General features: G+C 39.5%; 3 protein-coding genes and 2 long non-coding RNA genes across 10 annotated transcripts; 2 read left to right on the top strand and 3 right to left on the bottom strand.

The window, feature by feature from the left end:
* Nucleotides 1-16,621: 16,621 nt before the first annotated feature.
* LOC136747810 (uncharacterized) lies at nt 16,622-23,707 on the bottom strand. The gene is made up of 4 exons (XM_066701029.1): nt 23,367-23,707; nt 22,882-23,186; nt 20,210-20,401; nt 16,622-18,112 (listed from the first exon to the last, which is right to left on the bottom strand). Exons 2-4 carry the CDS (start codon nt 23,084-23,086, stop codon nt 17,811-17,813), a joined length of 699 nt encoding a protein of 232 aa, XP_066557126.1. The 5' UTR covers nt 23,087-23,186; nt 23,367-23,707; the 3' UTR covers nt 16,622-17,810.
* Nucleotides 23,708-30,180: 6,473 nt separating this feature from the next.
* On the bottom strand, nt 30,181-54,978 carry accs (1-aminocyclopropane-1-carboxylate synthase homolog (Arabidopsis)(non-functional)). Of its 5 annotated transcripts, XM_066701027.1 has the most exons (16): nt 51,024-52,981; nt 50,687-50,732; nt 49,149-49,750; nt 47,427-47,486; nt 46,771-46,841; nt 41,735-41,804; nt 41,299-41,365; nt 37,262-37,359; nt 36,820-36,897; nt 35,497-35,597; nt 35,211-35,300; nt 34,918-34,963; nt 33,442-33,583; nt 32,620-32,762; nt 31,581-31,734; nt 30,181-31,099 (listed from the first exon to the last, which is right to left on the bottom strand). In XM_066701027.1, the coding sequence occupies exons 3-16, from the start codon at nt 49,731-49,733 to the stop codon at nt 30,720-30,722; spliced, it is 2,085 nt and encodes a 694-aa protein (XP_066557124.1). In that variant the 5' UTR covers nt 49,734-49,750; nt 50,687-50,732; nt 51,024-52,981; the 3' UTR covers nt 30,181-30,719. The 5 variants fall into 5 exon arrangements, with proteins under 5 accessions (XP_066557124.1, XP_066557120.1, XP_066557121.1 ...); XM_066701023.1 differs by lacking the exons at nt 50,687-50,732; nt 51,024-52,981 and adding an exon at nt 54,056-54,978; XM_066701024.1 differs by lacking the exons at nt 50,687-50,732; nt 51,024-52,981 and adding an exon at nt 54,056-54,978 and having other exon boundaries at nt 36,820-36,894.
* On the top strand, nt 42,237-44,238 carry LOC136747809 (uncharacterized). The gene is made up of 3 exons (XR_010816545.1): nt 42,237-42,359; nt 42,929-42,965; nt 44,079-44,238. It is a non-coding gene; the product is annotated as an uncharacterized LOC136747809 (long non-coding RNA).
* Nucleotides 49,160-56,828, top strand: LOC136747808 (uncharacterized). Of its 2 annotated transcripts, none has more exons than XR_010816543.1 (3): nt 49,160-49,250; nt 52,958-53,428; nt 54,977-56,828. It is a non-coding gene; the product is annotated as an uncharacterized LOC136747808 (long non-coding RNA). The 2 variants fall into 2 exon arrangements; XR_010816544.1 differs by having other exon boundaries at nt 49,162-49,250; nt 53,349-53,428.
* Nucleotides 56,829-68,548: 11,720 nt separating this feature from the next.
* On the bottom strand, nt 68,549-70,366 carry c4h11orf96 (chromosome 4 C11orf96 homolog). Its single transcript, XM_066701022.1, has one exon. The coding sequence runs from the start codon at nt 70,035-70,037 to the stop codon at nt 69,660-69,662; it is 378 nt and encodes a 125-aa protein (XP_066557119.1). The 5' UTR covers nt 70,038-70,366; the 3' UTR covers nt 68,549-69,659.
* Nucleotides 70,367-72,089: the final 1,723 nt, after the last annotated feature.

Raw genomic sequence — 72,089 nt, 5'->3', positions numbered from 1 at the left:
CACTCTGATAGCAGACATGTTTAACATTATATCTATAAGATAAAATGTTACATGAAGTGAGTTTCTTAATATACACTCACCTAAAGGATTATTAGGAACACCATACTAATACTGTGTTTGACCCCCTTTCGCCTTCAGAACTGCCTTAATTCTACGTGGCATTGATTCAACAAGGTGCTGAAAGCATTCTTTAGAAATGTTGGCCCATATTGATAGGATAGCATCTTGCAGTTGATGGAGATTTGTGGGATGCACATCCAGGGCACGAAGCTCCCGTTCCACCACATCCCAAAGATGCTCTATTGGGTTGAGATCTGGTGACTGTGGGGGCCAGTTTAGTACAGTGAACTCATTGTCATGTTCAAGAAACCAATTTGAAATGATTCGACCTTTGTGACATGGTGCATTATCCTGCTGGAAGTAGCCATCAGAGGATGGGTACATGGTGGTCATAAAGGGATGGACATGGTCAGAAACAATGCTCAGGTAGGCCGTGGCATTTAAACGATGCCCAATTGGCACTAAGGGGCCTAAAGTGTGCCAAGAAAACATCCCCCACACCATTACACCACCACCACCAGCCTGCACAGTGGTAACAAGGCATGATGGATCCATGTTCTCATTCTGTTTACGCCAAATTCTGACTCTACCATCTGAATGTCTCAACAGAAATCGAGACTCATCAGACCAGGCAACATTTTTCCAGTCTTCAACTGTCCAATTTTGGTGAGCTTGTGCAAATTGTAGCCTCTTTTTCCTATTTGTAGTGGAGATGAGTGGTACCCGGTGGGGTCTTCTGCTGTTGTAGCCCATCCGCCTCAAGGTTGTACGTGTTGTGGCTTCACAAATGCTTTGCTGCATACCTCGTTTGTAACGAGTGGTTATTTCAGTCAAAGTTGCTCTTCTATCAGCTTGAATCAGTCGGCCCATTCTCCTCTGACCTCTAGCATCAACAAGGCATTTTCGCCCACAGGACTGCCGCATACTGGATGTTTTTCCCTTTTCACACCATTCTTTGTAAACCCTAGAAATGGTTGTGCGTGAAAATCCCAGTAACTGAGCAGATTGTGAAATACTCAGACCGGCCCGTCTGGCACCAACAACCATGCCACGCTCAAAATTGCTTAAATCACCTTTCTTTCCCATTCAGACATTCAGTTTGGAGTTCAGGAGATTCTCTTGACCAGGACCACACCCCTAAATGCATTGAAGCAACTGCCAAGTGATTGGTTGGTTAGATAATTGCATTAATGAGAAATTGAACAGGTGTTCCTAATAATCCTTTAGGTGAGTGTATAAGAGATGGCATCTCATGCAGTCTGGGGGAGAAGACAGCGGAGCAAAGCTGAACAGTTCTGGCTGCATAAACTGTGCCAAAATAATCTCTTACACAACAAGAGACACCTTTAACATAACCTATTAACGCCTATGAATTAGACATTATATTTACAGCAAATAAAAATGTTTATTTTTGCTACATTTATCAATCAACCCCCCTTCTCTCCATCTAAAAAAGTGGTTTGGTCCAGGACCTGCTGTAACTGACCTACAGTAGTACAGTTTCTCCCATTTCAGCCATGGAATGCTTGGAGTCACCCTTGACCCCGCTCTCTTTCCTAACCCCAGTATTCCACTCTAGCACACACCTGCTGATTCTTCCAGCAGGATGAACTCGGTGGGGCGGCATCAAAAATGACTAGGGGGGCACAAGTCCATCAGGGGTGCTGGCGAAGTGCGGTCTGGGGGGGTGCTGGCCAAGTGTGGACTGGGCGGGGGTGCTCACAAAGTGCCAGGGGGGTAGAACAATAACAGCATGTATTGACGGCAACGCACGTGATGCAAATTGCTGTAAGACATTTCTACATGGACAATTAATAACCAGATAAAAAAAAGGGGGGACAACATTCAAACTGGGGGGGCACTGGCCCATAGTGCCGGCCCTGGTTCTCTCCTGCCTGGACTACTGCAACTCCCTCCTGGCCAGCCTGCCTGCATCTGCTACCCACCTGCTCTAGCTCATGCAGAACTCGGCTGCTTGTCTGGTATTCTCTCTGCTTCAATTCACACACACTACTTCACTACTACATTCCCTACACTGGCTCCCGATCTCTGTACAACTGTACCCCCTCTCCACTCCCCTTCCTCCAGAACCCACTCCTTTTCCACCTTCACCCCTAAATGGTGAACAACCTTCCCAAAAATGTCACGGCTGCACAGTCCCTGACCACCTTCCAGTGATTACTCAAGACACTTGTTCAGAATGTACCTTTAATACAGCAGTCTAATCTCCTGGGGTGCTCACCTCTCTTGCTCTTATGCACTTTCTTATTAAACTATGCTTCCTTCTGCTCCTGCTTACTTAAGTATTGTTAGCACTTCTATCGATTTACTGCAATTTCTCCTATACCTAACCCTCCTTTTAGCACATACTTAGGACTTAACTCTATTTTGCCTGTACTTGTTAGCTCATTCTACTGGGATGCATGTTTGTATTTTGTACTGATTTAATTATTGCACTTTGAGATGCTTTGACATATTTCTTGTCTAAACTGTAAGTCGCCCTGGACAAGGGCATCTGCTAAGAAATAGATAAGAATAATTAACATAAACACACACACACACACACACACACACACACACACACAAACATATTATAATTGGTGCAGAGACTGCAGAACAGACAATCAAGTTTCCCTGGCATGACTACAGTTTTTTCATCTGCAGCAACCACTGTGAGTGTAAAAGCTATACATATACAAGTTGATCCTATTAAAAAGGGGATAACTAACTATACGCAGTACATCTTTGTAATGCTGAGGTACTCTATATGCAAAGCAGATTTATCCAGTTGAGGTAACTTCAATTCTGTGTGATTATATTTGTAATTTAATTTCCTAGGTTACAGAAAAGATGAGAGCTCTATTTTTTTCCGAGCTCAATTTTACATATATTCTGAATAGTACATTGGTGATATAATGTGTGAAGCAGTTTGCTCTCAAGAATTATCTTTCTCACTCACACTACAGTGAAGGAAGATATTAGAAAAGATAGGTTCTGCTTTGGCTTTTTTTTTTTGTAATACATTTTAGATTTGTGTTTATTTAAATACATATCTAACCAATTTTATATATGTGTGTACCTTTAAAGGAAAGGTCAAGTAGTAGATGGTGAGTGGAAATCCTCAGAAGGTATAAATAAGGTGATTCAAAAGGGGGGTCGTTGAGCCACAAGGAACAAAATATTTAAAAATGAAAAATAATAATAGTAGATTAGAAAGAGATTTTCAGTAGGCAACTGGCCAAGCCACAGGTTATCCATAATGACTAATATTCACAATCATGTTAACAAAAACTGCTTTTGCTACACTGCCAACCACCGACCATGGCCAGCATATTGTTAATGCTCTCTCCATAGTAATGCAAAATACTGTTTCCATAGCCTTTTGCCATACTAACTCCCCCACTGACCTAAACAAATAGAGAGGTAGAGAAAAAAAAACACAAAACATAACGTTTCTAATATACGTGTGGATATAATAATGCTCGACCCCAGCGGTCATCACTGTACTAGTAAATGCATTTTAAAATATAATCCAGTCATTTTCTAGTGTTTAGCTCAAAATCATAATCAACAGTTTTAACAGTACGTGTTGTAAACCCAGTTTTCTGGTTTTGTCATTGTGCTGAATATGAGCACTGACATAAATTGCATATAATGTTCTCAGCCCTTCACTTTTTTTTTCTTTCACAGTGGCTGCAAAAATCTCAGAAACAATCTAAAAATATGTGATTTTCTCATTGGGCGAGTGTTTATATTATTCTTTCTCATTACGGGTCTTGTTAAAACGTGTTCAGTATAACTAATGCAATTTTCAGTTAAAAAAACATGTCAGGCGATGTTAATTTAATTGTGAGGAAAACGGGATATGCAAATCTTTTATTTTATTTTTAATCTGCGAAATGCAGGAAGTGACTTTATTTTCTGACTGATTTTTTATTTGTAATGTTAATCAATTTGTCTCACCGCTAATATCACCTTCATCCAGCAGTGGATCGATATAGGCTGATGGAGATATATATGAGTTTACATGCAGAGAGAACTGTGACACAAGAGAAATGCATCATGACAGTTGTAACAATTAAGTGGTTTTCTACTCTAAAAGCACATTAGTAAATGACCTGCTCTCTAGTTTTTAAGATTTACATCAATCACATCTGCACATGAAAAGTAGGTTTATAAGTGAAATGGATGTGGACTTTTTGTGTTGTCTCATTTGTCCTGTCTTTTGGCTGCAAACACAAGTCTCCAGAGTTCTTAAATCAAAATCAACACTTTAGGAGTCAGATTCATTTTATGTAAATGGCACCATTGCCTTCCCTGGGGTGTAGGCCAGGGGAGTGTAGGTGTCTGCCCAGCTGGGCTGGCTCTTCGTCCCCTCAGTGGTGGAATGAACTGCCCATGTACGTTAGGGTTGCAGCATGTTTCTACAACCTTTCAATGGCTCCATAAGACACATCTCTGTACATTTCACCTGCAGACCATCACAGTCTTCTCGTATTACTTAATTCTGCTCACTGTCAAGCGTAATCTTTTTTATGAAGTTGCTATTCTTGTAACATTGTGCTTATAATGAAGAAATTGTTTTCTAAACCATGTATACCTTGGATAAAGGTGTCTGCTAAAAATTCAACATATTATTGATGATATTAATAATATAATTACTTCTAAACAGACCAATATTGAAATTTTCCATGTGTATACTGGCAAATATAATTAATATATTAACGAAAAGCTACAGAGATTTTAGGAATAACATTTCTTTGCATTTCTATAGCGCTGAAGGTCTAATTGTAACTATCTTCCAGTAAGGGGAATATGGCAGAGCTTTCTGCAGCCCTTCTGTCATTTATTCTTGTCAACTGGTAGCCGATCAGAATTAAGTTATGTACTAAACTCTTGCTCGTTTTCTAACACATTTTCTGGCACAAAAAATATTGCTTTAATAAATCTGTTTCTTTGACAAGCCGCACAAAAGATTTACACCGTATACCATTCACTCATGCCTGCTATCACTCACTGTCAATCAATCTGTGGGCAAAGTCATATTATCTCTGGTCATATAGTAGTCTGCACGAGGGAACAAAGAGAAATTGATCTTTAAAATTCCATAGGCGTATCCAAAGGCATTCAGAACATCATTAATAACTAACCTTGCAGTAGATTTTCCCTTTAACCATACATTTCAGAAGAAGAGATGCTGTGGGAAAGGTAGATAAAAAATGCCTTCATATGCCATGTCTGTTCTCATAACTACAATATGTAGTCACAATGAAAGCTACATATTGCTCTCAGACTCATTAAAAAACATCGACATTTGCTTAGATATCATTATAGTGTTGAAGTCTGAGCACACACCAGATCAGCAGGGACACACGGACCCGGGAACACAAATGGAAATTGGTCTTTCAAGATGGAAAACAGGAGACACTTCTTCACACAGAGATGCATAACAATCTGGAACAAACTCCCCAATGATGTGGTTGAAGCTGAAAATGTGGGAACATTTAAGAATAGACTGGATAGGATCCTTGGATCACACAGTTATTAATGGACACCAAAGGAGCATGATGGGTCGAACGGCCTCCTCTCGATTGTAAACTTTCTTATGTTCTTAAATGCAGCTGGGATACCTGCTGGACAATGACCCTCCAGGACCAGGTCTGGACACCAGGCCTGCTAGTCCAGTACAATCCCAGCAAGTACTGCAATGACCTTGTTGCAAAGGGTGACCATATGAGTCCATAGTAACAGACGCACCTTTTAGATAGGACGGGACTGAAAAGTTGTCCTTATACTGAAAGCAATTAGGTGGGAGTTCATCATTACAACATTGTGCAAAGTAATATTGGTGCTTAATTGCCATGGCCAGCAAATGGAACAATAACAATTACTGATGAGAAATGTACTTGCATATGATCTTTAATATGGATTTTTCTTTTTAATGAACAGAATATAAATATTGACTGTCTCTGGGAAGAACAAAACAAAAAGAACAAAAGTACAAATACATAATATGATACAAGCCTTTGTGTGGTTGTTGCTAATTAAGGAGCAATACTTGCTTTAACTAGTATTTTTAATCTCCTAGTGAGGATGGAGCCAAATGGTTATCCTATCCTTGCCCTCATTAAAAAGTAATTCACTATGTCTGGTAACCAGTACTTTTCCACATTGTTGGGGATAGTCAACCCTGATCCTAGTGTGCTGAAGTCAAATAGATTGTATAGGTCACCCTTAAATCATCCAATTTAATTCTGACTGCTTATTAAAAAGGCAGTTTGTTCAATGAAGTAATTTGGAGATCACTTGCAATGCAAATATGAGCACCCTGCAGCCATTCTAGACTGCTGACTTAATTAAACAAATTGCTCACTGAAATTGTTGAGGTAAAGTACATTTGCCTTTCCCAATTGATGATTTAAGGGTGACCTGCTTGATTTGCTGCTTTTCTTGTTGTGGTTGTGTGTCAGTAGCTAGATTTGGTAATAGAAACTGCATGCTTGTATACACTGGTCTCCCTGTACAACTCTCTGCTTCAGAAGAAGGGGAATCCCCAGTTCAAACCATAACTGACAGAACAAGCAATCAACCCCCCAGCCAGGACTCCAGCTGAAGCAACTGCCAATAAATCACTGCCATGGTTACAGTTTGTGGGGGGGAAGTTTCAGGAATGGAAATAGCATGCAACTTGCAGAAAAGTTTGGTCCATTTCCTGTTTTGCACACTGCAGGCTTGTGTACAGACAATACTGTTCAATTACTAAATTACTGTTCAATTAGTAAACACACACTCACACATGTATATATTAATATTATTTTTAGCCTTTGCCAATTCTCTGTTGCATAAGCCTTCAAGATTTTTCCACAGCCTTCTGCCCTTGGCTTTCTGCAAACATTCAAATTTGATATATAGATATACTTATAGGGTCATATTTGGAGCTTTTGGCTGCTCATTATTGTGTTTTTAAGCAGTGGAAGTTTAAAGGTGAAAATCTAATGAGAGGGACTGCAGGTAGATGTAAGTTTCAAATTAATCTGAGCCCAAATGCCTTAGAGTTTTCTGCTCATCTGTCCTGTACATTCCAGTTAGGACACAAAGCCCATTATATCAAAAGCTTGATTAACAGTGAATTGAGTGGACAAAAATAAGATTTGGAAATGACAGGAACTCCAAGCAAGTGAGGAATTGGTTATATAAAAATGTCTAACTGCCCTTCAAATAATCATCTGATTTTAGAGCAACAATTTCTACTTCCTTCTTGTAGTGTGTTTCAGAAACATCCCGTAAGATAATTTATGTAATCAAGTTGAAATATAAAGCAATTGTGTTGCTAAAATACAATGGATGGCTTGTCATTTGGTTTCTTTTGAATACGTATCGACAATACAAGCTTTGTACCAATACTGTATATGTGAAACCTGGTTGAAGCTGGGGGAGTCACATTCATCCTGCCTGGGATGTGTAAAGCAGAGTTGTGTTGTGTTGTGTAGAATTAACACCTACCAAATCATGTTTGTGAAGTGCAGAAACAAACTACCTCTGACATAGTTAAAAATGCAGATGTCCCTCATGTAGCCTAAAACTAGAAAATTAAAGGAGACACTTGGAGGAAATGTGAAGATAGCTGCAGAAAGCATTTATGTTGGCCAGTCCCTGCATTAGCCTACTAAAAAAATGTATTTTAAAGTGGCTACCGTAATTAAACATCCGTTGACCGTGTCTCTCCATCAAACCAACTTTTCTCCGAGTCAAACAGTGACTGGTTAGATCTCCCGCTCCATCATCTCCAGGTCACACGACATAATATACACATACATACATAACCATTCTTGACAGGTATTTATTCTGCATCGCATGCATTCAGCAGGCATCAACTGAAAGTAAAAGGGGAAAAGAGACAAGCTTCTTAACTGCAGTTTTTATATGTTGTCTTGAAAATCCACAAAAGTACATGTAACCACAGTGCCACCAAAGGGCTATGATGGTCCAAAGCAATTTATTCCCTCTCTCTCTTTTTAATTCTTCTTCTTTGAAGCATTACTGCCAACCTCCAGGTCTGGAATATGATTATGGGAAACTCATTTTGGCAACCTTGCCTGCACAGTTCCCCGAATGCAGTGTAATTAGCCCTTTGTGTTCGGTAATTGGGCATTAATTTATATTAAGCGTGTTATCATTAAGTTTTGATGTTTTACAGGCAGTGTTTTGCTTGCCTCTTGTTTAGAAGGTCAGATCTTTGGGGAGGCGTGAGGTAACCCTTGCTTAGGCTAATGGGTACAGCTGAGTCATAGTTCACTTAAAAACTAAATTATTGAGCTAAAGTCTGGCCTTGTGGTGAGGGATTAAGAGCTGATTTACAATAGGATGAAACAGTTACTGGAAGGGGTGTGGGTGGCTTGCTAGTATAACACATTGAACTTAGACAGAGACCAAATACTTATTTGAGCTGGAGAGCAAATGGGTGTCAGTGCACTTAAGAGTCAAAGTTCGGAGAGGTATTAAGGTGTAGTAGCTTAAGCTTAATAAGCTTCAAGGCATTCAAGATGGAAAACAGGAGATGCTTCTTCACACAGAGACTTGTCAACTGGAAGAAACTCCCCAAGCGATGTGGCTGAAGCAGAAAATTTGGGAACATTTAAAAACATACTGGATAGGATCCTTAGATCACTTAGTTATTGATGGACACCAAACGAGCATGATGGGTCGAATGGCCTCCTCTCGTTTGTAAACTTTCTTATGTTCTTATGTTCTTATGAGTAATCAGATGTGAGAATTAGAAAGGCAGGGGGCTCCAGTGGTTAGGACAGGGGTATCTGAGTAAGTATAGTCTATTGCTAAAGCCTGAGAAACCACAAAACATAATGGTGACATGTAGCATTGGCCCCAGGATGCTTTGAAACAGTACAGGTTGTTTAATATTACTGGTAAATGTAAAGCTGATTTGTTAAATTGATACCGAGAATGCAGCAGTCCTTCATGAAATTTTAAAAACAAATGCATATTGAATATATATATTTAGACACAGGGCAAGAACATTAAACTAACCTTATTTTGTATATACTGTGAACCTAAATGTGCATATCTATGTGTCTGTCTTCCTCTCTAGCTTTCGACAGAGAGAGAAAGAGAAATTATCATTGATGTAATCAGACATCTGTCTTTCACAAATTATTAAACAACATCCTACTTTGGAATTAGTGAGCCTGCATACTTATTTTTTACTGCTGATCACATTTATTGAAAAATCTCATTCATTTTATTGTATTTGTTAAAACAAATAATAATCACATTATTTGTTTCAGTATTAAACAAAATTACAAATAAATAGGAAACATATAAATGTCAAACGTAGCAGCCAGTCAGAGTACACAGCAGTATAATAATAATTTGAGAGTGAACTTGAAGCCTTTTTCAAGGTCTCCACCTTTAGTACCTGATTATAGTTATCCCACATGACTAAATAAGCATAATGGTTGAAGAAAGCTACAGAGGGAAGCAGATAATTTTAAGGAAGACTGCTAAGAGACAGTTCTGTATAGTCAGGTAATTGCAATTAAATATTCAAATCTCTCAGGTTTAGCCTGTTGCACAACTAGGGGTATGACAGTGTTTCATAGTGTGCCTGAGTTTGCATCTGCACTTGCCATCTTGAGATTCGGGTCTCTTTACTGAACAAGGCAGGAATCAGAAAGCTAATTAAGAACTAACATGAGTTTATTTTGTTTCAACTGTCAGCTGACTTTTTTTAATCAGGGAAGGTGGAGTTTTGCAATGTTTCCTTTTGTGGGGAGCTCTTGCAGTGGCGCCACCAAGGGGTGGCCAGTGGGGGCCACGGCCACCCTGATTATTTTTTATTTCTTGGCAGACGCCCTTATCCAGGGCGACTTACAACATAAGTGCAAATATTATTATTATTTTTATATCTTGGCAGACGCCCTTATCCAGCCTGATACAATTGCTGACCCCTCCTCACGAGTCACGTATGCATAATATGCTTCTGAGACTAGCCTATTTGAAGAACAATGAACATGTATATATACAGATACATAACACATTAATTGACAGGATTGTTGTGGAACTCAAAATGTTAACTGTATCGGTATTAGTCTATGCACATCAGATAATTAGTAACATTAACTGTAAAATAAGAAACCAAAGTATATCAGTATGTGATTCCTTAACTCTCATATTGACATAGTTTTCAACTAGCCTATATACTACAACAGCATAATAGAATTTCTGAAATTCAGGCTTTTGGTTTTGGTGTGTCACCCCAAGATTTTCAGTGGCCCCATCTGGTCACCCCTATGAAAAATTTCTAGGGGCACCACTGGCTCAGTGAGTGAAAGTAGTAGATTGAAAATAATTCTAATTTAATGTAATAATGAAGTCATTATGGATCACTATTGGGCTGTAATTGGGCTGTAATTAGTACAACACCTGATTAATGCTTAATTAGAAGCCTAAGATCAAATTATTTATTTGTACTTGTGTGTGAGTGTGTCACTGTGTGTGTTAAATAGAATCTTAAGCCAATTATCTCTCTCATATTGCATTTGGGATCATTCCTGTTAGCAAAAGAATAGAAAATAAATTTACAAGGCAACAGCTGACTTTTAAGTTGAACAAAACTTCAATTGGTTTTCTATGTGAGTTGCATTTGATGGCATTTACTGCTTTAATTGGGTGATTCATTACATGCTAGACTGAAATCACAACAACACTGTTGTGTTACAGCAAGGAGATAACAACAAGAGGAAAGAAATAGACTAGGGTAAGGAATAACGAAGAGAGCATAATTATTCATGTTATTAATAGGTTCTCTTGTGGAATACTGACAAGTTCTTGGGGAAGTTTCGGATGAAAATAAAGATGCCGTTGTGCCATTTTTGAAGAATTGGAAAGAAATGAAGCAACACATAATCTGACTAAAGTGTTACGCAGTTTCAGAGGGATGATTAATTGATTTTATTGATGAGCATCAAGTGATAAAGGAGTGTTACAGTTCTCTCTTGAGTTGTACTAAAAAGCATACAGTGGTGTATGGTATCGAAAACAAATTTATATGCATCAGAGGAGTCAATTAAGGGAATCCATTTATGAGTGTGTGGCCGACTCTAAGTCTGTGAAGTTCTCATCCAGCATGATGTTTAGAGGAAAATGGACAGAAATCAATGGGATATAAAAAAAGGTCATTATTTATTAACTCCACATAAGTAACTATCCCAGTGTGTCGATGTAAACATGGGTGTAATGCGCAGAAGCCTTGCTTTGAGGTGAGAATGATAGCTTTCACGCTGAAACACAAGAAGCTGTTAAGTACATAACTTGGAGATTATGACCAAGCACTCAACCCCTCTCCTTAAAGTATGGGTGTGCTTGCATAGTCACTCACACGCTATAGCAAGAATTATCATTATGACCTTTGCACCGATTGCAAGTATAAATGCCTCCGTCGACATGAAAAGAACCAACCCTGTTGTAACCATCAAGGGAATAGGTGGAAGTGAGGAAACAAACATTTTGGCAGTGCCAGGAAAAATGGCAAGCAGAACCTGTACTAATGCCCACTTGACTGTAGGATTAATTGCCTGGAGCCTTTTTTTGTACACTCACTCCACTGTAAATATTTAAAAAATGCTATGTTTTATCAAAGTAAAAAGGTTAAGTAAACCATGCTATGTACATGTTCTAGTCTTTGGTATTATTATTCAGGGGGTGTCTTGGACAAAATAAGGTTAATTTTATTAATCCATTTATTTAAAAGAAAAAAGGAAAATCGAAGCAAATGGAAAGTTCAAAGTCTGAATTAGAATCCTCTGGAAACCCGTAGAAACTCTTCTCAGACTCCACAGGAAAACTGTCTGTATTTAACTCCCAGGCACGTCACATCATAAAAACCTGATCTGTTATTAAATTAAAACTTTAGAAACTTCATGTAAGACTTTTTGTTATCTTTGTTTTTAGGCATCATCTTCATCAGCTGGCCTTCTCAAAGGTATGCCTTGCATCTAACATTTTGTTCCATTGGCATTTTGTGGATTGCAGCTTTTTAAATTTGAAACTGATTAAAATATTATATTTTCATCCTAGCTAGGAGTTTCATCATTATGTAAAAATCCTCATTGTTGATTTTATTTTATACAGTTGTTAATTAAACATGTTTTATTTCATATATATAAGCAGAGTTACTTTGATTCCTAACCTTAAATCTATATCAGCATATGCACATTGGGAGAGATGCTTGATTCCTATTGTGAGGAATCTACAGGACATAATGAGGAATCAAACAGATGTTTATTTGATAATAAAATGAGGAAGAAACAGGTGACAGAGATATAGAGCAGCTCCAGACCCAGTAAAGTTTCTTAGCCATGAGAAATCCAAGGTGTGGTTATTTATAAATAAGTAATTAAACATCTAACACATAATATTGGCCAGCAGACAGTCAACAAAATATATTACAGATAAACAAGGTACATCTTCATCTTGCCCTTTTGGTTAAATTGAACCCTCCAACTGCTGTAACCCTGTAGGAAACTCCCAGATACTGCAAGGAAGGTATTTATTTAGTTTGCTTCATAGTCCTCTTCCACTGTCAGTTTTGAGAACACAGTGCATTATGTGTAAGAGCCAAAACCACGCTGAGTGAGGAGATCTCAAGGCCAGGAAGAGAGGTCATCCCGGGATCAGTCTTACACTAGCAACAGACTCAGACAGGATTTTATATGCACTGTAGGTTCTGATTTATTCACCCATTTCTCACAATACCTAATAATTGTAACAGGTATTTATAATTTGGTATTTTGTACTTTTATTGGTATGTATTCATACAGATACATTGGAAGAGTCACATATCTGCAGATACAATGCTCATCAGTTGCAGTTGAAAGTATTGAAAGACTTAATTGGACCATTCTGTATATCAGTTTTTTATATTATATTTTATATTGTTTAAGTTTACTGCACATTGATGCAGCCCAGAGAACTGCATACATTCCATTGATTGAATTTAGCGAAGACAAGATTTTAAAATCCCAAATAAAACCAAAACTGAATAGTAAATCTCAGATTGACCAGTAGAGTGCACTGCTGCAACATAAAATTAGTGCATTGAGAAGATACACATCAAAAGCTTTCACCTATAGATTTGAATTAGATATTCAGTCCAGAACAGGCTATGTACAATTTCAATGTCCTAATGAACTCCATTTTGCTGTCATTATATATTGATCTTTACGAACTTTGTTAACAATAACTCAGAGTGTGACAGCCTCTAGTTTGTGTACATTGATCGGTATATATACATTGTAGAGATCAACTGGTTCATATATATGCATTGAGGAATAGTGCCCTTCATTGCACCAGAGATCTGAGTGTGTTACTTCTTCCTTTAAAGGAATCCAGAAAAACGAATTTCCCCAGGTCTAAAGCAGCTGAGGATTTAGAAAGTCCCATAACACCTGCTGGATCTTGTTGTCCTTGATGACTGGATTTGAGAAGCAGATGCTCGGGCCCGACACTGCAGAGAGACTGCATTAATCTATGCTGTTACTGCTGTTTCTACAGAGCGCCCAGCCTCTCTACTGTTGCTTCATTGTGTCCATTTAAATTCTGTCCACAGACGGAGATGATGTTCCCAGTCCGCCATGTATCTCCTCTTGCCTGTCAGGTAGGTGGAAATGTATGGTATGGAGGTGGGTGTAAGTTGTATTTATACCTCCAGTGCTGGGCACACATTGACAGTTCCCACCTGCAAGCCAGTCAGAGACCATGCATATCAGAGTACCTTCCACATGCTCTTCAACAATTACCTTGCGGCCAAACGCAAAGTTGTACCCTCTAACTAAATGATCGGCTGGTTTATATTTATTCAGGACTTGCTGATTCACTTCAATTCAGTGCTGTTTTTATTTGGCATAGCGCACTTCACAACAAACGTCAGAGATAGAGAGCGCTATATTAAGAGACATTAAGAGAACATCATCAAGAAAGGGTCACCATTAGGCATGGAGGAGAGAAAACAAATAATAATAGGATAATAGAGACTGTTAGAGGTGAAAATAAATCTCTGAGGATCCATGGCTTAAGGCCTAGGCCTAATGGTTGCCTCCCTTCCTGACAGTATAACTGAAACATATGATTGTACAAAAAGTCATATTTTGTTGGAAACAGGTCAGGGCGTGCCTCTGGGGAAGGCCGATCTGTGGCTGTCCCCTGTGGTTAATGATAGCTCTGTGCCACACCACACAGTTCACAATTTGGCAGCATGAAGAGATAAAAGATTGTGATGAGCTATAGGAGGATGATATGATAAAGGGAAGAGATTATATCTGTGTATAACATGATCATGATGGAGGTAATGGTTAAAGATAAGCTGTAACCTGGAACAGTCCAGGTCTTAGATCTAGCGGACACTAGTTCAATTTCTGCTTTACCTTATATTTAAACCAGTGCCTCTTTTGTCATGTGATAAGCTCTTCACAGGGTGGCAGAATTGTGTCAAAGGATTGTTGAAACATGCTTTGTAGTTTGAGCTCTGCATTATTTAAGGGAGGAGGACAAAATATGATAATTTTGTCTTTTTCTTTGCCTTAAAGAGGAATATTTGGCTGAAGAACCACTAGCACTGCAAACTGAAGAAGAGAGTTCTGGTTTTGTCCAAGAGATACCCCCGTTCAAAGAAAAACAAGGTCAGGAGATGTCACAGTAGCATCAAGTACAGCTGCACCACTGCAAAACTGATGTCAACACAGAATGGGCACAGTTCTACCTCATTAAAACAGACCTGTCCCCAACTATCTGTATAGTTTGTGGTTTAGTTTACCTTTTGCTACGTTTCACATTTTCTTGAAGACATACGCCAAGAGAAAGCTTTATATTTGTTCAGAGCAAATACTGTATCTCTTCCCTCTTATCAACGATTAAACTAACATCTCACAGTTATTTGGAAAATGTATGAATGTATACCCCTATATAAATCATTAAGCATTTGTCTCCAGGTAATTTATTATTATTATTATTATGATTATTATGATTATGCTTAAAAAGCAAGCCAGTCTCTTTGTGTCAGTAAAATGTTTTATATCTTTAATTCAACTACTGTAAAATAGTTCTAGTTTATGTGCTCCTTTAGAGTTATAAAGATTTAAGTATTTAGGCATATAACCAAAGCAGATGGCTTAAAAAAAGACACCATAGTAGTGGGCCAGCAATAATATGATTTTACTAAAATAATCCACCCTTTCTTTCTGTGTAAAATAGTGATTTATAAACTCTGTTGTAGGTCTCCATAATAGACTGTTTGCCATTGTGTGTGCATGGTGTTGTCTCAAAATATACAAAAATACACTTGCAAAAAAAAAACTTTCAACTGGGATTTAGAATCAAGTTTGCTTCAACTGGACCCTTTCAGTATTCTTTTTCATAGAAGTGTGTTGCTGGCTTATATTTAGCAGCAGCATTTTCTGTACATAAAAGAAAGGTGAAAGTAATCCATCTAAAAGAAAAATCGCTTGCCAATCCAAATCCAGATCACTATTATCCTGATTTAAAGATTTGAATTGCACCCAGAAGACACTGCAGCTCTTCAAGGTCCAGCACTTGGCTCTCCTGGCTAAGCTTTGTCAGGTTGGCTGCAAATGCATTGTGTAGCACAGGGTTTCATGGACAGGAGAAGCATTAGGCATATTAAAGACTGAAACAGATTATACCTTAAAAAGAAATTGGAGTAAACCATTACTATGAAAATGTATAACTTTGAAAAATGTATGTTGTAAAATATATTGTTGATGGCAGTATACAATTGACAGTGGTGTGGAAGTCTTTGATTAATTTGTTTGTATTCATTAGACTTTTCAATTTCAACAGAGATTGCTATGAATTAGTTTTTATCTATATATATGCACTCTATTAATAAACTGTCTATGTTCGACCCTGTTGGGGTAAAATTGCTTTCCAGTAAGATACTAGTTAAAACTTGCTCTTATAAGGGTTTCCTTGTTCTTATTTGGATTTCTCTGCTCAGACTTATCTGTGTGGCAGAAAGAGCTGCCGTGGACATTCTTTAGTTAACAAACCAAAACTATATAACATGTTCTTATCAGCACAGTGTGTACTGCGTCCTTGATATCAATGCCTCCCTTTCTGGACTAATTACAAAGAATACCTTATTAAATATTGTTTCCCATGTCTCGGAGCTGCCCCGGGACATACGCCAAGAAAATATCATGCAGGTTCGGGAGTGCCCCGAAACTCCTTTGAAATACTGCTTGTAGATGTATTAAAGGCTGTGTGAAACTTTCAATAAACGAAGATAAACTAACAGACATTGTGTCCGTGACTTTACTTCTCCTGCCGAGAGTCTACACTGTTACTGGAAGCGCTCACTGGGGTGCCTGATTCACTGGGACCCGAAGGGTTGCTTCAACTGGAGCATTGTACCTTAACAGACCCATTCACCCTAGACACTAATTTACAATTTTTAAATTGGTATGGCAAATGTTCTCCCCTTTTTCCATCAGCTACACCATTAAGTTTAAAATACCATTTTGCACAACCATTGAGATTACTCCAGATTGGTGTTTATTATACAAACAAATGAGATCAGTAATTAGAAATTGAGGAGTAAACAATACTCAATCACTTACTCAATTGATTTAGGCAGACATGATTGAAACAAAACACCACCACTACAACAACAACAACAACAGAAAAAATAGTTTTGTAACATATTATAATCTATAGTCTTGGCATGTGGATTGAATAATTTAATATTAGTATTGTAGGGTCCTATTATTATTCTTATGACTTTTCTTAGCAGATGCCCTAATACAGGGTGACGTTCAATTGTTACAATATATAATATTATTTGTATATCTATCCCTAGATACTTTCTTTATAAACTACATATTTTTTATGTTAAAGAGTTTGAAGTTTGAAATATAAATGTAGCATCATAGTCTAATCATTTAGTTACAGCGTTGGTCCTTTGTTTGTTCAATCTGAAAGGATTAAAACACAATTGAAGGCTGTATGTTAGTGTACTGTGTCAATCTGTCACAACTGACTTTTCACAGATGTATGGCACCAAGTGTACAGATATGACATCGCCTAATTTTAGAGGGGTTTTAGTGTCATCTGGCTCCAGTTGGGAACCCAATATTAGCCCAGGTTATTTATCCCATTAGTACCCAATAACTTGTCTTAATGCCTCCATTGCTTAACACTGTATTGTACTGGGATTTGCATCTACATTAACACAGGGAAGCATCCTTTGTTTACCACATGTTTACATGTATACATTTTTGTTTTGTTTACTTCAAATAATTAAACTCTGTCACAAGCCCTCGTCTGGGGAAATCACTGATTTGTATCTCCTCCAAAGTAGCATTTTCCTCCAAATGAATACAGCAGTGTTGACACGAGAAACCTGTCCCGACAGTTCGACAAACTGTCACTCTCAGTGTGTACCTAACAGTGTGGCTGATACCAAAAGATTTCAATTTTTCTTTGTCTTGACTATTTTCCCTGTGCTCAGCAACCTCTTCAAAGATCTTCACTAGTCAGAGGGGACTACTGTTCTCTCATTATATCTGGATGAGGTGCATGTGTTTCCAGAGAAGAAAGGTTGCCTGAGAAGTGACCAAATTACCAGCACTTTATGAGGAAAACGTCAAATGTTTCTCGTTGTGGCTGTGCCCCCGACAGTGTTTTAAAGCTCTTCATGATTTCTATGGGAAACAGATACATCAAGGTAGTGATCTGCAGCTCAGCTCACTCTTCACAGAGCTCATATGCCACCCCTCACTATGGCAGTGCTTGCCATTTTTGTGGGGTGAGGTGACTATGGCATTTAGCAAGGATTCCGCTTCTGCCATGGGGTCGGGACAGACCGACTGCTCCACAACAAAAACAACAGGCAGGATGCCCAGTAGCAAGACCCAGCCTACAGCCCCCAGCCAATAGGAAGAGCCCAGCTGTGTAATGTCATTGGTGATCTCATCCTTGTGGTGTCTGGTGAAGAGGGACCAGCACAAAATGAAGAAAAACCCTGCAAGAGAAAGGGAAGATGGGTTGTTTGGTTGTAGAAAAGCTATGTACAATTTTAAAAATAAAATGCTTAAAAACGAATATATATTTAAAGCAGAACCCTGACATCAAAATGAGCAGCCTTGGCCTTATGGTTAAAATGGTTGCTCCACAGACCTGAGCACAATAGGGAGCATGCACCAACATATCACTGCCTGTATAGCTTGGATTTGTGCATTATGCAGGACTTGAGGCAGGCATGCATGTGGAAAACTGATGTTTATCCCACTGCAATATGTTATGTGGTGTATAACTGCTTTTGTATTTAAATTATAGCAGGGCGCTCTACTCTTCTCGGGCTAATGTATTAAAATACAATACAGTGAGGGAAAAAAGTATTTGATCCCCTGCTGATTTTGTACGTTTGCCCACTAACAAAGAAATGATCAGTCTATCATTTTAATGGTAGGTGTATTTTAACAGTGAGAGACAGAATAACAAGAAAAAAATCCAGAAAAACGCATTTCAAAAAAGTTATAAATTGATTTGCATGTTAATGAGGGAAATACGTTTTTGATCCCCTATCAATCAGCAAGATTTCTGGCTCCCAGGTGTCTTTTATACAGGTAACTCTTAAAGGGAGTGCTCCTAATCTCAGCTCGTTACCTGTATAAAAGACACCTGTCCACAGAAGCAATCAATCAATCAGATTCCAAACTCTCCACCATGGCCAAGACCAAAGAGCTGTCCAAGGATGTAAGGGACAAGATTGTAGACCTACACAAGGCTGGAATGGGCTACAAGACCATCGCCAAACAGCTTGGTGAGAAGGTGACAACAGTTGGTGCGATTATTCGCAAATGGAAGAAACACAAAATAACTGTCAGTCTCCCTCGGTCTGGGGCTCCATGCAAGATCTCACCTCGTGGAGTTTCAATGATCATGAGAACGGAGAGGAATCAGCCCAGAACTACACGGGAGGATCTTGTTAATGATCTCAAGGCAGCTGGGACCATAGTCACCAAGAAAACAATTGGTTACACACTACGCCGTGAAGGACTGAAATCCTGCAGTGCCCGCAAGGTCCCCCTGCTCAAGAAAGCACATGTACAGGCCCGTCTGAAGTTTGCCAATGAACATCTGAATGATTCAGAGGAGAACTGGGTGAAAGTGTTGTGGTCAGATGAGACCAAAATCAAGCTCTTTGGCATCAACTCAACTCGCTGTGTTTGGAGGAGGAGGAATGCTGCCTATGACCCCAAGAACACCATCCCCACCGTCAAACACGGAGGTGGAAACATTATGCTTTGGGGGTGTTTTTCTGCTAAGGGGACAGGACAACTGCACCACATCAAAGGGACGATGGACAGGGCCATGTACCGTCAAATCTTGGGTGAGAACCTCCTTCCCTCAGCCAGGGCATTGAAAATGCCTCGAAACCTTAATGACTTGGAGAGGATCTGCAAAGAGGAGTGGGACAAAATCCCTCCTGAGATGTGTGCAAACCTGGTGGCCAACTACAAGAAACGTCTGACCTCTGTGATTGCCAACAAGGGTTTTGCCACCAAGTACTAAGTCGAAGGGGTCAAATACTTATTTCCCTCATTAACATGCAAATCAATTTATAACTTTTTTGAAATGCGTTTTTCTGGATTTTTTTGTTGTTATTCTGTCTCTCACTGTTAAAATACACCTATCATTAAAATTATAGACTGATAATTTCTTTGTCAGTGGGCAAACGTACAAAATCAGCAGGGGATCAAATACTTTTTCCCTCACTGTAGGTCTGAGGTTACTCCAAGGTCTGCTGGTGTTATATGGCAGTAGAAGCAAACGTATATTTAAAATATGTATGTATTGGTTATATACAGGTTATATATTAGGGGTCTCAACCTCAGTTACTGAAGAGCCACTCTTTTCTATTATGTTCCAGTGAAGCTCCCAGTTATGTAATTGGTCTGAATAGCTGATTAAGTCTCTCCAGGCTGCACACAGTGCTAAAAGTAGTAGTGCCCCTTTGATTCGAACCCACTCACACACAGACACAGTGTTCCTTTTCACAACCAACACTTCCATCTCACAGATCTTTTGGATGGAGGCTGAGCAGAGGTCAACCTACCTGTGGGAAAGAGGATGACCAGCAGCAGGGTGGTGGGGTACAGAGCCTGGCCGGCCTTCAGCAGGGATCTGGCATTACTGTAGGAGCAAGTGGTCTTGGAGGACCAGCAAAAGATGAAGATGATGCAGAGAGACGCCCCGCTGACCGCCATGAGGAATGTGAGCACTGCAAACACGCGCTCAGCCTCCAGCACTGGAACAACAGGGAGTGGATGTTACTGCAAGGATTCCTCACACTGTTTGTCGAGCTAAGTTCCTTGAAGGCTGCAGTGTCAACTGTCTCTTCCAACCAATCTCCCTTTCACTTTCTGATTAGTTGATGAATGGGTAGAATTACGTTTTCCATGCTGTCAATGACACTAGTAGTAGTATTGCCACCATGATTCAGAAGCATTTTAACCTATCCATTATGAAATACCTTAAAACAATGCTCTACATGCCCAAGTGATGAAATAACCAGTTAAGTAACAGAGCTCCAGATGGAATGAGAACCAGAAGGCCCATAAAACGAGTTGCTGAATGTGTGTAATTGAAGGAATTTTAGGCAAAAAAAGGTATTGTAGTGTGTGTATGTTTGTATATGATGGCAATCGCTACAAATTTGTCTACACTACATTTCCCCATTTGCTGAACTATTCAGGACATTCCCAAATGGGAAGGGTAATATGCAGACTAACAGTATACAGGCGGGAATCCAACCCCAGTGTGGGGGGGGGGGAAGGTAAAACAGGAACAAGCCTCAATGAAAATTGCAACACAATATTAATGTGAAATTCAGTGTATTTGGAGACCTAAGAAATCAAGGCAGTCAGTCTTGGCAGTGCCTTTCTTAAAGAAACCCTGATTCTTGATATGCATAAAAAAGATCACCACAAATTAAAAAATATATAAAGGGATTTGAAAACATTCTCATCATTGCCCTTGGGAATTGTATTCAACGTGGCGTATGTTTAATGATTGTAAAACAAAAACAGGCAGAAAGGAACTAATGAAACTTGTTTACATTACTGGCTTAAATCCTTTTACATAATATTCAAGTCAAGACCTGCATCTCAGGACTGTCCTTGTACACTTTTCTTACTTTTGTTAAAAAAAGTTTTTTGTTTTTAAATACAAAAATCTGATATAAATATTTCATAAGAAGATACACCTCAACTCTGTCCAAATTGAGGGTGTTGAAACATTAACTGCATCATTCTGAATGAAGTAAATAAATACATAAATAAATGTATAAATACATTCTCCTTAAATGGTGAACCTCATTGGCACATTATATCTTAGGTAAACAATAGCAAGCTAAGTAAAATACTTATCGCAATATCAAACGAGACACCCTGCACTCTGAAAATTACCCTTGAAAAAATATTACTGTAGGCATGTCAAATATAGTACAGAGGTACAGCAAAAAATGTAAAAAGGTAAACTGACACCATGATTGCTTTATGAGACAAGCTGAGACCTGCAAAAAAAGGCTTATCTAGCTGCATTCCTTTAAAGCCAATATACAGGAGTTAGTTTGAGAACCCAAGAAAATTCCAGAAGTATTGCTTGAGAATAAATAACTGTAATGCACACTATATCAAAGACAGTTTTGCCCAGAATATCATATCCTGTTGAAAAGTATATTACATTTATAATGGGACATTTTATGTGAATATACTACACATTGCAATATAGAAAGTCTTCAGTTGCAATTGTGTGTCCACAAAACAAATTCCAGATGTTGTGAAATCACTACATCATTCTGAAATCAAAACCTTGACTTTCCAATTAATGTAATTAGTGATACATTTCCTCCAGAATTTCCATTTTGCTTTATTTAGGGTTGTCAGCATAATTCAGTTGAAGCAAAAATCAAATCAAAGTAGTCATGGAAGCTACAAAATCTGTCATGTGTCATGGATGACATGATGGAACTTCCCCAGAAATACATGTAGGCAATCTACCAGCTTATATCGGTTGGCTTAAACACGAAGACCTGCCACATTTCAGAGCCATCTCCTATCAACCCAAACACATACCACTTTTCAACTATAACTTCACTGCCTTTGCCATAAACATGAATCCTTAAAGGCATCCTGAATGTGACCGATTGAACTTTGGTCCTCTCTTTTTAGCACAAGGAGATGCTAAAGAACAGTAGCAGGTATTAAATTGTAGGTGTTAAAAGCAGTGGTCCCATGGTCCTGCAGGTTTAAATCTTCTTTAAATCTCCCCTCGATTACATCTTGAAACTAATGATTAACTGCCACAGGTGGAAACAACCTCTTGTACTGTGTCCATCACTGACTTAATGAGTGACAGATCCCATGGAATACGTGTTGAAAATCTTTAAAATGTTCCTGTTTCTATCTATGCCTCTTTATACTGCTTCCCCTTATAACACCAGCCTCTCACATCACAGGTTTTCACTGTAGAATGGTTTTGCATCAGCGTACCATTGACTCCATTTCCAACTTACTGACCTAGAGACATGGCAGTATAATGAAGGAGGACAAATATTTTTCAAATCACTCAAAAAAGTGCACTGAAAAGCATGAATATACCATTTATATTGCAAAGATAGAAATAATTTAGGGACTTAAAAATACATTAGGGACTTTGTTTTTACTTTAGCTTTAAAGACTCAAGCAGAGGCATACTTATAATCAACTGTAATGCTTCACTATTTACCTTTAAAGATTTGTCCTCCTGTGGAATCCAGGTCCTGGGACTCAATGTCTGTGTGTGTATCATTCCCTCCATTCCAGAGACCCCCATTACCCAGCCAGTAGGGTGTCCAAACCGCATATATCACACAGAAGCAGCCGACAAGCCCCAGAAGGGACTCAATAACCCGAAACCTGTTCGTCAGCATGTCCAGCTCCAACACGGTCATGTTCCAGCAGAGATACCTGGAGAAGCACTGGGAGCTGCAGGACTCGTTGTCAGAAGCTGTGGATTGTTGGGGGTGGAGTTCTCAGATGAAAACCCTCAGGCTACAAAAAAGGGAAAAGAGCAATCAATAATCAGCACGAAAAGAAGGAGGAAGAAAACGAATAAGGAAATAAAAAGGTTAAGAAAAAGATTTAAAAATGAAAAATTGAAATTAAATAAAATCTAAAAGCAGCAAAAAATAAATACATTAAAGAAAATAGGAAGTTGTGGCTTTTGCTTACATGGTCGTTTTGTTTTGTTTCACTTCGTCCAAGTTCTCTCAGGTTTGAATAAAACACTCAGGAACAAATACATCAGCTTACAATAATAAGAACAAAATGCACCAAATATGTGCTTAAAAGGTGTCGAGAAAAAAAAAAGATGAATTTTCCCCTCTTTCTGTTTTTTCAAATCAAATCTTTGAGGAGAAAAAAACATATGCATGTGGCTGAGAGTTGTTTTGGCAAATGAATGAGTAGGACAAAGCAGTAGTGACTTCCAGTGTGAGTACAGTAAGTAATCAGCAGACACCCTGCTTCAGAGTGTGTATAAAATACTTTTTTAATCTTTTTATCTTTAACCCAATGGTTGGAAAACACCTACAGTGGCAAAATCCCCCAGACCCCCATAACGTCACCAAAATTACATCCTCCCCCGAAACTGCCATCTTCTAGCAACCTTCCATTTAGTGAAAGCAAAAGTAAAATAAAAGTCCACTTCCAGCTACAGCATCATGCAAAAAATGAAAGAGATCTTTAGCTACAAAATATATATATGCAGTCTATAACTGAGAAGGCCAGCAGTCACGCTTGGATGTTTTACATTCTGTGCATAAAATGTCATACAGTGATGATAACCCCACACAGGAAACCTGTGAGGTTGTGTGTGGTGTGTTGCGATATAAGAGGGGCGTAGACTGAAGGAAAAAAGAGCGTCAAAAGCCCTTGTTGAGAACTACACCACGATTCTGCAGTGGAATGAATCTGTTCCACTTCTGTTGATGACTAAACTGCAAGGGAAGAGAGAGGGGGGCTGTGTTCAAAATTGCTCAGGCCTTTAATTTACCGACCCTGGGGGCTTCAAGGAAATTTCCCCCTCGTCATGAAAAGAGAATCTCATCCACCCACAGTGAATCCGAAGGCAGAATACACACTTCTTCACAAACTGTGATTTGTGTGCAAATGATGCACCTGCAGAGCCTTTTTCTCTCTTTATTTTCCTGGAATAAATCAAAAGGACAAACTCCTAAATTCACGTCCACTTTCCATTTAATTCCAGGCGTTACAAGGAAAATTAAATTAAGGCCCAGTTGACCCACCCAGAAAACACACTTCAAAACATTTCTCTCAGGTTTTTTATTTATTTATTTATTTGTAGATAATGGGTCACTGATTCTCATCAAGCTGTTTCTTGGAGTCACATTTAACTGGGCAACTTGATCCTTCCCCTGCAAATGTATCATGTAACAAATTGTTTCCAATTTTACTGGGCAGAAAATGACTGGAACTACAGCTGAACTGCAACTGCATCAGTCTATGTTAACTGTAGAGAAACAACCCTAAGCCAAATGAAAGGTGACAACCCCAACCAGAAACCTAGCCCTTATCTGAATCCTTGCATTTTGCTATAGTGTAGAATTCAGATTACTCAGAACAATCATAAAATCTGTAACACAAATCCCCTAACTAAGCCTAAAAATAAAGTCCATCTTTCAGTGTAGACCAAACCTTTACCCCAACCCACAGGAATAAGCACAATAAGTAATTACAAATTAGTTGTTTCACAAATTAGCTACCCATGATGCATTTTGTCTTTCCAAAACATCTGATTTGAAAGCAAGTAGACTCTGATATATTGCAATCTTCAGGCTGCATTTGTACAAGACCATTTTAAAGTATATTAATCTAAAGAGTGTTATTCAGAATAATATTTATTAGGTGTATTATTCAGAATGTGTGTATATTTTCACTATCTTAAAATTGATTACCTTTGTTTGACCCCATGGTTACCATTTATCGGATCTCTCCAAAAACACAGACCTGTTTCACTTTAAGGGAGAGAATTGTGTTGTGTGTTTTTTTTAAAAAGTCCAAGATGACATCATTCAGTGATTCACAATTGGTAAAAACAGCAGCGGTTGTACTAACCTAAAAGTGAAGTGAAAGTTCCTCAAAACCACAGAGACCTTGAGTATTATAATACAAATTCAGCCTTCTTGCCAGTTAAATAGTCACTGCAAATATGTATTTGACTTTCAAATAGGGCAGTCTAGATATCAGTATGCTGACATTTAACTGTTTTCACTCTTATTTATACATTGTCATTACAGCTTGATGTCCTCAGCACAATTCATAATGAAGATAACATTTTGACTACCTATGATCTACACATAACATAAGAATTGAATATGGTATGCTTCTAAGGTTGTTAGTTCATTTCCACCAGCACCACCACCAATAAAAACAATACTTAATTACAATCATTTATAATTCATATAAATTATTAATTTTTAAATATTTTTTTGTTCGGCAAATATGGGTTCCACATTACTGTTAGTTGTTCCTATGGACCAACAATATACCTGTTTCAGACATATTACCATATCACACAGAAATTAAATCAGATTCTTTATCCTGTATTCAAAGCAGATTACCTTTTGTCCTTGTTAATCTTTCTTCAATTACCTTTAAAACCTGTTGCTGCCTCATATCTGTTTTCTAATAATATTAATTTCTGTGACAGTATTTAGTATTATTCAATTTTTGAACTAATATTTTGGTATGTAAACTACTTTGATAGCAAATAACATATCAAAACAACCACATCTGTCCTAGGTCAAACCAGCAGTGTCGATTAGAGTCGATTCCTTTTTTAATTATGTTGATCAAAACACAAAAAGCAAAACAAGGACCCAGAAATCATAAAACTAAAAGAAAACAAATGCACTTACAGTTGTAGTGTTGGCAGCTGCAGTACGAATCTCAATACACCACCTCCTCAGGCTCTGGAGAACTTCAATCACAAATACAATAGGTTATCAAAAAGAAAAGCCAAGGCATCCTGGTTATTGATGGTTTGTAAGATTGGAAATAAATCATGAATCAGTGTTATGCGTTTTCATGGTGGAAACAGAAACTGCTTCACATTTTTTTTCACTTGCTTCTGAGGAAGGTCACAGCACCCTGTATTTCTAAAAGGTGAGACAAGTCAAAGCTGAAGATAAAGAATCTGGCGGTTGTTGACAAGTTCCAATCTTTAGCCTTGTATGTTTAAGATAGTGTGGTGCCTATATGTCTAAACAAATTATGAATCAGTTCTATAACTTTCCTTTCTGGGGCAGGTCCAGGGTGTTGTAACGTGTAATTGGTCATCTTTGAGAAAGAGGCAGAAGGCAGAAGTGTGTGTTTATGCTAGTGGACTATGCTTTCATCTTTGTTTTAGCTGCCCAACTAGTTCTGTGTATGCTTTGTACACTCACCTAAAGGATTATTAGGAACACCTGTTCAATTTCTCATTAATGCAATTATCTAACCAACCAATCACATGGCAGTTGCTTCAATGCATTTAGGGGTGTGGTCCTGGTCAAGACAATCTCCTGAACTCCAAACTGAATGTCTGAATGGAAAAGAAAGGTGATTTAAGCAATTTTGAGCGTGGCATGGTTGTTGGTGCCAGACGGGCCGGTCTGAGTATTTCACAATCTGCTCAGTTACTGGGATTTTCACGCACAACCATTTCTAGGGTTTACAAAGAATGGTGTGAAAAGGGAAAAACATCCAGTATGCGGCAGTCCTGTGGGCAAAAATGCCTTGTTGATGCTAGAGGTCAGAGGAGAATGGGCCGACTGATTCAAGCTGATAGAAGAGCAACTTTGACTGAAATAACCACTCGTTACAACCGAGGTATGCAGCAAAGCATTTGTGAAGCCACAACACGTACAACCTTGAGGCGGATGGGCTACAACAGCAGAAGACCCCACCGGGTACCACTCATCTCCACTACAAATAGGAAAAAGAGGCTACAATTTGCACAAGCTCACCAAAACTGGACAGTTGAAGACTGGAAAAATGTTGCCTGGTCTGATGAGTCTCGATTTCTGTTGAGACATTCAGATGGTAGAGTCAGAATTTGTCGTAAACAGAATGAGAACATGGATCCATCATGCCTTGTTACCACTGTGCAGGCTGCTGGTGGTGGTGTAATGGTGTGGGGGATGTTTTCTTGGCACACTTTAGGCCCCTTAGTGCCAATTGGGCATCGTTTAAATGCCACGGCCTACCTGAGCATTGTTTCTGACCATGTCCATCCCTTTATGACCACCATGTACCCATCCTCTGATGGCTACTTCCAGCAGGATAATGCACCATGTCACAAAGGTCCAATCATTTCAAATTGGTTTCTTGAACATGACAATGAGTTCACTGTACTAAACTGGCCCCCACAGTCACCAGATGTCAACCCAATAGAGCATCTTTGGGATGTGGTGGAACGGGAGCTTCGTGCCCTGGATGTGCATCCCACAAATCTCCATCAACTGCAAGATGCTATCCTATCAATATGGGCCAACATTTCTAAAGAATGCTTTCAGCACCTTGTTGAATCAATGCCACGTAGAATTAAGGCAGTTCTGAAGGCGAAAGGGGGTCAAACACAGTATTAGTATGGTGTTCCTAATAATCCTTTAGGTGAGTGTATGTCTGACTGAACATTTTAAAGATTGGAATGTCTTTTGAAAATGTCAGGTCAGGTGTCCTTTTCAAAGGTACTTGTTTTTGTTGTAGGGTAACCCTGACCACTGGTACAGTGTGTAATATTTTGGACAACACAGCAGGGGTGGAATTTAACGGAGATGGCCTATATATCAGTCAACTGGGCAACACCATAATTGGTGAGTTACACTACAGTGGTTCAAGGACTAAAGCGTTAAACATGCACCAGTACCTGATCTTATCCCCACAGACTGGGATGGACATGATTGGGGAATTATGAAGGGACAAAGGAGACTGACTAGCATGGTATTCATCCAACAATCTATTAAAAACACCCTGCCTTGAAGAGAATATGTAATATGTGGAAATATATAATGTATGGTCTTACACAGCTGTTCATAATCCATGATAAAGGCATAATATTGGATTTACACAGAAATAAAGACAGTCATCAAGAACAGGTGTTGAGAAGTATACACTCATCTCCCCAGGTACTTTACCTTGACCCTGAAGAAAAGTCAAGGCACGATCCTTCTCCTTTCTAGAAATTAAGTGAATGCTCAGCCAGCTCGAGATGAAACGCAGACGCCTGATTTCCGAGCAGTGTGCCTGTAACTTTTTCAGGGTACCACATAATCCACACTGCATATACATATACAGGGAATCCAAAACAGTCCTACATTTTAAAATGCATGTTATCTTCAGCCAGAGCAGTGCTTTCAACACACTGTATTATCCCATCATGCATCTATGAATACCCATACTTATAACCTATATCACTGTCTCATTAATAAGCTTGCCCCCTCCCCCCCATTGGATCCATTAGTGCTTGCCCATAAGAATATATTTTTTGTTAAAATTCATAGTTAATTTAACTCCCACCACCTGAATAAACCTACATTGCTGTGTGCATGGTGGCTGTCTGTATTATTTGAAGGCCTTAGTTTCAGTACGACTGAGAGAAACCCCAATGACAAATTAGGCTGTAAAAGTCGAATCCCTCAGGGTTTAAGTCTTAGTCGAGTAGTACATCCCTTCCATTTTTCTGACTGACTGTAAGCAGTATTTCTGGCTTTGCCGATTATTGATTAAATTCTTCCGTAAAATATGTAAATTACAGTATCAAATATATCCTTAGCCCTGGGATATTTGTTCTGCTTTAGTTATGTATTGCCTACACTTTGTTGCTACAATACACTACTTATTAAAATTAGCCAAAAGGTTTATTTTCTTATGTCATGGTTTATCATGCTTAAAATGTATTATGCATTACTGTAATTATTTTTAAATGGGGAAAAAAAGGTCAGCTGAATACAATGGTTATTTTTTAAAAATTATTATTATTGTAATAGCCAATTAATTCTCGTGTTATACCTTCCTAATTTGGAATTGGTTCACCCTCAACCATGACCATGACCGATGTGCACTGGCAAGCTAAAAAAAGCCTCAAGCTCACAGTAGACAGTAGAGCTAAAGCATTGTAGGCCGAACTGATGCAGCTCTCACTGATAACACTGGGGGTCACTGATGCACAACAAGCAGAGAACAAGCCTGTCTAAGATGAGGCAAACCCCAGCAGCAAATCAACCAGTTGCTGCTCCTTAGGGAATCTCAGCCATGCAAGTTCAGATTTATATCAGTGCTATCTGAACTGTAAGGCTTAACTTATGCACTGAGCCAAGGGCTTTACCTATTAATCCCCCCCACCTGGTTATTGTATGCTGAATATGGAAACCAGTATTAATAATGTGTACAGAAGCTCCTCATCTTATGCAATAGGTCCTGGAAAACTGTGCGTAACACAAATTATATGTACATTGGATACATATACTGTACAGCCACACCACTCACTTTTACATTTAAAATGTATTAAACCACCCATAACTAGCCACAAACTTTGCGTTAGGATCAGTGTATTTTCCCTTTACATCTTAGAACATCCTTTTAGCCTTTGTTTGAATAATAATTAGGCTCAGCGGCACACATTTTTAAATCTGATTTTTCATCCAAATTGTTAATAACTTTTCCATTTAACAGATGGTACAGAATGCCGTTTCATTATGATTTTGCTTACGAACAGGTACTACACTCTTACGATCACTTGGTTGCTTTATAAATCATTATTTGAATTAAATAATAGGGTGTAATAAATTTACAGTATACAATAACATGTTGCCACTTGTATCTGATCGGAAACAAGAACACAAGACTGAAAGGCAGTGAGAGAGCAAAGCCTTCCATGCATTTCCTCCGCACACCACACTAATTTGCGTTTCCATACACAATGCAACAATGATGATCATTTATGCCTTATGGAACATTTTGTGTAAGGTCGATGTTGCGTAAGTCGGGTCTTGCATTTTATTTAAACATGACTATTGTTCCTTAACAAGTATAAAACACATTTTCCAAATATCAAAATTCTTCCCGTTATCCAGAACATATGTTATTCAACCAACTCAAGCAAGTCCAAGTGGAATAGAAAATAATGGATCACTTAGGAAAATTGCTATTGGTGGTTCAAACTATCAATAGCAAACATGGTCCAAACAACCATAATCCAAGTTATACTCCCAATATAATACAACTCTTCACAGTTTAAAAAAAAAAAGAGTACAGCTTCATAGTCTTGTGCATTACAAATCAAAGCTGTTTATTGATTTGTTTTAAGAGCAGTGAGTTGCGCCTTGTTTATGACAGCAAGGCCAATCGTAGTGCAGGTTATGTAAATTGACTTCGTATGAGTGATATTTAAAAAAAACACACTTAAAAAATGGCCCCAATTCAATAATCAAAAGACATTTTGCATCAGAAGACCAATAAACATACAGGCCATTAAAAACAAACAAACATACAGGCATAGTGTGTTCTAGATCTATGACCCCGTCACTCCTTTGGTCTATCTATAAGCTTGCTGAAAACTTCAAACACTTCAGGGTTATCCTGGGCGAATAATTCAGGAGTGTTCTTCTCCAGCCAATCAGAGGAGCGCATCTTTTGCCGTAACACACCAATCAGACTGTCCAGTTCTGCAGCTGGGGGCACTGACAGACATGAGACCTGCACAACATCATCATCTTCATCCAATGAGAAGTGTGGGTCCTGGCTTTTTGTCTCTGCCTGGCTCAGCTTCTTCCTGTTGGCAGCTTTGGTCCTGCCCTCTTCTCTGGGCTTCCTCTCCTTCCCCGATTTGTTGATCTTATTCCGGTCTTCTGATTGGTCCCCTTGATTCAGTTCTGCCAGGGCTTCTCTAAGCCTTTGCATGCCTTTGGAGGCACATCAGTTGAAATGATACAAAGAGAATTCATTAAGCGTATAAATATTATCACTATATTATCAATATTAAATGTAGATTTCAGAAAAAAAAAACATGATTGGATAAAATGGGATTGACATAAGAAACTGCATACAAGTAGCGTATTTTGTAGATTTAGGATCCACACTTTCTATAGCAGGATAAAAACATTTTACCTTTGGCCTTTGAGTGCAAACATGCCTGTGATTTGAACAGCTTTTTTAATTAGAAAAACTTTCACAAAGTATTCACACGATTTAAAAGGTACAGAACAAATAGAAAACAACATATCATAAAACGTATATGTGCATTAAATGTTATAGTGGATAAAGTTGTCTGTTATGATACTTGGATTGTGTTACTTTCAGTAAGGAAAACGGGAAAACCTTCCAGTCAGAGTGGGAGGGGCAAGACCTAACTGTGGCAGGAGGAGAAACAGAGGACAGACTCACCTAACTGAACCCGGTAGGCCTTGTCAGCAAAGACGATTCTGAACCAGCCTGGGGTGCTGCATTCAAATGCTTTCCCACAGCTTAACAAGACTTTGTACCTCAAGAACAGTCTCCACAGGGTCCTCTCTTCCTCAAACGTCTCTTCCCTGAGGTACTGAAACAAAACATGGAGAGCGCATGAAACACAATGTTGTAAATAAAAGGTGTCATGCCAACCCCCCCTCCCTTCCCAGAAGAGGGAGAGATGAAGACTGTTTCAGATGATTCATCACACAATCAGGTGGGCAATTTTGTCAACATATTGCTTTGCATTTACTACACATGCAACTGATTAGTGTCACTAGGGGGAGCTGTAAGACTGAAGCACCAGCCCCAGGGTCTCCATTACTCATTACGCCAAGTGAACACTGAATGGAATACTGAATTAAACTACTTTCTTAAATAGATCTTACACCATTTTCAGTCCCTAGGTTATGATGATGATGATGATGATTATTATTATTAATAATAATACAAATTCTCAGGAAAGAAAACCCTTCACAGTAAATGACAAAAAATGATGAACTACACAAAAGCATTTTTTTTTCTTCCTGCAATGAAACAAAAGTCACACCAGTATCCTTCACATCCAGCTCACAATGGCCAAGGGGCTTCTGGTTCTCTGTTCATCTGTACCCCAAGTCCGTTATTATTCACTTTTCTAAGGATCAGTCTATTGCACACATTTACAGTCACTTACAGTTTACGTTTTCTTTTCACTTTTCTAAACTGCTAAATACAGGTTCACAACATGTTTGTCAGGGGTTCACAGAGGGTATGTATGAAGAGCGACAATGTGCTAATGTGTCCCACAAGCTGAGGCCAGAGGGCCCAGAGTATTTCAGACAGAACGAGAGAGGAAGGGGACACGCTTACATTTGCGTTAACATCACCAATTTAAATTGGGGAAAAAAACAGCTCTTCCCATCATAAATTACATGGAACCCCTGTTTATGGCCTTCCATGGGAAACGAAAAAAGGCAACACTAATGGAGGATACCTTTCTGAAATCGGCCCAGATAAAGAAGCCAGACGGACGGTTGAGGAAGGGGATGCCCAGGCCCTTGAGCTCGCTGGCCAGCAAGTGGTGGGCCGTCTTCAAACGAGCCCTGTTGGTGGGCAGATACACCTGATTGATCCAGTCTGCAGGGAAACAGGAAAAACAGGCTCACACTTGGCACACACGTCCACACCTTGCTGCAGCACCGCCACCACACCTACGAAGAGGCATGACAAGAAATAGGATCCATTTACTTGTCTTCAGCTTTACCTCAGCACATTTTGCAAACCCATGCCAACACGTGAAGATAAATGGGTAATAGAGTGTAATATGCCAGCAATCACTGCAGCTCTTCAGAGTTTAACACCCCTACATTTACGGGATGGTAAACGTGCGTTACTTCAGAATTAAAGCTTTCCAGGTCTTCATAAATCGATTTAAGGGTAACCTATAAAATGTGATGGATTGGGCTATAATGGACCAGGATTGGAGATCAATTCTAGACATCTTGGGAGTCAGGACAGGAAATATTGTCATTAATATTCCATGAAAACTGACCACAGGTTTGATAAATATCAATATCATTACCCTAAAACTTAAACACAAGCATAAAAACAGAGTGAAAAATAAAATTTGATCAAATTCGATAAAAACACAAATTGATAAAGCTTTTTGCATCTTTGGGAAAATCAGACCGCTGATGTATACATGTTGAGGCCTATACATTGCACTGTGCTGCCTATGACACTAACAAAGATATGTGTTGTGCAGTAATACCAGTAAGCAGGGTGAGGTGAGTGTGACCTATCCTGTGAGAAATACCTCTGTCATGCAGCAGTTGGGCGACTTGGTGCTGGATTGTTCCTGGAACCCCATGAAAGGTTAACACTTCCCCCAATGCACAGATCACATCGCTGTTCTCAGAGTACAGAGTTCCAACTCGAATCCCGCTCGCTGCAAAATCCTAAAACAACAGATGGAGGGAATAAAACAACAATGACTTTACATGAATACTAAGGGCAGCAGTGTGCAGTAGTGGTCAGGGCTCTGGACTCCTGCACCGAGGTGGTGGGTTCAATCCCAGGTGGCGGTCACTGTTGTTGTATCCTTAAGCAAGGTTCTTTACCTAGCTTGCTCCAGTAAAAACTCAGCTGATTAAATAGGTAATTGTATGTAAAACAATAGTTACAAGATATCACATTATTTTAAGTCGCCATGGATAAGGGTGTCATAATTCTACAGTTATTACTTTGGTGGCCGTGACCCTGACTGGTCTCCGGTTACGCAGCCCCATACGCAACAAACTGCGATGCACTGTGTGTTCGGACACCTTTCTATCAGAACCAGCATTCACTTTTTCAGCAATTTGAGCTACAGTAGCTCGTCTGTTGGATCGGACCACACGGGCCAGCCTTCGCTTCCCACGTGCATCAATATGCCTTGGCCACTCCTGACCCTGTCGCCGGTTCACCGCTTTTCCTTCCTTGGACTACTTTTGATAGGTACTGACCACTGCAGACCGGGAACACCCCACAAGAGCTGCAGTTTTGGAGATGCTCTGACCCAGTCGTCTACCCATCACAATTTGGCCCTTGTCAAAGTCGCTCAGATCCTTACGCTTGCCCATTTGTCCTGCTTCTAACACATCAACTTTGGGGACAAAATTTTCACTTGCTGCCTAATATATCCCACCCAATGACAGGTGCCATGATAACGAGATTATCAGTGTTATTCACTTCACCTGTCAGTGGTCATAATGTTATGGCTGATCGGTGTATGTCTCAGTTATTTTATTGGTCTAAACATGTTTAACTGGTTGAACCAGATACCAGGCATCACTAAAGTTCTGAAAGTAATCTATCTGGATTCCAAAGCACATATTACATTAAATAAAATTAAGTACCAATTTTAAATCTAGTCTAAGTAAATCTAATTTGTAAAATATTTTACTTAATCTTGTAACAGTACTCCAACTGGGACAACACAATAAAATCTAAAGCCTATACCAAATCACAACATTGACCTACCAAATGCATGACAAATAACAAAGCTGCACCCAATCAGCTGAATGTATAATCAGAAGCCACTTTCAGCTCCTTATCAATAACAAGATATAAGTTTGAAATGTGTGATTCCTGGTTAGATCAAAGGGATGTGGTCTGCGTCTACAAGACCGTATTGCCCTCAAGTTTGACGTTATCCAGCTGTGGCATTTTCTGACATTTGCTATGTTCTGAAAGTTGTAGGCGAGAAATTTAATTTCTCGGTTAACGTGGAATAAATGAAGACAACACTTACTTTACTGATACCCCATAATACATGTGTCCTCTGTGGGTCAGGAAGCCTGAAAAAACAGCCAATCACAATACCCTTTTAGTCTTTCCTCTGATAAATTTTCATTGAAAGCTTGAGAATGATTTAACAGTCTGAATACATTTCTCCAATATATGAATCAACATATTGGTCAGACAGGGCAGTGTGGTGGTACTGTCTGCAATTATTCAGCACTATTGCATTGCCAGGTGAACAAAAAGGGCAAAAGGCTTTAGGTAATGTTGCCAAGGATTCCCCTGGTAAAAGGATTAACCTACTTGCTGAAGCTGAGTACACTGTGAAATGTTGTCGTCTCATCAAATACCGAAAGCATGTAGATTTCGTCAATAATGGCATGAAGCTCCTCCCTGAAATACAGCATTAAAAAGAAAAAATGTGAAATACCTTTTAGAATGTAGGCCTACATTAAACATTTCTGGTCAACAGGTTAATCTTAGTTAAAAGGAAAACAATTATAATTATTTCAAAGTACTTATGGTTAGAGAATATCTTTATTGCAATGATATATTAGACAAAGAATTCTGAAAATAATGCAAAACCAACCTCTTTGCAAACTCAAGCAATTCTTGCATCTCACTTGGAGAGTAGACATCTCCCAGAGGATTGTGGGGGTTGATCAGGATGATGGCTCTGACATTGATACCCTGTAGAGGAGTGAGATCACATCATAAGAGGATTGGGTTTCCCACCAGTGCCATGATTTTTTTATTTTTTTTAAAGCCACACGAGATTGATAAATGCATAAATACATTCATACATAAGAATGCAAATACATTTAAATTAAATCCTGAATTACATAAAGATAGGCTTTTTTAATAGTTTATGTTACAGGTGCATCCTATTGCATTTTAACAGCACTTGCCCACTTACACTTAAAATCGAAATCTTCACTTAATACAGGCATTAAAACACTGAAATCAAAATCTTTCTTCTGAACTGTAATTCTGTACTGCATTGACGAAAGAAAATACATGAAAAGTTCAATAATTGTATTACACCAATAGGTTACTTACCCAATTTTAGACCCAAACAACAGCCTGAACCCTAACCCTACATCAAAACTGTTAGGTCCATACAAATCTTCATAACATTAAGTCAAGTCAGTAGAGGTTTCTCACCAAAAGAAAGATTAGTTTCAATGTTTATAATGGTTTGAGTGGACTGTGTGTGGCAGACAATGCTATGTTAAAGAGGTATGACTTTAGGTCTGAAACACTGCCGTCAGCTACAATATGGCAAAATGGTATTTAGTAGAGCAGAGGATTGATTGATGTGCCTGCAGGAGTAAAGTGGTCCTGCTCCCTGTTCTTAAACACCTAAAAATCAGTAGTGGATTAAATGACAGCCATTAGACAGAGTGAGTTGTTGAGAGATGTCAACAAAGGAATTCACCAATCTGAAGTGCGATCTAACGACATGTTAGAAGCAAAGCACAACTGGGCCTCATCAGTGCTTGGTTTAGAGAAATCAATGTAGGGATGTTAGGGACCAGTGGGAGGACCAGAAATAACAACCCAAATCCAGAGTACAGTGACAGGGGGACACTGGATTAAGATGCAGTTTAAGACATTCAACCAAATTCCTGAATACTTAATGCTCATTTAAAAAGTCCAGGCACAACTCAAAAGAGCTGACCCTGACATCCCACATGAATCCAAGCTCTCTCAATCTCATCTACCCACACTTGTAAGCCTAGTTTTAGTTCACTTATCTTATGTATGTATTGTGTTTCTACCATAACTGCTACTGCACTGGTAGAAGTGTGAGGCACTCCAAATATATACAAAGTATCTGGTATCAAAACAATATAAAAGCAAGGTGTTATTTTCAGATGCATTAGTCTCTGTATTAGAGGGTGTCGTATACCTCCTGTCTGGCTTCCTCCAATGCTCTTTCCAGCTTTTCTACAGTCAGGTGGAATGGACGGTCTTCACTGCCACTCTGCTGCACCACACCAAACACAAGGGAAACACACTTGAATTAGATCTCAGCAGAGACTGCTGTTGTAGCCATGAGATTTCTGGAGTAAAAAATACAACTATCCAAAGTCCAAGTTCCTTCAGATGAAAGCATTATCCAAATAAATAAGTATTATGCGGGAAACAGAGCTGAATAAGCAGCTGATCAAATGAGCCAGTACAATGTAACAGATTTAATTCTACCACTTCCTACATATTTGAGTCAACACTTGACACTTCAGATAGCAGTGAATGTCTGAATCCATCTTAAACATGCTAACATAAATCAAAGCACCACTGGACCCCAAATTAGGAATCACTGGTTCTTGAATGGAAAGGGCAGCACGTACCTGGCAGTCGATATGGGCATAGACCATCCTGACTCCACTGTAGAGTGTGACGTCTTCAGTAATAGCTCCATAGAAGGGAGTGGGGATTAGGATTCCATCTGAAAAACACCCAACAGCAACTCATTTTCAACTACCCACAAACACCTTTTTTTTTTTTTTTTTTAAAGCTCAACAGCAGCGTCTCCATTCCAGTAGATTATACACTCACCTAAAGGAGTATTAGGAACACCATACTAATACTGTGTTTGACCCCCTTTCGCCTTCAGAACTGCCTTAATTCTACATGGCATTGATTCAACAAGGTGCTGAAAGCATTCTTTAGAAATGTTGGCCCATATTGATAGGATAGCATCTTGCAGTTGATGGAGATTTGTGGGATGCACATCCAGGGCATGAAGCTCCCGTTCCACCACATCCCAAAGATGCTCTATTGGGTTGAGATCTGGTGACTGTGGGGGCCAGTTTAGTACAGTGAACTCATTGTCATGTTCAAGAAACCAATTTGAAATGATTCCACCTTTGTGACATGGTGCATTATCCTGCTGGAAGTAGCCATCAGAGGATGGGTACATGGTGGTCATAAAGGGATGGACATGGTCAGAAACAATGCTCAGGTAGGCCGTGGCATTTAAACGATGCCCAATTGGCACTAAGGGGCCTAAAGTGTGCCAAGAAAACATCCCCCACACCATTACACCACCACCACCAGCCTGCACAGTGGTAACAAGGCATGATGGATCCATGTTCTCATTCTGTTTACGACAAATTCTGACTCTACCATCTGAATGTCTTAACAGAAATCGAGACTCATCAGACCAGGCAACATTTTTCCAGTCTTCAACTGTCCAATTTTGTGAGCTTGTGCAAATTGTAGCCTCTTTTTCCTATTTGTAGTGGAGATGAGTGGTACCCGGTGGGGTCTTCTGCTGTTGTAGCCCATCCGCCTCAAGGTTGTACGTGTTGTGGCTTCACAAATGCTTTGCTGCATACCTCGGTTGTAACAAGTGGTTATTTCAGTCAAAGTTGCTCTTCTATCAGCTTGAATCAGTCGACCCATTCTCCTCTGACCTCTAGCATCAACAAGGCATTTTCGCCCACAGGACTGCCGCATACTGGATGTTTCTCCCTTTTCACACCATTCTTTGTAAACCCTAGAAATGGTTGTGGGTGAAAATCCCAGTAACTGAGCAGATTGTGAAATACTCAGACCAGCCCGTCTGGCAACAACAACCATGCCACACTCAGAATTGCTTAAATCACCTTTCTTCCCCATTCAGACATTCAGTTTGGAGTTCAGGAGATTGTCTTGACCAGGACAACACCCCTAAATGCATTGAAGCAACTGCCATGTGATTGGTTGGTTAGATAATTGCATTAACGAGAAATTGAACAGGTGTTCCTAATAATCCTTTAGGTGAGTGTATATGGCACCCTAAATCACCAAATCCTAAAGAGAGCAAAGTTAGTTATTGACCAAGTTGGCAAGTTAATTGCAAACTAAAGGAATCTACAGTCCTTGATAGCCGAAGTGTATCCAGGTGTTCCTAATTATCTCTAAATTAACTTCTCACAACACCTGCGTAAAAATATCACAATTACATGTTGCCTGATCATTTTAAAGCAACAATTTAAGGGACTCCTGATGAATCTTGCTTTACAACCGAGATATTGAAGTGAACCACTCAATATCCTTGTTATTATTAAGATCCTGTAGCGTTGGTTTGGTTTATCCCATTTTGGAGCTCAATTTCTAAATAAACTCTGTCGAGCTATTGGGATCTAGCTTCCCAGTGCTTCCTTTACCTTCAACAGGGAAACTAACCAACTTCTGGTACCACAAATCTTAATTAGCCTAAAAGCATATCAAGTCAGGTCAGTTTCTAGCAGCTCTGTAGTGCATTCACTTTTTCAGCAATTTGAGCTACAGTAGCTCGTCTGTTGGATCGGACCACACGGGCCAGCCTTCACTCCCCTCGTGCATCAATGAGCCTTGGCCGCCCATGACCCTGTCGCCGGTTCACCGCTTTTCCTTCCTTGGACCACTTTTGATAGGTACTGACCACTGCAGACTGGGAACACCCCACAAGAGCTGCAGTTTTGGAGATGCTCTGACCCAGTCGTCTAGCCATCACAATGTGGCCCTTGTCAAAGTCGCTCAGATCCTTATGCTTGCCCATTTGTCCTGCTTCTAACACATCAACTTTCAGGACAAAATGTTCACTTGCTGCCTAATATATCCCACCCACTGACAGGTGCCATGATAACGAGATTATCAGTGTTATTCACTTCACCTGTCAGTGCTCATAATGTTATGGCTGATCGGTGTATGTCTCAGTTATTTTATTGGTCTAAACATGTTTAACTGGTTGAACCAGATACCAGGCATCACTAAAGTTCTGAAAGTAATCTATCTGGATTCCAAAGCACATATTACATTAAATAAATTAAGTACCAATTTTAAATCTAGTCTAAGTAAATCTAATTTGTAAAATATTTTACTTAATCTTGTAACAGTACTCCAACTGGGACAACACAATAAAATCTAAAGCCTATACCAAATCACAACATTGACCTACCAAATGCATGACAAATAACAAAGCTGCACCCAATCAGCTGAATGTATAGTCAGAAGCCACTTTCAGCTCCTTATCAATAACAAGATATAAGTTTGAAATGTGTGATTCCTGGTTAGATCAAAGGGATGTGGTCTGCGTCTACAAGACCGTATTGCCCTCAAGTTTGACGTTATCCAGCTGTGGCATCTTCTGACATTTGCACAAATCTTAAGTAGCCTAAAAGCATATCAAGTCAGGTCAGTTTCTAGCAGCTCTGTAGTGCATTCACAATGTCTGTCTGTTGCTTATTAAACTGGAGCAAATTTAGCAACAATCCAACAAAGCAAATAAACTAGGCAAGATCTCAATACAACATGGACATTAAGTTGTGGCCCTGAAGGGTGAGCTGTAAACCCTACTGGATGTTTGAGAATTCTGCTATACAGTACAGATGTCACTTACATGATGAACTCTGATGCCACTACCCTATGCTTCTACAAGTCAGTACACCTGCATATGAAACATAACTCCATAATAATACACAAGTTCTGAGAGGTCTCTGACAGTGCCTTTTTTCTGATTCACTCATCATATTTTCAAGTTGAAATATTCAAAGACAAACAAGATGTGTATCAAGTAGGATCCAATAAAGCATTTCAGTTTTTTTCAGTCCTTTATCTGAATACAAAAAGTAAAAGGTAAAAAAAGGCTAAAGTAAAAGGTTCTGATTAGCCACTGGAAAAATCAATGTCTAAGCAATTGTTTTTGGTTTAGTCCCCCCGCCCAACAGAAACAACCACTTGTAATGGTAATACACTAAACAGAAACAAGAGTGACTAATTTCTAGGTAGGAGGAAAAGCATTTCTTCCTCCCACCAGGATAAGAAAATGTCAAAACTGACCTACATAGGCTATGTACATCTTAAATCAGAAGCTTGATTATAAACAGCTTGACGTTTCAAATACTAAAAAAAAAATACCCTTTCACAGATCATATCAGGACACGAGTTGGCCTAATAGAGCTTTTCAGTAGAAGGTAATGACCTGGTGAGATGACACAGGTCCTGGGTACACATTTCCTCTTATCAGTCAACAGTATCCCCCAGACTTTGGTCATTAAAAGCTTCTCATAGCTAATCATGTTTTATTTTTTTAACAATTGAACATTTGCAGGAGCAATAATATATACTGTCACAGTTTAGAACATCCTTGCATATTGCCAGCTTTCCCTGGCATACACTTCTGCCACAGTGCCTCTCTACAATACCCCCTTTAAAACATCGACCCCAGTTAATGCCCAATTCAATGGTGTTCAGAGGCTTAATGGCACAATAAGGGAGTTAAAGATAGCATTGAAGATGATGATGATGTTGGAAAAGCTTTGATTGAAAGAATGAAACTGGTGTAATATGGACTGCAATTGATCAATTGCATGAGTTAAAAATTACTAGGTCTGTGTTGACTAACTTATGCAAGACTTACCATCAGGATCACACAGGACTGTGGCGATCAAACAGTACAAAGAGCTACAGCCATTCACCACCACCACCTGCCAAGAAACAAGGACCCTTATTTGAACAATGTAAAAGTGACATTAGTAACTGAAATCACAAGTGCATATGTTTGCGCTGTATAAGATTTGTAGCTTATCTAGCAAGTGAAAGGTCTGAAATGTGTAAATAATTGTGGATAAGAGGTTTGCACAATAGAAGATTATAATCTCTCTCAGTTAAATTGTTCAACACATTTAGTAGGAAAAAGACCATTAGGCTATTATATCTATTTCAGCCATTGAAAAATCAAGAAAGGAGAAATGGATGGAGAAACTTGACACAGCAGCCCTATCCATTCACCGACTGTTTGCAACAGAGTGTGACATTTATTTAAAAGGGGAGAGCATGGAGAAGTGACAACTCACATTTTGTGGTTTCAGAGGGGTGGGAGCCTTGCAGTAGTAGGTAAGGAATCTGGCAACTTCTTCCCGTAGGCTGAAGAAAAGCATAGCAAGGTTACACAGGTGAAAAGACTAACCTGCCACACACCGGTGCTCCCAGCCCACAGTGGCAGCAGTTGCTCTCCTCACAAGTGCATACTGACAGGGAGAAATTTTCTCCCTTAATAGATAAGCAGACAAAGAATACTCAGGGCCCAATTTAACTTAAATAATACCATAATAGTTTATTCAGCTAAAACAAAGCGCTGCGGAGATGGCCAGTTGGCAAGACACATCTGAAGTTTTTTCAAAAGAACATGCTATCATAGACAAGATGACTCCCTTTGGTTGCCGGGCAACTACATGACGTCAATGAGGTATCCCAAACTTTATCACACGTCTGCTTTATCTTCTGTCCTCTCTATGGCCTTGGATGAAAATGTTTTTCTAAAAATCAGCTACACAGAACTACTGCAGCTGACCGCTCCAGAGCAATACAGATACATGGCTTATACAATCTTGCTGCAACAATAGTATAAATATATTTTGCAATTAGACGGCACCGCAGAGAACGTGAGCAGGGGAGGATAGCTGTAGCGAACATGAGCAGGTGGGTGGCAAATGAAATTAGCAAGTGCGCTTGTGTTTCAACAGTTTTTTGTTTTGCCAGGCAGCAACAATTTTTGGCACGCTGGTAAGATATGTTGACCAGCAGAAAAATATAGATTTCTGAATCACAACAGGAGATCAGTCTTTACATATTTCCAGGGCTGGTGGAGTAACAGAATACAAGTAGCAGCATTATGTTGTCAGATTACAGAATGTTGATAACTATTTCGGTTACAGTTACTCCTGTCAGACGAGAACTCTGATTACTGATACTCTTTTAAAAGAGTAAGAGATTATCGAATACTTCTAGATCATTTACATGAAAGTCTACAAGGGTAAGGGAACTGCACGAATTTTAAGGGGCCTACGTGTATTATTTTTGCAACATTGTTTTAATTCAGAGGTCTCTAACCAAAGAGCGGGTGATTCAGCACCATTCAACAACAAGCAGGCAGAATGGAAGCTGTTAGTAAGTCAGCATTTAACTCATGGAAGTACAGGGAATTGTTAACTTTCACAGAAAGAAAATAGAACAAATATTAAAGTGCAATATTTATGTGCCTACCACAGGACAATGTACGGTCTGCTTCCAAGGACTCAACTAGAGGTAAGATTTTATTTTTTAATTGTGTGCAGCCATAATACAATTATGCTTGACATGTGAGTAGAAAATACACATTTTAATAAATTATAATAAATTTAATAATTACATATTTTTATGAAAGCATAAGTAAAACAGCAGCACAGGCATAGTATACCAAAAATGTTATGGATAATGTATTACTGCAAATACAAAACTATATACATTTAAGATAAATCCACGTAAAATATTACAAATAGTTCCTGTGTAATCCTAGCTGGTTCTGTGAGTTTAACAATGAAATACTTAATATATTATCAAAATAACAACATACAATGTGTTTATAGCCTAAAACAAATCACAAAAATGGAATAAACTAGTCCTAACCAGTGGTGTGCCGTGCCCTTTAACAGAGTATGCGGGATCGTCACATGTCAAACCTTTAAACTTTTACATACTGATAGATATCACTTAAAAGAAGGTAAGACCTCAATAATGTGTTAATTGCAGAAACAAGATGCATAACATTCCTCATGCGCTGATACTTAAAAATAACACCCTAATTGCATTGATTTCAATCTGTGTTTTCGGTGCTGGTGAATTGAAACTGGTGACTGCTTTTCTCATGCAATTAATTTAAATCCACTTTATTATAGCAAGTTGCTTGATCCACGCATCTTTAAAGATAGAACAAAATAAACGGTATTCTTTATAAGCATTTAACATACTTTACAATTTACAGAGAAGATACCTATTTAAGTTTTCAAGAAAATGTGTTTCACAAGATCAGTGAATAGCAGAAAACTGAAACCAATGCCTGCATTAAAATGAGTGAACGATACACCTTCTTTGACATTAACGCATTATTGATACGTCTGATTTATGTCGGTTTGTAAAAAAAAAAAAGGGAGTATCAAACTGCAGTTTCAATTGTTTAAAAATACATACACTAATGCAAATCGTACTTACCATTTTAATTGTTTATACCATTTAATTGTTTATATAATTGTTTATACATTGTGTTTCACTTCTTGAACTCAACTGCTTTTGTTTTTTAATAAATGGAAAAAAAAAAGTAGTCCAAAAGTAATCTAAAACGATTCTGATTACATTACTGATTTGGAGTTATTTATTTACAAGGTAATCAATATTCTGTAACAGAATACTTTCTAAAAGTAACCCTTTCCACCCTGCATATGTCAGTCTCACTATGAAAAGCGGATCTTACAGTCAGTAACAGACTCAGACATTTTATAACATTTCACATATGATTCTCATATGTGCAACACCTGTTCCTACAAACAAAAAAAATCCTTCTGCACAATACCAGCCTGACCCAAATTAAAACAGGGAAATCATCCAATGGAAATTCAGCATCTGACAGCAATTACCTTAACATTGGCAAACTTTCAGCCACAAACTGCGACATTGAAATAGTCTATATAAGGTCATAACACTTCAGGGCTGAAAAGGTTTGTACCATATCAGACCACAACTGTGTAGCATTATGATGGGTGTATTTTGATAAGAGCATTTTAGCTCTGAGCTGAAGCACTGATCTAAGGAAGACCTCTCCCCACCAAAGTTATCAGATTTCCTTAAAGTGTGGAACTGGTTTACATCAAAAGTGACAGTTTTGGGAGGATGGCACCGAGAATAGGCCAAATAGTTTGGAATCCTGCGGTGAAATGTCTGGGGAAGGGGGCCTGTAGGTAATAAAAACTCTTTGAAATGGACGAGAGCCGAAATCCCGACATAGAGCTACGAACCCGGGCCAACCGGCATTTCCAAAAGATGGCATGGATTGACATCAGTCATAAATCAAGCCCCCCTCCAATAGGACACTGGGGACTGAAACTGAAATCCAATCTCAAAAACTCAAGAACCAATCACCTATTGATCTGACAGGCGTATAAAGGACAGCGCACGGCCTCTCTTTCTCTCTCTCTCACCTGAACAAGTAACTCGCTGCCACAGCTCAACCTGTAGCTCTGTTGCCCGAACCGGAACCAGAAACCAACTAAGTCTTTGCCGGCAACAGAAGAGTTAAACTGAGAGAAGGAGATTGAGCCGTACGAAGAATTCTTTTAAAGGACTTTATTAAATAAAGAACTTTACAGACTGCGCTGCCCGCCTGTGCCCACCTGATCAGTGGAGTTTTACAGCTGGACAATTGAAGCTGAATACAAAAGTGTCAGTCATTTAAATAGCTATTTGAGTCTTAAAAAACTTGACCTTTGGAACCAAACAGGGCCCTGCTTTCCTCAAAGACTTTGCCTTCAAATAAGTACGGTGAGAGACCCTGCTTGACAAGAAGATTTTGTGCACAACCTTGGAGCCTTCAAACCAGTGGAAAATCTGTTTGAAAACGACTCTACATTCGCGAAACCCAAACTTCCAGGAGCATCGACTGAGTGGAAGTTCTTGGACAAAGCCGAACCGGTCTGCCTTTGTCCCAAACCACACGGACCTCGTGCCGTGTGCTGTTATCTGAGCCCGAAGCCAGAGAGGCCTCTCTGCGACGAAGTTCAGATAAGTTTAATAGTTTGGAGTTTGTGATTCATGACATTTGAGAAATCAATTAGAAATGTTAATCTGTGATTCATAACTCTAGAATGTGTAATATCATTTAGTTTTCTTAAATATAAATGTGTGTTGCATTAAACCGTTTTGTTGACAATTTTAGAAATAAAATCTGTAATGATAGGATCTTTCTAGGCACCTAAACGTAAATGAGACGTTTTATATATATATATATATATATATATATATATATATATATATATATAAATATATAAAACGAGAAGTTACCTGACATAAATACTAACCTGCTTAGTTATTGAATGTCCGACTGACAATACTAATGAGAGACTCACCTTCGTCTTACTAACCGGTATTGTAGTAAATGTGTTTATAACCTTTTTTGTTTAACGATTTGTGTTATCATATGCGATCCCATGGTCTTTGATTTGGTCACGGAAGTGATTTGTCTTTGATTTGTTGATCTAGAGTTGAATTTTAATTAGTTTTTCCCTTTTGTATAATTAGTGTATTGCTACATTTAGTCTTTGTTTTTGAATAAATTTGACAATTTATATCTTTGGAATTGGTGTCTGCGTCCAATTATTACAGAAATTGAGTTCTACAAGATTCCAGGATTCGTGATAAGGTGATACTATAAATTCACTTCTTTAGTTGAAATTTATAAGTGTACCTTACGCTACAACTGTTATAAGAACACTATTACGAAATACTATTAATTAGACCCTAACTCTGCTTAATCTTAATTTGTGAAACCAAAACCTATACATGAAGAAGGAACAAAAAGAAAAACAGAATGAAAGAATTGGTCCTGGTATTTAGACAAGCACACACACACTAAGAATCACTTCTGTTCCAATAACCTTGCTCAGAATGAAGGGGGCTAGATAGGCAGAAGATGGGTCTCCGCTCCACAAAATGCTTCAAAACACATCACCTTTTCCACACTGAACTGTGATCCAGTCAGAGATTTAAATCCGATCTGATTTTTTTATAATAGCTGGGGCTTTGTTAATACAAGTTGGAACCTGCTTTAGTCGTTAAAACACAACCTTGGGGAAACCCAGTTCAGGGCAGTTTTTGAAAGATCCTGGATTCGAACGGTCACCTCCGCACTCTGTGTAGGATGTGTGACCAGTTCAGGCAGGGCTTCACAATACAACAATAATGCAACAAAAGCATATTGATGTATGAGCCAGCATGGTAAAGAACAGAAAAACATTTGAAGATTTTAGCTACATTTCCACCTCCACTGTTTGCTTATAGTTTTGCAACACAGGCAGTTACTTACAACAGGTGTCCTCTCCAGTCCGGGTACTGCAGCAAGGGAGGTTCAACCTGAAACATGTCCGACTGCATCAGCTGAGAAAGAGTCAGACACAGAGGGGGGGAGAAGGCCGATAATACACATTTCATTTTTTTGTTCAGGATTTAGAAGTTACACTATCCCAAACAAAACAAATATTGACCACAATGGAGCACGTAAACTATGTGTAGGGGTCCAGATTAGAAACACACACTTGCTTTGGACCCATTTGTAGGTCATCGTTATGATCAAGCATGAGAAAAGTGCTGTGATTTGATTACTAACAGGCTAAGAGTAATTTTGCTTCATACAGTTTAGAACGGTAAATAATAAAATCACAATGTTGATGATTTTATACAGTGGATTTAGATTTATAGAGAATGTTTTGTTTTCTTAGAACTGAGATGTTGCTGTAAAAAGTAGCATCTCTTCCTTTACAAATCCTGCAGCTGGTTTCCACTTAGTGTTCGGGTACTGGCCAGGGAGTAAGCACAAGCAGCACTAAGACCGAGATAAACAAGCGCTTTTCACTTTTTCTCCTAGTTGGCCCCTCACCTATCGAGATTCTAACCTCAGAAACGCCATTTACAAGGCTTGCTTCGGTGTCATGGAGCCCAATATAAACAGGACTTTCTCCTTACCCGTTTGGATAGCAGGTCAAGGCTTAGCTTATTCTCACTGGTGCCAAGGTTAATTATGCCCTGAAATGAAAGACAGAGGAAACAAGGTATTGACGGCGATAGAAAACGTGAAAATTTCGATTGGCCAACGTGGAGCAAATGGCAATAATGGAGACTTAGCTAGTGTTTTGAAGACATTCAGTTAATGTCAACCAACCATAAAAACCTAATTCCCCAAGGAAAGATCTGCAATTTTCATGTAGCATTTTCACCATATTTTGTTTTTTTGGAGCACGTTAAATTAATGCAAAGAAGTTCTTAGCTTAATGAAGTTCAGAATTGAAACATCTCCAGGATAGAAAGTGCTATAACATGTATTTATAGTACAGGCTGCCTCCTGTATTAACATTAAAGCTGAGGCCATTTTATTTAAAACCCTTATAGTAGGCTTTCTAACATTTGTATCATGTTGGGTGTAATCTGTGAACCGATGGGTAACTGTTTAGGTTGACTTAGGCTCTCACACACAGCAAACATCATTATTTGTTTGTTATTAATTAAAAACATTAACTCACTTCACCAATGTCACCTGCTGACATATACAGGGACTAGAAGTACCCAAAATGGGGGTTTTCCCAAAAGACATCCATTGACTCAGCTCTGCTACAGAGGAAAAGCACGTTTTAAACCAGGCCAAACCTCCACAACCACAGTATCAAAGGTAGTGTACATTAAGGCTGTACGATTTGGACAAAAAAATAAAATCTATGTTGATAGATATTGCGATTGCAATTTCAATTGTGAAGTGTTGATCTAAATGATTATCATATCGCATTTCCTTGTGACTTGGTAAACACATGTCCAGTTTTATTTGACAGATTGAACAATGGACGGCACCAGGGGGGTGCTAGGGGAAATAATCGCTCCCAAGAAACGGCAATCAGGAAGTGGAACACAAACTAAACCTCTCCATTTGCAGAATGCACTGAATTTCAAATATGGTTTCATTCACATTAAGTAATGGTTAAATGTGTGTGGTGAATGTTTGTGGGAACTCCAGTGTGAGTGGACCTAGTATCCAGTATTTCCCAAAAGATCCCATAAATAAGGTGACGTATTAAGGTTCAATTTGTGCAAAAGAAAGAGAGGATTTCCTCCGGTCAACAGATCATTCTTTGAATTGCTGCAGAAGTCGTGATTGGGTTTACCAAGAAATGCAGATTAAAAATTGTAACTACACAGCCTGTACAAAAGGAACAGAAAAAAATCCAACAACCAAAAGCCTGGAAAGAAGAGTGTCTTGGCATTGTGCACATTTTTTACCAGGAATGTATGGTAGCTGAAAGGTGCTAAAAAGTCGTTTAATGTGTTAATATATACTATATTGTGTTATTTACTGCTTGTAAAAAAACGAATAAAAAGCAATAATTGCAGGCTTTTGCGGTTTAGACACAGCGAATGCTCAAATTGCAATTTCAATATGAAATCAATTAATCGTGCAGCCCTAGTGTACATGAATGTGCATCTTTACTTATCTAGCATGAATAACGACATGTGAAGCCAACAGTGTGCAAATCCTATTTTTGACAAAGCATTTCCCTCGCTGGGTTTCTTTCAGATGTGTTACTGTGATGCAACAACCTTTGATATTCCCATTTCTGTACATTTGCTCATAGGGTTCTCCAAAAGCAACATGAGAAAAGAAATCTGCCCCGCATTTCCCAACCGAGTGGCAGCACCTACATTGGGATTCTTGTCCTCGTCGTGTTTGTCTGTCTGGTACAAGTTGAAGCCCTCCTGCAGGATGCCCTCCCAGTTTCGGAGGAAGTTTCCTCTACGCGACAGGTAGGTGCTGGCCCTGGGGGAGTCGGGGCTGGAATGGGGTTGGGACAAGTGACTTCCTCCATTGTCTCCCAGCTGGGGGGCTTTGACCCGGCTTGAGGTGGTGGCATCAGCAGGGGGTGGTGTTTTGGGGGCAGCAGTGCTTTGAGGCGTTTCGGGTCGCAGCGTGCTCACCATGTGGGCAAAGACGCCGAACATGCGGAACTCGTGCTGCCGTTCCATTTCGGCCCGTCGCTGCTCCAGCTGAACCCTCCGCTCCTCTGCTTCAGCCTCCCGCTGCAGCCGGCACTCCTCCAGAGCCAGGAACCGCTCCTCTGCCACCCGCTGGGAGTTTAAGAAGCGCACAAGGGCCTCATCGAGTGACTCCCGGCCGCGCCCCGCTTTCCGGCGCTTGCGTAGATGTGGTACAGAGCCGAGTGACGAGGAGCACTGCCGGCCAGCCTCACAGGGACCTGCCGAGCCCCCTGTACCCGATGAGCAGGCCATGTTCTGCTCGCTGAAGCCTGGAGAGGAGAGAGGGGCATATTCAGTGAGACAAAACCCAGAGTGCTCAACATTGGCTTCCCACACAGAGCCAGCCCATTTGCTGAAAACTGGAGGAGAGACAGGAACGAGGCTAACCAAAAGCCTCAACATACGGGTCCTCAACTGAACTCCCAATCCCAATTATCGTGGTCACTCAAAACAATTGCATCCTGACTTACTGATAAGTGATGAAGGGAAAACCAATTGCCTAAAATTCATGTATGCCCAGTACTGTAATAGAAATAACTGCCCACTTCACTTTAATTCCAGATTGATTAGTCACCAGAAAGTGTAACACAACCCAATTCTAAAACCCCATCAAAATGTCCTTCAGCTCCAATGCACTCACTACAATGCACCACTCAACTATCATGAGCATGACCCGCCTTCCACTCGACCGCCATACAAGCACTTTAAACTGTACTTGACACGCAATTCCAAAAATACTGGTCGGTTCGTACGGCTAAAACAAACCAACTAAAACAAAAGTAGGCTAAGTGTGGTGTCACAAGGTATGAATTCCCTATACTTCATTTCTTAGTATTTACTACCAGCACTTTGCCTTTGTTTGAAAACCACATTGACAGACTTGCTCTTGTTGGGTGTCAAACTATCTGATGGTGTGAACAGAACACACAGGCTGTACAGGTAGAGCAAGAATATATTAAAAGAGAAAGAAGGCTGTGAAACAAATGACATGGTAAGGCATTAAATTACATACACTATATACAATTACATCCATTTGTTAGCAGTTGGTATAACAAACTAAGTATCCCCAAGCTGTCTCAAACTTTACAAAGTACCTCCAAGGTGTTGATTTTTCCTTTCTGTTTATAAAATAGTCAAAAACATTGTTACACGTGAAAAAATAGGAAAAGAAGCTTCACAAAGATAATTGATAGAAGTATGCTTACCAAACTCATTGAATATAGTTTAACTTTTAACAATGGGATATAGAATCTAAAGAAAATGTGAGAAGGATAGATATTAGTAATACTGAATCAAGTGTCTGCGTACAGAAGAATAAGTAATGTAATGAGTGAAGATATGGACAATAAAACAGATACACAATGACCAGAGTTCAAGAAGAAGAAAAGGAATATGGAATTGGAATACGAAAACGTTATACACCACAGCAATCAAACAGATCCAAACACAGAATACAAAATACAAAAATAAAATCTCACTTTGTGTCCTAGGGAAATCTATATATAATGCAAACTAGAAAAACCCAAACAAGAAAGATCTCACCGGCGTGATGCGCGCCTGAAAAGTTGTTATCTGCAGCTGACAATCAAGAACAGCAATCTTATTTTCTCTACTGAAGCAAAGCTATGGATGAAAACTGGCTCCAGAAGTGTCCAAACAACAAGGAATCGATGAAAAAGTAAGACACGCTTTAAAACCTCAAAGATATACTACTAAATAACTCAAATAAACACGTAGCAGTACGACAGACCAAGACCGTGAAACGGTGTAGAAACGAAAGTGCCGTAATGACCGGCGGCAGCACAGGCACCCGGAAGAAGGCAGACACAGCGGCCGAGCAGTGCGACTCCAAGCCCGGCGAGGCTTCCTGGCGCTGACCCGGCCTTAAAGGGCCCACGACACACTGCTGCGGTCATCAGGTTAAAGCGGCCACGAAAAGGGAAAACGTGATTCCTGCACTAATTTCCGTGTTTGTGTGAAACTACTATTCAGAATAAAACGTTACCTCCATAACATACCACAGTAATACAAAAAAAATGCAAATCAAAAATCACCTGGCCATGCTACTGCAGCCTGGATGGGTCTGCAGATGGAAAGTTTATTTCTCAACTTGCTGTTGGGTGGCCACAACATGAAATCAACTGAAGTCAATGACAGCTTAGTAGAAACCAATTATTCTGTTCATTATTTTACTTGGTCGGCCGTCTATGTCAAGTTTAAGAACTGCAGATTCAAAAGGAAAACAAACTGAGAAATACCTTGGTTTTTGGTTTTCTCCCCAAGGTCTAAATCCGTTCCCCCTTGCAGACTAGAAATTGTTATGTAACCTGGGCTATTGTGAGCATTTGCAATTACATCACATGTTTTTCTCACCTCTGTCTCCCTCTCCAGTCCCTCCCCAGCTCTCCCTGCACATAGACTGTACTCTCATGACCCTTACAGGAAGAGAGAGAAAATAGTCTGAACTCCGCACCAGAGCGCACTGAACCGAAGGGAATCTCACACTGCCTAGATTCACTGCCCAAGATAGCATTACAAGAGACAGACACCCACCCTCTTCCTGAACACTTTTATTGAAACATTACTGGGCCAAAATTAAATAGATTCTGTTAGAAATTCACTAAATAAATAAGTGGTCCTTGCTACACATTCAGACTTAGTTTCTCAAACTTTACAAGTACCCTCATTTGAAAGGATACCACAGTTGGCTAGGGGGATGATTTCCTACTTGAACAACTAAAAACAAAAACCAGAGACTATCAGGAATCTGTAAGGAAAAGTGGATGCATTCCACATCCACCTCTGTTCTCAAGCTGAATATAAAAAGACAATATATTTAATTAACCTATTCATACAGAGGCGTCATTTTTAAAGATGTACAGAGTGCTGTCCAAATGTTTTGGTGCTCCCCAGTAAACGCAAGCTAATTTATCGCAAATAAGTCCTGCTTTTGTGCCAGGTGGCTCAAAGTTTTTATTTAATCCAGGCCTAAAAAAAGGCAAAACTAGTGTGAAACATGGATAAGCATGTATTCAATTGTTCAACCCAAAATCTAAACAAGGGTATATATTGTACTGGGATTTTTATTGCACACTCTTCTCAACAAAATATCCAACCTCATTTGCAATTAAAGCTGGGTGTACTCTGGGTATTGTGTTACACAGTGCTAAAAGAAGAAGCTTATTTGCGTCCTCCAGAGTTTACACAGGGTGGACTGTCACGCTGCATTTTCTGGTTTGTAAAATCATCATATCTATTATCATGGTTGGCCTTCCCCATTACAGTGAAAGAGAATATGTCCAGATTGCTCTCTGCTGCGTCCAGAAATACTGTGGGTTTGGGACGGCTTGTCAAAAAGAGTCTGGCTTAGATCCTCCAAGATGGAAGGAGGCATACGATTGCTTTATTCCTGTTGATATGCTGTAGCTGCAGCCCTCTAGGCTCTGTTATTGATCTTAACCTTCTTGCACCTATAGAAACCCCCAGATCCCCCCAGAAGAAAAAAAGCACTCAATTTTTTCAAAAACCTTCTTCTGGATCACCAGGAAGGAAATCCAGTAGAGCAATGAATTTGCAGAAGAAGTGTGCAGTGCTGAAGTGAAGGAGAGAGCTGCTGCTGCTTCAGGCAGTCAGGACCAGAAACACTGTTGCAAAATCGGGGGATTGTCCCCCAAATGTGGGGGATTTTTAAGAGCCCAGGGGGAAATTTAGGGGCAATACTTGTATGGGGGAAATGTTGGGGGATAATATTTGGGACCTGGGGGAATTTAGGGGTTTGGCACAGTTGATCCCCCCCGGACCTCACTTCACCAGCAGCACCCCTCCGCCCTCATTTTGTTTTAAATACATGATTTGGGGGATTTTTAGGACAAGACTGGGGGAAATTATGGAGAGGACCTGGCAACACTGACCAGAAACCCAGGGCCACATCATGTTGCATCCAACCGGTATTGTAACTTTGAATAATCAACTGCCTTTCAATTGTTGAACTTGCACCATACTGTTACATAAAACAACATGAATGTAATACTTCTAATTTAAACAATATAAAAGCTGTTAATGGTGCTTTTTGTATTTTATTTTAAGACGGTCTTCACTACATTGAGACAGGTTTGCTAGCACTTTATTCCTTCTGTTTATGGTTTACAATTTTTATAAATAGGCCTATATATATATATATATTACTGGTAACGTTATTAGACCGTGTATGTTGCCTTGATGTACATGTTCAAACCACCTCCAAGTCAGGATAACAATTCCACATGTAATGCCACCTTGCTCGCCCTCGACTGCATGTGCTCTGTGGTCCTGCTCTTTGTGTTGTCCAACAGTGGGGCAATATTGCATTTTAAAATTGAACACTAGTGATCTGACATTACGTCATGTATCCGTGTGGAAGTGAAACTCCCCGAAGTTGCCGGACACGTCCTCCCCGCGGCTCCACATCGCGGCTCTCACCGCCGGAGACGCCGCACCAGCTCGCCCAGAGCCCGCGCCCCAGCCCCGCAGCACATGGGCTGAGCCTCGCCTCAGCAGCACACCACCCTGCAGCCTGCATGCGTCTCCTTCCTTACCCGAGGGAGAGAGACAGGCATCCGCCGGTATTTCTCCTCGCCCTCCTCCAACGGAGCCTTCTCGGTCCAGACCCAAAGCTGGATCCCCCTCCGGCTCGTCCCCTGACCCGACCTGGTACAGCAGCTCAGGCGGCGGATCGGCAGTCAGGCTCGCGTCGTCCGAGTCCACTTCTTCGCATTTGATCTCCATGAGCTCGCCCGCTTTCGGGGGGTGTCCAAAGATGAAGGCGCCGGGCGGAGGCGACGTGAACGCGGGCAGATGCGCCGGGTGCAAGTGGAAGCCATCCCCGCCGGCTCCCTGCAGCACCTGCTGGGCGATCACACTGCCCCCCAGGGAGCTGTAGGACAGGGCAGGGCGGTTCGTCAGCACTCGGTCCATCACCTCGTAAAACTTCCACGTCCGCCCCCCGCGCACGGTCTTCTGGTTGTCCTTTATGCGGCGGTACTCCAGCTTCATTTTCTTGATCTTCTCCCGGCACTGGTCGCCGGTCCTGTGGATCCCTTTCTCCCGCAGCACCTCCGCGATCCGGTTAAAGACGTGCTGGTTCCGGAGGCAGCTCTCCAGCTCCATCTGGACCGACTCGTCGGCCCAAAGCTGCAGCAGCTCCACCACCTCGGGGTCGGACCAGTTACTGCCCCTTTCATACTTCTTCCCCCGAAAATCCATTTAGACAGGTCGGCTGCAAATGTATGGCAGCACCAGAACCGAGTTTGTTACTTTGTTACCCGCACTGTCCTGTGCAGAGCAGCGGTCTGAGTGGAAAAGTGCAATAATACAGCAAGAAAAAACAGGGGTCCGTTTCATTAAAGTGTGCTTTTCATTATTGGTTTGTTAGTTAGACTGTATGCACACTATGGTTATATATAGGCACAGGAAATTAGATGGCATTATTTACCCCGGGTTTTCTTTTGCATTTTTAGGTTTAACCCGAGTTAAAAACAAATCGTGCCGCAGATGTGTGCACTCCCCCGGGGGCGCTCCCTCTCCTGTGCAGCCCGCAGGCACCCAGCCCGGCCTGGCCCGGGACAGCTCGCACGGCCTCTCGGGCTCTGATGGCACTGGCAGAAAACGGTAAATATTGTTATTTTGTCCAGATAATAAAATGGGGGAAGAAGCGAAAATTTGTACATCCGGGTTGACGGCACATGCGTGCTGTCCTTATTCCGGGATAACTTTGGTCCGTGTCAGTCATTTTGCACAGGCTGGCAAAGGGGCATTTTACAGTAAAAGCGCAAACGGGGGGAAACATGCGAGCTCATCAGCCTCGTCAGCTCCCTCTTGTGGACACAGCGTGTTATTGAATAGCCTGGCTAACTTCTTCAGGATACAGTCGAAGTGCAAAACTTTGATTAGAGATATCTTCCAAAGAAAATGTTAAACAATTGTTTCTTACCTGCTAAGTATTATATGCACTTTACACTTTTACATTAAAATATTTCGGTAATAGCTAAGTCACAACAAAGTTTATAAGCTTTAGAGTTAGTGTAGTGGTATTATTATTATTATTATTATTATTATTATTATTATTATTATTATTATTATTATTCAAATGGTAGTGCCTACTACAACAGAAACTGCAACCAAATATTGTCAGAAAAGGGTTTTTTTCAGTTTCCTGGTAAAATTATTTCTGGTTCCATATCTGCAAAGCTCTGGAGGTTTTCATTTCCATTTACCTGTACTATCATAATGGAGGGAATCCCATCTTACCACTTTGGATTGTAGTAATTAATGGATTCAAGAATCTTATTTTGTTTTGATTTTGTCTATCTCAGGAGGGCCCCACATGCATTTTTGGCATCTCTTAATTAGTGACTTCAGTTATCAATTACTGTGATAGTTTGTCGTTCTGTTCTCAACAGCATCTCCTATTATTAAGGGTCTCTATAAAATAAACATGTTGAGCATCACTTGCAAATTCCTAAATTAATGTGTAGGAAGTTACAGTTGGGGTTTGATATTAGCAGGAGTGTAGGCTTTTCCATTTAATTACATTATTATTATTATTATTATTATTATTATTTATTTATTCCTTGGCAGATGCCCTTATCCAGTGTGACTTACAAAATATAAGCGCAATACAAAGTGCAAAAATACAGTGGGATGATTGTGGTACTTGTAAAACATCCTCTATCATCATATGTGTATTGTTGGGTTGGTGGGTTTGGATTTGTACATGTTATAATAGCCTCTGAGTAAACATTGGAAATGTATAATACTCTGAATAAAGTATCTGTGCTTTCTTAGACTATATACTTTATTTTATTTTGATTACTTGTTTGTGCATGCTGTATAACACTGCTGAACTTTAAACTGCACCCAGCATTTGGTAAGTGCTTTCAGATGTTGTTTAACACTATCTATAAAATATATGTCTGTTCTTTTTAAACTACTCAAGAGCCAGTGCCTGTACTACCAAGCCAAGGCATACATGAGCAGCTGTCTGTTTAACAACAGCATTTTGGATAAACAGAAATGAAGTCTGTATTCACTCCAGAGTCAGTCCCCCTAGCACTAATATTCATCATTCATGTTTATAGAAATAGAAGATAAACACTAGGGCTCAGTATCAGTTGAAGTATCAGGCTTTCCAGGGGCTATATTCAAGACTTCAGCCCAGTTTTGGAGCTCAAGCAGCAACCAAGCACAAGACTTGCATCCCCTGCCAACTCTTGATTGTTGGGAACCAAATGGATAAATAAAGCTTCCTGGCACACGAGCTTCTAGTGCTTTTAACGCAGAACCATTAAAAGACATTTCTCAGAAAATGGCCCTCAAGTCTTTTCTGTTTTATTTTGTGTGTGTGTGCGTGTGTTTTGTCTCTTATTTTTGTTTTTTGTTCCTCCATTTGATCTCAGTTCAGGGATTTATAGTGTACAATTTGTTTTCATTTTCTTTTATATATAATATTCAAATGTTAAATTAGGAGCAGTCATTGGCACAAAACAAATCTAATAACTGCCTTTTTTTTTAAAGTACCCTGTGTTCTGCTTACAAATACAGCCAGCTTTGGCATATTTCTGCAGGCCTTGTTTTTCCATCTGATTATTTTAATAAAGTACAGATGTTCTTGACCTCTGGCAAAATAACTAATTAGGTTATTTAAAACGTCCAAGATTAAGTGACTGCTATACAAAAGATCTAGTAAACATATGTATATATAAAAGATGGGAAGATTAAATAAACTTTGCAGGCATGACATGGAAACGAGAAGCTGGAGACATCAACCAGTGGGCTTGATTGTAATGTCTGGATCTACATTATAGTGATCATACAATTATGACAATGGTGATATACTCTCCTGGGGGCAAAATACTCTCTGAACCCCCCTCCCTTGGACGAATTACACTCCCCCTGAGATATTTATTGACAGTCAGCAGCAGGTGTCTACAAAACCCCAGGTTCCCAACAATTTAATGTTGTTTAAGGCTACTTTGCATGTTTTTAACACTAGTCTACTTTCATTGTCTGTTCTTTACAAATTCCCTTAACCTACCATAAGCGATCGTGATGTTAACTTCCTTATGTGGGTCTTATTCTGTGTAGTTCATGTCATGCATTGAATACTTGAGTTGCTGACAACATGAATTGGCCAGTTTATCTGAATGTCTGGTGTGAGGTATACAGTCAATGGATCATAGCAAGGACGATTATGCTTCTGCCATATTGGTTCCCCTTGATCCTGGTCCATCTACCAAAAGTTCCAGCATGCATTTCTCTCTGCGTCAGTTGTGCATTAAGCTGTCAAGTGTTGCATTTGTTCAAGACAGTGTTAGATCTGCAGGCACCTAATGGAAAATAAAGAATACTTTTTTAATGGAGGTGGAAGAAAAGGGTCTGGATATAGCTTGTGTGTTCATTAGGAGTCTGACTTTACTGATGTACGGAATTATTAAGACATTGCACGGGCGGTTCATAGTCTCTTAAATGGCAAGCTGGCTCTCGTGTTTTTATGGAAAGTCTTTGTTCGTTTCCTTAATAATATGGCTTTGATTCACTGGGAACAATGATTTACCTGAACAATGAAGTTAAAGCACTGTTCTTTAAAAAAGAGAGATTGTTTGTCTCCTGTGACCAGACATGGGGTCAAATGCATTTAAATGTCAGTGCAAAATGACAGCATACATTGGAAATGCCTGCTAATGCATGATGTAAGAAATAGCAATTGAAGGAAACCCATATGAATAACTTAAAAATATAGACAACTGCATTTCACTATTCCTGTTGGAAAAGAATAACCATATAAAAGTTCTCTCCTGATATTCTTCCTACAATATCTATTTAATTGCAAGAGGTATAGATTAGCTCAGACTCTGCTGGACAGCTTTTTAGTTGTGCTCCGGAGCCGGGGTGGACCTGGAGCTGGCATTGCTGGAGCCGGAGCGGAGCTGGATTTGGGCTCATCGGAGCGCTCTGGAGTCTGGAGACAGAGCTGAGGTCATGGAGCTGCTCCACTCTCCTCCCCCCTCCATTAAACTCTCCCAGATATATTCTACAACACAATATCAAAATTACAAAATATGTAACTTCATTGGTATTGTTGTGTGTTGGGGGTTATAAAATAAAATCAGTACTCACACCAGCCTGTTGGTACATAATACATAATTTTTTAATTCATTGTAATTCTATGACACCTTCACTTTCTCAGTTCAAGAAGTGATTCTATAATCTCAGCGCACATCTCTAGTAAACCACTTAAGAAGTAAGGTCTATTACTTTAAAATTTAAATTTAAATCAACTATTTTGTACTTTTTCATGTTTGGATTGTTAATCTGATGTTTATGTTTTAAATAATTTGGTTTTGTTAAACTTTTATTTACACAAATTTAAGATGAAACTTTGGAGCCACTCCGGAGCCAGAGCCAGCAAACCCAGAGCATTACCAACACTTCCTCAAACCATGTACTCCAGAGAAGTCTTCACATTTCTTTCCCGTGTTTTAAAACGTTTCCACCGGCTGCAAGCATTAGGAACCAGAGAGGACGTAACAGTCCATTAAAACCAGCCAGTGGTTTATCTTCAGTCACAATCACTTAAACATCAGCTTCATTCCCCCTACCCTCCCACCGAAGTGGGAATAATGGACTTAGTCAAAGGGCCTATAATGCTTCTTGTGCCTGACACCCAGGCTAAATTGCAAGGAAGAGATTACCTAAGCCATTTACCAACTGATTACATCTCTGCTGCCCAGCACAATGTACTGCTCTAGAGGTGCCTGTGCATTCATTACGGACCCCAGACTCCCCTCTATGCATATTTTTTTTAAATTTTCCTCTGTGTGAAAGTGTGGTGTTTATTGTGGGTGGGGGGCATTACTTAATACAGGCCAGAAAACCACAGCTAGACAGAATTCATTTCCTGTTTAGGGAAGTGGTAGGAGCGAGCCCTCTTTATTTTCCATGATGACATTCAAATGTTTTCCCCAACGCACAACCCCTGCCCCCCTTCTCCCCGTACACGTGTATGCATACATACACCCACCATTAAAAATACAGTTGCAGGCAGACTTTCCATTGTATCCATGCAAATGTACCTTCCTGCCAAAGCCCCTTCAATGTCCTCGATGTAAAACCCCAATTCAGAACAACAATCTTTGCCTGACACAATCACTCCTGTCCCAGGCTCTGTACAGGCGCGTGGCCTTGCGGACAGAACTTAGGGGGAAGCCCAGTGGATCATAGAAAGGTCCCAAGGCAATGCAACGTGGTAGATACATTTAGGACATAAACCCTGGATCAAAACAATTGGGTCACCTTCTGTTAGAGATCCGAACTCATTTCTATTGCATCTCCATAAATTATTCCCAGGTGGTTTGCATGCCTTTTGATGGAATATAGGAGGCACATGTTCTGGTTTCATTCTGTGTCATTCATTTGAAAGTGTACCAAGCCACAGCAATTGCAAGTCAGAATCTAGGTCAGTCAGTCAGCAAACTGATCATTTTTCACAATGCACTGTTTACAGACATTTCATTTACAAACAAAGCACTCTGAGCAATTAAATAATAATAATAATAATAATAATAATAATAATAATAATAATAATAATAATAATTATTATTATTATTATTATTATTATTATTATTATTATATTTTTGTGTTATTTTGTACACCTAAATGACTAATATACAATGTTCTACATATACAACACAGTACAAGGTTACCAATACTTAAAAAAGCATCTATAGATTCTAGTTAGACTTTAAGACATACTCATTGGTGTGAGTAAGTTAGACATTACATTGTGTTAATACCTTTGTTTAGGTCTGCTTCAGACCATGTGCTTATTGTGAAACATTGTATGTTTGCATTTTGGTGTGATTTAGGATGTAACACATACTTGTCTAAAACCAGCTGTTTTTCCTTCACAACTGCTGTTCTCTTGACCCTTCACATCCATGCAACATTAATTTTACTGTGGTGATTTACATGGCTGACGCAGTTTGTCGGAGGGTTACAGGAACTGGAAGGCAAGTGTTTATTTAAAGTGGTGTGCTTGCAACAGATATTAAGCACTGAGGACAAGTTCAGCAATGGGAACTGTGGTAAACAAAGCACAAAGCTTAGACAGATACGAACACTTTCCATTCTGTACTCAGCACAGCAACCAAAATGCAACCAAATACAAACATTAGAACCTTTGTGTATTTAAAATGAATAAGACATATTTTCTGTAGAAACTCATTAAGGTACAATAATTTTACCCTGTTCAATCACTGTATATTGAAGGTCACATATGAGACAGTATTTAAAAAGTATCGCAAATTACCCTGAAGTAAATATATATATTTTTGCCAGCTAAAATAAAACAATAAAAATAAACTTTTACTTTGTCATCTTTTCTGCGCTCACATCCTTGTATGCAAGTTTTTGTATTTCAGAAATGTAATTTTTAAAGGGTTTAAAATATGTAAATGTATCTCTTTCTAGTGGCTAGTGCTGATGCCTAAAGTAGCACATTAGTAGCATTACTAATTCATGTAATGCATGAGACAAAAACACATTTGTATAAATGTATAAATCATTCAAAATTGGGGACCTGTATATGAAGCTCACTTAGGCTTGTAAGGAGGTAGATTCTGTTTTAAATTTTAAATCGGATTTTATTGTGCAAGTTCACTTCCTTTTCACCGTACCCTTGCTCTTTGTGTACGCCTGTCTTACTAGACCCTACCTGTATATGAGTGTAGCACCATGCTCATCCCCCATGGTGTTACAATATACATGTACAGACGGGTGACAAATTAAAGGAAAAACCTGAAGAAATGAGTGGAGGAACATAACGAATGCAGATGCCTCCAAACAGGTGTTACTGCATGATACAATGAAGCAATTAACATCCTATCGTGCTCTGTGGCATGTATAAAAATGCTGAGCAGGCCCAGCTGACCTCGATTTTGGATCAAGATGGCAAGAAGAAAGGATCTAAGTGACTTTGAAAGAGGGGTCATTATTGGGGCACGAATGGCAGGAGCTTCAGTCACAAAGACGGCTTGTATTTCAATAGGAACAGTGACTAAAATTGCATCTGCATTTAGATCTATGGGAAAGACATCAGTAAATAGGGTTGGAAATTGTGGTCGAAAGCGCACATTTGATGAACGTGATGCTTGTGCATTACTGCGATATGTAAGGAAAAACAGAAGAACAGCTCTTTCCCAGGTGACTGAGAATATCAATGCAGGACATGATCAGACTGTGTCAGGAAGAACAGTCCATCGAGAACTACACAGAGTGGGATATTATAGTAGTGTTGCAGTGCATAAACACCTAATTACAAAGACAAATGCACATTTGAGAGTTCAGTGGTGCAAAAAACATAGGCACTGGTCTACAGAGATGTGGAACAAAGAGATATGGTCAGATATGGCGAGTGCATGTGTGGCGACACCAAGAGAACGGTACAGGCCTGACTGCTGGACCCTACAGTGAGGGGGTCCGGAGGCTCTGTTATGCTGTGGGGGGTAATTTCCCAGCATGGTTTGGGTCCACTTGTCCCCTTAGAGGGAAGGGTCACTGCAAATCGTTACAAAGTTATTCTGAGTGATCAACTTTATCCTATAGTGAAACATTTCTATCCTGATGGGAGTGGTCTCTTCCAGGATGACAATGCCCCACCACAGGGCATGAATGGTTTGAGGAGAATGAAAATGATGTTGAGTCATTGAAATCCAGAGAGAGATATATGCTTCCAATCAAAGGTTTTTATTACAAGCAGCTGCAAGGAAGAGGTTCAAGAGGTAATCTCAATTAGCGAAGTTACAAACTACAGGCACTTTTATGCAGACCAGACAGGAGAGAAAGATAACAGGCCCACATATCTGTCCCGTGATGAGTGCAAGTTCGGTTTCTGCCTTACAACTTGTTAGGAAAACCCATATACGGTTAAACCGGGGATGTTAAACATAATGTTTAATATAGGGGGGGGTTTGTACGATGTATCAAGCCCAAATTGCTGGAGAAAACTGGTTCTTATCAGACTCTGTTCCTCTGGGTATCAGGGTTGCACTATGCCACAGTACCATAGCACAGCAAGGCCGCGAGACAGTGACCTTGTTTACACAGACACACAGGGGAAGAAATGCAGTTCATCAATGTGAATCATATGCTATGGCCTTCGCAGTCACCAGATCTCAACCCAACTGAACACCTATGGGAGATTTTGGAGCGACATGTCAGATAGCACTTTCCACTACCATCATCAAAACACCAAATGAGGGAATATCTTTTGGAAGAATGGTGTTCATCCCTCCAGTAGAGTTCAGAGACTCTACTGAATCTATGCCAAGAGCATTGAAGCTGTTCTGGTGACTTATGGTGGCCCAACACCTTACTGAGACACTTTATGTTGGTTTTTCCATTAAATTGTCACGTCTGTATATACACATACAGTGCCTTGTAAAAGTATCCACCCCCTACCAAAAAGTCTTTTGATTACAAATAATGTAAACCAATTTTTAAAATTAACTTTATTTTTAATTCCAAACTCTAATGATCAAACGTAACACCGTAACATGTTAAGGAGGTAGAATGTCACATAAATCTGCAAAGAAAATGTATAAATTGAAATGTACTGATTGCATAAGTATTCAGCTCCCTAAATAAGTATGTGGTGAAATCACATATGACAGCAATTACTGCCGTGAGTCTGTTTGGACAGTCTTTTGGTGATCGTTTATAGACTGCAATCTTCAAGTCTCATCATACATTTTCTATTGGATTCAAGTCTGGACTTTGCCTGGGCCACTCAAAGACATTCACTCAATTCAATATTTAACTGAGGAAACTTACAGAAACAGATTAATTTAGTCAAATTAAACCAATTTGATTATGCAGAGACCATAACACTAATTTTGTAACCTTTCAAAATTAATATTTTGCACCTGAACTGATTTAGGGTTGCCATAGCAAGGGAGTTGAATGCGTATGCAATTGAGAATCTTCACATTTTCTTAAAACAATCTTTGCATTTCTTCAGCTTTATCAGTTTGGAGTAGATCTTGTAGATTCAAAATGTATAGTCCTATTTGAAAATTTCCACATTTACAATCATGAAACTTTGCAGAGGGGGAATATTTTTGCAAAGCACTGTATATGATTTAATCACAGAAAATTACAACAATAAACAGACTGATTGGGTTTAAAACAAGACTCTCCATGGAAAGATATGCGTAAGTTTAATTAATGGGAGTCTGACATAACAATTCACTCTCTTTTTCATTCCCCCAAAGCCTTATCCATTTTCTAAATCAAAATGTCAAATGTCAGCAGTACCTCACAAAAAACTATTGTTCTTTCAAAAACAAATGTAAGAAAAAAGCACCATGATGCAGCCTGGGGAAAGACCTAATTTCTGTGGGTGAAGGATACTTGTTTGTATTCCCATTGCCATCATTTCCATTTCAAAGAGTCCCAGGTAGAACCGCAGTGCTTCAGCCTCTGATTATGATTTCATCTAATGGACCTATGAATGAGGTGCCGTGAAAAGAGCCTCAAAACGCTGTGCAAATGTTGTTAATTAGTTCAGCCATTGGCCAATCTTGGGCAGGGCCTATTGTGAGTCATGAATGGGCAATTTGCTGTTATTTCAAGCTCTGCTGGTCCATTTGCCTTTCTCTTTAGGTCTGCTTGTGTCTTGTGGGTGACACAAACCAACAGCCAGGCAAATAATTTGGTTTCCGTCTCCCCTCTTTTGTCTGGAGCCACATTTTCTAACCACTTAATTTGTGACAGTGTCACCGAAACAGAGGCAAGGAGACATTACCGTAGGCTTACTGTAATACTTATTGTGGCCTAATATTTACTGGAAATGCTTCCTAGCAACTATATCTGAAGTAATACAAGAAACATGCTTTCAGAGAAGTTTCAGTTGATGGTACAGATGAAGAGTCCCTAGTTTATTGAAAGATTCTTGGAAAATGTATTATTTTTCCAGTGCCGTTATCCTTATATTAATTTAATTATTTGTTCGTTTGTATAGCCCTCCCACCCTAGAATATTTTGAAGCACTCTAACCCATAATCCTAACCCTGAACCTAAAACTAACCATATCATTTGAACCCAGGTGCATATCTGTGGTCCCCATGCTGACCATTTGTTTTAATCTTGCACACTTTCAAAGGTTTACAAAAACAGGGGAAAAGGGAAACATTCAACTGGATTTTCATAATTTCTTTTAAGACTAAATGAACGGTCATTAAGACAATACAGCATATACATGTAAAGACCTTTAACCTCAGTCTATAGCCACCCAAGGAGCTGCTGTGTAGATTTTAGCTGTGGTCCACAGAGAACTAATACTAGAACTCAGGGATTAATACATAGAGAAGGAAACATCTAAAGATTTTAGTCACTAACTAACTGGTTAGAGCAATGTGTAATCCTATTCATGCCACTGTAACTTACTTACAGCTTACCTTCTCACATATAATGATTGCAACCCCCACCCCCACAATAAATAATAACTCTGAAACACTGCCAGCTACAAAACTGAATTCAAACAGTTAGACTTACGCAAGAGTAAATTATTTGCCAACTTCAGGAAAATCAGGCCCCAAATGTTTTCAATGCTACCTTTGTTAACACACTGTGTGATACTGCAGGCTTTCTGATGTGTTGAGTTGGCAAATGTACAGGGCCTCGCCATTGAATAGTATTATTGTTATTATCGGTATTATTGATGCCTCAATGCCAAGGGACTCGTGTGTTTTGCTAAACTCAATTAGTAGTTTTCTCATTAATATTATATATTGTACCACATATACATTACAACGGTTACTGCATCAATACTTTCAGTTATACTTTACTGTGCCAGGGTGCCTTTCACAGAAATGAACCTCAGCATAGCATGAGGCCTCGTATTGTCCAATGACTTTTGACAATATAGTTCTTGTAGGGATTTCATGATATGCCTTTGTTTGTGGTGTATGTAAATGTTTGACCAACTTCAGGCACTTCAAGTCCTATAGAACAGTGTTGCCCAACCAGTGAGCCATGATTTTACTGTGCCTTTAGTCATCAACAGGGATGTGCAGAATTTTTGACTATCACACATGAGATAGAGAGAGAAAACAAAAATCTACATAACTACATGTTCAAGTTTAATTCTGTTATATAAGTTGACAGAATTAAACCAGACTGGTGTCCCGAAAAGTACGTTAGCTAGTGTGCCTGAAATCTTCACTTCATAAGACATTCTCCCAGTCTTTATTCTGAATTCTGATACAGCACAGCAGGGCCAGCTGGAGAGACTGGTTGCAATGCACAGTAGTATTAGTCAGGCATTCACATGTTTAACACCCCTGCTCTGAGAAAGCTAGTGCACACAGTGTTACACACTCAGGCAATTAAAGTGTCATGGCAACAGTCTAAATTCTCAGTTGCTTTCTTCCTGGCATTGCCTGAACTGTGAGCTTGCTTCTCTATGTTTCATGTAATTGTGTGGTTTTCAGACCTTTTCTATACAGCCTTGTGCCACATTAAGGTTTACTCTAAATTTTGGGGACCACCAATCATTATTGCGTCTCTCATACAGAAGATAATTCACCCAAAGTACCATTCCCGTTTCAATATATGGGCAAACATACTGCAGGATTTGTTTGTTTTCTTCAGTTTTCCAAGTGTTGGTATGTGAGTGTTTGATTGTTTTAATCCAAGTCCAGGATGTCCATTGTGGTATGCAATGATTGACACACACATAAAAAATGTTGTGCACACATTTGGAGTGAGTACATTTGATTTATTTCAGTGTGGTTCAGTTAATTACTTTTATTTCTTGGTAATTTCATTCACCGGTAAGGATAAAGTTATAATGTATTACTCTAACAGTTATTATATGATGATTATTATTATGTATCAGATAATAAGCCATGCATTATGTCTGACTAAAAGGTATATTGAAGATCCAGATTTTATTAGATGCTATTATCTATATTAATGTTAGCTATATTATTTTATTTATTTATTGGCAAACACCCTTATCCAGGGCTATACAATAGTTAAGAGCCAAAGAAATGTATTTGTAATAATTATGCATTTCCTGGACGTTGACAGTTATTAGGGGCCCTAAAAAAACAAACAAACCAGTCTCTCACATTCACAAAAACAACACTCTGCAGCTGAGCAGCCCTGTAAGGTGGAACTAATTACTATCATTATGGTGGTTTTATTTTACATAAGGTCCTTCAATTCTGTTTCTTCTCTTAATATCTCCCATTGGGATGAAGAACACATACCTCACGTTTCCATTTCTGTGTCCGTTAAATTGAAAACTAAATAATCATAATCTGTTATTCAGCCATAAGCAGGAGAAATGAGGAAGGAAGGAAGCAGGGTTTGTTATCCAACTGTATCTTAAGAACATAACATCTTAGGGCCACTATTACCTAGGCAACCGTTTTAAAAGTAGGCTAAAATATTTGTTTGCCAAAAACTAGCAGGGATTTTGAGTGATAGCAACATGCTAACAGAAATAAAAACCCAGACCAATTGTCAGAAAGATGTCAATGAAAAACCTGCACAGACTACACATAAAGTTCTAGCTTAACAGCTGGTTCTTACTAGCTTAATTCGGCTTTTATTGCTTCCAGATAATTGGTGTTTTTTTGTATGCATTTAAGGCACAGAGCATTTCTTTCTTGTGTGACCTATAAAGAACTAGAACATGTTGTTGCCCAGTGTGGGACTCACTGTGCTGAGGTTGTTTTCTGAGATACAGTCTGTGCACCTTTCCACGCAATGCAATTCCCAAAGGTAACGAAATCTTCAGTTCTGATTTCAGAGATTGTATGGATTGCCATCTTCTTATTGTTCACATAGTACAATACTACTAATACTATGGAGCAAGCATATCTTTATTTTTTAACATAAGGCTGTCCTTGTTCTTGTTTTTAATAGCTAATTGTTCCAGAATCTCACCTATCTGTTTATTGAAGCACAAAGTGTCAGTTTTAATTACTTACTAGTATTTTGTTCCTCCACAACTCTTTGTGTAATCAAGTGCCTTACTCTGTCTCTCTGGTATTTCTCAGTGTTGCTCATTGTAAGAGTGAAGTGGGTTCAAATTGGGGGGATAGACCAGAAATAGACAGACTTAGCATAGTAAAACAAAGATCACTGGAAAACAAAGAAATGCAATTTCAAAGACACATACTTTTTAAGACTGCCAGAAGTAAAGTAGCAATATTGTTTTGTCAAAGTTCAATTTAGCCATTACTTTCTTTGTAGTTTTTGAAGACCTTCTTAGTGTCTAGAGCATCAAACAGCGCTCGATCTTTGTCAGCTTCCCCTGCGTAGGATTCGTAGGTACCAGACAGTAGAGAGATGTATATAGAATGTTTCTGGACACAGAAGATGAGTCAGGTGGCAATTTCTGAAAACTGCTGAGTAACAGTTTACCACTTTTGCTGATAAGACGATGTTTTGTTTTTCTACTTGTGACACTCACGTCTACCTGTTACCAGAGACAACAACTGATGTCTTTATTGTAAACACTAAAATATGTGTGAAGGTAGCCTGACCTATCAGGTTTTGTAGCCTATAAGCCGAAAACTATGAAACACCAGCAGTAACACAAGAGATAGGATTAAAAAACAATGACCTAAATAAAAAAAACTTATTTTTGGAGTCTCTTTGGTTACTGACACTGCTATAAAATGTGTGATTTCATTCTTTTTCTTCTGATGTCATTCTCTCTGCACTTGTCTGTCATTGCAACATAGGAAAGATATTGTTTCCCAATTTGTTTTCTGGATAAACATCTGAAACAATGTACAAAAATATAAATATAAGGAATGTTATATGTTTACATATGATTTTGATTATGAATGGTAACCAATATATTTGTTAATGCATTTTGATGGAACTATTCAGAGAAATTAAATCTCTACAAGTGTGCTGTCATTCCCAGGGATTTAATGTCTAATACATGGTAAACAGAGCTGCATGGTGAATAATTTTCTCCACACATGTAAAGGGAAAACACAGAAACAGGATTTTTCTTTTCTTTTCAAATATTTATTACAGTAAATAGGAAAGCTCCAGCTTTCATGTGTGTAAAATAACATTATAAAGTTTAGAATATTTTCTTTTTTTTACCAACAGGTGATTTAGAAACAAAGAAAGAAAGGAGAATATATTCCATTTCCATATCAAAACATATCAGTTCAATAAATATCAACACCATTTAACACAAGCATACACAGTAAACTTGCACTTCTCTTTCCTCCAATACAAAATAATATTAATAATAATATCTGTCATCAAGGTTCTCATGTTTCCTTACAAAGTGGTCGACTTCTGCCAATAATGTTCGGTGTTTAGAAGTGCAGCTCCCTTATGTAGGGCTGCTGGCGAGAATTCAACTATACTTTCTGTCCCTTAAACAAAGTAAACCCTCCCCCTTTTTACAGGAGTCTGATAAAAATGGCATATCCATTGCTTGCATACTTTGCACACTTAATGAGTGTCCGATGGTTCTCGATTAATCTCAAGTCCTCCGAGCCAGACATTGTGTGCGCGTCTCCGGTCATCACACTTTCTGGATTCTTTAATTCTCTGTTGCAGAACATTCCCAACAACTAGCATACATCCCTGAACTGCTGCTGCCTGACCCGACTTGCTGCTTGCATTTCAGCAGATATTCGCAGGCACAATGTTAAAAAAAGGAAAACATTTTCTATATTATCAAAGACCCCCCCCTATTAATTAAACTCCCCTTCCTCTCCATTATATGTACCTTGAAAGAAAAAGATTGCATTGGCAATTTACCCCTGTGTTACAGCAATACACTGCAATTCATCAGTTTGCAAAAGGAATCACTACACTTTGATTCGTAAAGCATGCCTAAGCTTTTAACAGCCTACATTAAACCTCAATTTTAAATGCATCAAATGCATACATACATATATATATATATATATATATATATATATAATGTTTATATATATAAATATTGAAATAAATACCAATGCTTAAAAGTATATTGAGCAGATTTGTTCTAGATATTTGTTAAAAAAAAAGTTCAAATACAGTCAGGCTTCATTATGAAGCAAGCGGCAGCCCCAGCGATCACCGAGGTCTGCGTGGGGGAAAAACGGTCCTTTTCTACTGCGTGGAGTCTGAGTCGCTGGAGTCCACACTGCCCTGCATGGCGGACGTAGCCACCCAGCCCTTGGGGCAGTGGCTGGAGCTGTGCAAGTTCTGAGTACTGCGTCTCAGGCTTTCCAGCGACTGCAAGAAGGACTTCCGGGCTCGCTCTTCCTCCAGCGCCGAAACACCTTCCTCCTCCACTTCAGCGATCTCAGCGAAGGTCACTGGTTGGGTCTTGAAGCGGGACTGGCGGGGGCGGCGCATCCGGCTCTTGCCCCTGGCCGGGGCTTTGGGCACAGGCAGATGCTGGGGAAATTCCTCCATCATAGCTGCCAGCAGGTGAGCAGGCACCACGGTCTGGTACCCTCCTGACTCCACGTGTCTGCTTGCCATGGCTCCTCGCGGAACTTCTTGGAGGCTGTGGGTGGCAGTAGAAACAATGGGCGAGACCAAAGGGTTTGTGGACCTTCTCCTTCAGGAAACGAGAGTCTTTTCTTGTCTCAGTGAATGTTTTGTTTTTAAATCCCAGATGGTCAGAGTGTCAAGGTGAATCTGATCCTCCTCTGCTCTCCTTGCCTTTGCTGGCTCGCTGATTGTGATCCTGTTCAAGGCAGTTTAGTGCAGCAGGCACTGGGCTGTTGTAGCTTGCTTGGCTTGATGCTGTTGCTTCTGCTGCAGCTGCTCTCACTCTCTCTGCTTTTGCACTGAACTCAGGCAGGCAGCCGTGGATTTATATAGCCTCCCTGCTGCCCACTCAAGAGTAGACTTTCTCGGCCCCTCCTCCCCTCCCCCCCCCTTAATAGTTCCGGCTTCCATACCGATCTGCCGGAATCAGCCCCTGAAATAGTCGGCTGCGATGATGTGAGCTGCGAGACAGTGAGAAATAGTCACCCAGTAACACTGCTTCAGAAACACCCTCTCTCACACTCACCCTCCCACTCACAGACATGCGCGCACACATACATAGGAGAGCAGGAGACATCAGAGCAGTTGTGTGGGTGAGCAGCGTGTAGAAGGCAGGCATTGTTGTTCCGGTGAGAGCTGAGCGACTGGCAGGCTGTGTGGAGTGGTAGCACAGAGTGGACAAGCCAGCAAGCCCCTGGGGGTTATGTAGGAGGGCAGCGGAAACACAGTTAAAGGGTTGCAGTTGCCACACATTTCTAGGGGCCAATCTGCATAATACTGTTCATTGCACATGTTTTAAATTTGACTAGAAGAATGACAATGAATGTATACATACATATATATATATATATATATATATATATATATATATATATATATATATATATATATAGGACATACATTTATACATACATACATGCAAGCCTGCTCCTGCCAGTTCTTAGCTATGCAAGGGTTGTTGTTTTTTTGTGAAGGACACCATGACCACCATTAGATTCAGTGATATTAGTCCCGCCAGCATTGTTGGAAACTTATGATGGGGGCCCTTACGTCAACCAGCACAATAAAGCACCAAATCACAAAGCTGGGCAGAGTAACATACTGCTTGAAAGACCAGAGATCTGACCTGCTCAGAGTCCTGACCTCAACCCCACAGAACACCTCTGGGATTAACTGGGATCAGGTGGAGACTTGCAGTAGATATTAAACCAAAGGATGGGTCTAAGACCTCCTTACACACATTATAAACAGTCTTTTAAAATGTTGTCTTAAGTAACACAGTGCAGACAAATTATTTGATCAATCTAGGCACATACTTAGAACACAACGTCTCGTGCAAAAGAGGTTCAACAAGTAAAGCAGCTGCGCAATGTTTAGGTGAAAACACTTTCTTAACAGGAGCTTTATTTCATACATTATAACACATTAAAAGCCTGATTACATAAATGTATATATTCCATCTGTTTTATGTGTGCTTTTATTGTTCTCGTTAGTCTTTCCAGTTCTCTTTGAGCTGAAGTAGTGTTCAAATAGCCGATAAAAAAGGTATAGTTTAATTATGGGTTCGGTTACAGGTGGTTGTAATATGTGCTTCTCCCCAGGAGCAAAAGTGTTTTGCGAAGTCTGTGGTCTGATGAAGACAAGCATTGGTTTAGCTTTCTATTTGAGAACATGGTATATGTGTATGCATGTATATGTGTTTGTGTGTATGTATGTATATATGTATTTGGTGGTGACCCTTCAAGTTATAAAAATATATATAAATAAAAGGTGATGATGATGATGATGATGATGATGATTATTATTCATATAAAATGTGAGTAAGTGAAGTAGCAGGCTGAGTACTCATTCAAATTCTGCACAAGCTGTTTAGATCCTCTCTAAGGAAACTCATGAAACTGCAGAAACCCCCTTCTCGGAGTGGAGCCAGTGTTTCGTTGCTAGGGAAGGGAGCCCTGGTTGTGAACAGATCATGGTCTATATTTGGTCCTGGGGTCTCTCCGTCATTCCAGGTTCATGTGTCAGCACATGACGTGCCGA

The sequence above is a fragment of the Amia ocellicauda genome, chromosome 4 (genome assembly GCF_036373705.1).
Source record: "Amia ocellicauda isolate fAmiCal2 chromosome 4, fAmiCal2.hap1, whole genome shotgun sequence".
Lineage (NCBI taxonomy): Eukaryota > Metazoa > Chordata > Actinopteri > Amiiformes > Amiidae > Amia > Amia ocellicauda.
The sequence above is the reverse complement of the archived record's forward strand: the minus strand, read 5'-3'. Positions and strand labels throughout refer to the sequence as shown.

Bases quoted from the DNA above. Each gene is read 5' to 3' on its own strand.
- LOC136747810 (XM_066701029.1), bottom strand. From the start codon at position 23,086: ATGACCGTGTTGGAGCTGGACATGCTGACGAACAGGTTTCGGGTTATT. The intron at 20,402-22,881 runs GTAAATAGTGAA...CTGTTGTTCCAG, and splicing joins AGGAGGACAAATCTTTAAAG to TGCTGGAGGCTGAGCGCGTG. The intron at 18,113-20,209 runs GTAGGTTGACCT...TTTCTCTTGCAG, and splicing joins GGTCATCCTCTTTCCCACAG to GGTTTTTCTTCATTTTGTGC.
- accs (XM_066701023.1), bottom strand. From the start codon at position 54,722: ATGGATTTTCGGGGGAAGAAGTATGAAAGGGGCAGTAACTGGTCCGAC. The intron at 34,964-35,210 runs GTAGGTTAATCC...CTGTTTTTTCAG, and splicing joins AGTGTACTCAGCTTCAGCAA to GCTTCCTGACCCACAGAGGA. The intron at 32,763-33,441 runs GTATTTCTCACA...GTTTCCCTGCAG, and splicing joins CCAACTGCTGCATGACAGAG to ACTGGATCAATCAGGTGTAT.
- c4h11orf96 (XM_066701022.1), bottom strand. From the start codon at position 70,037: ATGGCAAGCAGACACGTGGAGTCAGGAGGGTACCAGACCGTGGTGCCT.